General features: G+C 41.2%; 1 protein-coding gene across 1 annotated transcript; it reads left to right on the top strand.

Annotated features, from left to right (window-relative positions):
• Nucleotides 1-3,562: 3,562 nt before the first annotated feature.
• On the top strand, nt 3,563-32,302 carry TBX18 (T-box transcription factor 18). The gene is made up of 8 exons (XM_001503696.5): nt 3,563-4,301; nt 5,505-5,709; nt 7,863-7,964; nt 11,042-11,213; nt 18,397-18,564; nt 21,868-21,932; nt 27,637-27,731; nt 29,310-32,302. The coding sequence occupies exons 1-8, from the start codon at nt 4,013-4,015 to the stop codon at nt 30,032-30,034; spliced, it is 1,821 nt and encodes a 606-aa protein (XP_001503746.1). The 5' UTR covers nt 3,563-4,012; the 3' UTR covers nt 30,035-32,302.
• Nucleotides 32,303-51,488: the final 19,186 nt, after the last annotated feature.

The raw sequence follows: 51,488 nt of genomic DNA, 5'->3' as shown, positions 1-51,488 counted from the left end.
CGCCCCTACTCTTTCCTCTATTTCTGTATTTCTCCCCAGGTTAATCTTTCAGCTAATAAACATTTTCTTTTATGCGTGGGAAGGAAGTCAGGATCCTGCCTATTTGGAAATTCGGGGACCACCTGATGCGCCTCGAGTTCAACGGCCAAGAACAAACGCTCCTGTATGCCAGGGCTCACCTCCCCGAGTCAGGTCTTACGTCTGGGAAATCTAAACGTAAGGGTTAGAAATTATTATGGCAATTGATAAGCGTAAAAGAAAAACAGGAAAAAAAAGTCTATCTAGTGAATGAAATCCTGACGCTTAGGATTTTTACATTTAGAATTAAAAAATAAGCAATTGTTTATAATACAAGTAGCTTATGTCAGGTAAGATGAAATAGCAAGCTCTCTCTAAACATGTATATATGGTTTACAGTATAAATAGTGTAAACAGACTCTAGGCTGAGAAGGCACAGCAGGAGCCGACAGAGAAAATGCGCTTTTTTAAAAAAGAATCTTTTGGAACTGTCCAATTTTAAACTGCACCAAGAAAAATAAGAGGAACTGGATATGCTTTTTAAACGTCCGCCACCCCTCGTTAGTTTTGCTATCTGGCTTGACACAGATTCCACTGGGTACCGCTCTCCCAGACCTGGGGACTCAAGGCTCTTCTGTCTTCCTCCTCCCCTCAAGTCCCTGAGACAGACCCACTCTGAGAACGTTCTTCCCTGGGTGACTTTTATTTGAAATAGAGCTGGGCTAATCCTGCCAGAGGCCTGACAGTTTAATTCAGTTTTAATCGTTTCCTTAACGTAGCTCATACTGGGAAAAGACATTTTCTCTCTCCAAGTGACGAGAGGCAAACACTCCCGGTACATACGCCCCCACCCACGTGTACACGCGCGCAGGTGCACAGACGCGCACAGACACGTGTACACGCGCACAAGCACCGCGCCCCGCAGAGCTTTTCTCCCTCCAATTCGAACCCTGTCCCCCTTTCCTTTGCTCTCTTGACTATCAAAATGCAAGGCCCTGGCTCGACCCTGGCGCGCGCATGCCACGCTTTTAAGAAAACACCTTGTAAGGGTGATGGCTTCACCACCACTCCGCAGGCCGTGACTCCGCCTGCCTGCCCCTTTCCGCCTTCCTTTCCTCTCTCGCCCGGGAGAGGTTCGGCGCCTCCTCCCCCAGAGCGAAGGTCAGGGTGTGCTGGGGTCTTCGTCTCTCTGCTTCACGGGGTCCGGGGCAGCTGGTTCTGCCGGGACCCGGGGCCTGAGCCGGATCCCACGCGAGCCCAAGGCGGCGAGCCGCGATGGGGCTCTATCGCTGTGGTTCCCAAGCCCGGCCTGGACCTGGACTAAAGGGACCAGCGCCTTCGTCCCGCCCCCGGCGTCCAGCGCACATCTGGATTATTTCTAAGGGCCACGTTCCATCTGACATTGTGGGTGTCTGTGAGGCCTGGCTTTCCAGCTAGTCGTCCACGTGAACACAAGTCCCCGGGTGTCCGCTCGTTGCCAGGTCTGCGCCGCTCGCTGCCCCGGGTAAAGGCGGAAGAAGGGGCAGAGGGATGCAGGAGGCCCTGGGCTGTGCAATCCTGAGAGCGCCCTGCAGGCCCGTGTACTCGCTTCTAACTCAGTTTGAGCTGCGAGGCATAGAAATGGACAAGAACGCGTCCACAAAGCCGGCTTCGCGACTGGAAAGCCGCCTTCTTCCTTGGCGGCCTCGGGTTTCTCCGGACGAGCAGCTCCTCCTTCCCCTGACGCGGGACCCGAGCTGGCCTGAGGGCCCGGGCGACTCCCCCCGCCCCCAACCTCAGCGCCTCCAAGTCTCCAAAGCCGCCAGGGCTCCTCGCGGGAGCCCTGGGGCACTCCTCCTTAGGGTCCCCGAGCGCTGGGCCTGGAGCTGGGCGCTCCGTCCTCGCAGGCTGCTCAGGCTACCTTCAGACGCCCTCGCTGCGCGGAGCTCCGGGCTCGGCCTCCTGCCACGTCTGCACTCCCCCCATCCCAGTCCCATTCCTGGCCCAAACCCTCCAGGCGGCTCTTTGCTCTCCCAGGCCCGCGCGGCCCGCGGCTAGGCTTCAGAAACCGGGTTTGCGCTTACTTTGTAGGCTATGCTACCCGCCCAGGGCGCCTGCGGAGCTTGGAGGCCCTCCGGGGTCCGGACAGCTCCGGACCCTTAGCTAAGCCTCCTTTTACAAGTGCAAAACAGCTCCTCCCTGTTGAATCGGCTTCTCAAACGTTTAAAAGCGGCCTCCTCCGCAAGGGTGTTACCCAGTCTTTTTTGACCCTGAGGCTGCGGGGCCCGCCCGGCGGCGAGTACGTGGATGCCTCCGGGCACCGCCCGCTCAGGTTCCCGCTTTTCTGGTCGCCTCCGGGGCACTGCGCGTTCCCCGAGCTACAGTAAAAAGATCGCAGTGGCAAAGCTACTCTCTGAATCACTCTACCGAAAGCTTCGAGAGAAGTCAGAGGTACTAGGGCACCCAACAGTCGTGGAGGTTGAAATGAGCGAGGGACAGAAGAAAACAATCCCTTGTCGTGTGTTTTATATTAAAGATTTAAGAGTAATATGCATCATGAATTTTATTCTACAAGATTTGCTCTATTTAGAGATTTGCTTCAAAACCATCTTTTTAAAAATCCTGACAAAAAGTCGAATTGAAACTGTAAAACAAACTGTACGATTACATGGTTAGTGTTATTCAATCAAAAAGCGTTGTTCTTTTTAAATTAGTTTTAAGCAAACATGTCTCTTGAAAAGCCTGAGAAAAGAAATGGCAAATTGTCAAAAGCAGGGTAAATATGAAGTATGTCAAATCACAGATACATTTTTAAAAACTGCAATGGAAATTTTATTGCATCTTAAAACATTTCACTTTGCGAAATTTTTAGGGGTTTAAAAGCTAGTCCGTATTATTAAAGACAAACAGAATTAAAAATCCCACGATCTATGTTTTAAATTAAGTATCATGCTTTGAAAGAAAAGGGAGGCATCGGAAAGGACGTGCTTTGTCTGACTGGTTCACATGAAGAACTGAGCGATAATGTAAAATTTTGCTCTCCTAAATTTAAAGGATTTAAATGCATCTTGAATTCCTTCTCCCTCCCCAAGAAAAATCCATGGAGTGAAACAAACAAATAAATAAACAAATAAGTCTAATGCCATGCCAGGCGCAGGAATGTTTAAATGAGAAAAGACCGGCCTGGTGGCTGTGAATGGTCTCTCCACTTCTCAAAATGTTCTGAGTTGTAGCAGTATTAAGTGACAAAAGGGTAGGACGGTAATTTAAGGTTTCTTGAAAGATTCTTGATATTCTAACTTGATGATCATCTCGGTTTAAAGCCAGGAGCCTCAGCCTTTCCAGGTCCTGGACTGGAGCTGGACTGGGCTGTGGGAGGCAGGGAGACTGACCAGGTTCAGCGCCGGGGGCTGGCACTTCCAAGCCAGATGGCGGCGCTTTTCACTCTTGGTTTTTTGCAACCTTGTAAGGAAGTGGGCGCGGGCTGCGCGGTGTCAGCGCCTCCTAATTGGCCGGCCGTCTCGGTGATTGACAGGGCCCCGGTCTCCGCCCCCGCCGCTTTATTGACACTAATGAGCAAGTTCTTCCCACCGCTCTCCTGCCTGGAAGTGCTGACAGATCAAGGCAACAAATTTCAATTACAATCCCTAATTTGTGTCCGCAGAGTGTTTTTTACCCATGTTAGTCCTCTCTGGCGCATCAGTCGAGGCAGATCTTGGAGCAGCAGGAGGAGGTGGAGGGGGTGGGAGCGAAGGAGTGCATCAGTGAGAGAGCGCGCGCGAGAGACCGAGGAAAGGAAACTTGGCGGGCGCGTCGCTGGTTCCTCGGATCCCAACCCAAGCGAGAAAGAGGAAACGCCAAATTTGTGTTTGCCCGCGGAGGGAAAGGGGTCAGATCTCGGCCTGCGGGAGGCCCCTAGAGTCGTTCACATTTTGGTGGGGGCAGGAAAGCGAGTGTGTGCGTGTGCCCGCGTGAGTGTATATGAGTGAGGGGCGGGCGGGCGCCGGCGGCGGGGATGGCCGAGAAGCGGAGAGGCTCGCCGTGCAGCATGCTAAGCCTTAAGGCGCACGCCTTCTCCGTGGAGGCGCTGATCGGCGCCGAGAAGCAGCAACAGCTTCAGAAGAAGCGGCGAAAGCTGGGCACGGAGGAGGCGGCCGAAGCCATAGATGATGGAGGCAGCAGCCGCGGCGGCGGCGCGGGCGAGAAGGGCTCCTCTGAGGGAGACGAAGGCGCTGGGGCGGCGTCCGGGCCCCCCCGGAGCTGCGCAGACCTGGAGCGGAGCTGCGGCTCCCGCGGAGCCGCGGGTGAGTCGGCCCCTTCCTGCCTAACTTCTTCCCGGCGTGTCCTCTCCCGGGTCGCGCCAGCCCGCACGGCCCCGAGAACCTGAACTTCTGCGAGTTGTGGGCGTGCGCGCGCGCGATGTCCCTAAGTGCCGGAGGCAACTCGCCGCACTCTCACTGGCCATGGGTGTCAAGGCACAAAGCTCGCCACCGCCCTGGCCGCTCTCGCTGTGCAACTCGGGTCACCCTGCCGTGGTTAAAATGCCGCTTCCAGCCTCGCTTCTGGGGCTGCCGCCGCCTACTCGGCGACCCGCCCGCTCAGCCGCTGCTGTTTGCGGCTCTCGGCGGTGCCGATCTGTGCTTTCCGTATCTGCCTCCCTTGGGGTTCCAGCCAATGGGTGCTCTTTTTTCTTTCCTAACTTTTAAAAGCATGGGGGTGGGGGGAACGACGGCATAACCCCCCCCGAAACCGGAACGAATGTCCTAAACCGTTAGGGCAAACCAGGAAGAGGGCGGCGTATCTGCAAACGTGGTTTCCCGAGGGGTAGCTGAGCGGTTCCCTTCCCTTCCCCTCCCGGTTCCCCCTGCCAAGGCCGACGGCGACCGCGGGCTTGCTTTCTGCGCTCCTCTGGCCCCTTTGCTGCTTGGCTGAGAAACACAGGGAGGCCGGGCCGGGGAGGTCGGCAGGAGAGAAGTCTGAAGAACTTTCTAGGGGATGCCTCCGGCCGGGCCCAAAGCGAGGCGCCTCGGACGCCTATCGCGAAGGGAGGCCCAGGCGCTTCGTGCCGGGCGCGGGGTCGCCAGGCGCTTTCGCTGCGTGCGCTCCGGGCCGCCGCGGGTGTCGGGCTCTGCACTGGGGATCTGGATTCAGGAACCCATTTCAGGCTCCGTAGGGCACGCAGCCCAGACCCCAGCGGCAGCCCGAAACTTATTTTGGGGCCTTGACAGGGCGGACGCGGGGAGGGTGGAGTGGACGCGGCCCGTAGGCCTCTTTAGGACTCCGGACTTGGAGGCCAAAGGGGACCCACTTGAGCATCGAGTGTACCTTTGGCTGGCAGAGCGGGTGTTTACCCCTGAGCCTGTTTGATAGAAGGACCCGATGGCAGGAAAGCTGCCCGTTTGCTCCTGGTCCTTTTCTTCTCCCAGCCGCCCTCGGGGATCTGTCTCCCGTCAGGCTTCCCCTCTGGAGTCCTCACCGGGTACCCCTCTCTGCCCTTTGCTGCCCAGGCGGCTGTGAGGACGGCTTCCTGCAGGGCGCTGCTCCCCTGGCGTCCCCGGGAGGCTCCCCGAAGGGGTCCCCGGCGCCCACCCTGGCCCGGCCCGGGACCCCGCTGCCCTCGCCGCAGGCCCCGCGGGTGGATCTGCAGGGAGCTGAGCTCTGGAAGCGCTTTCACGAGATCGGCACGGAGATGATCATCACCAAGGCGGGCAGGTAAAGGGCGAGCTGGCGCAAACGGCCCGGCCCTGGGTTAGGAAGAAGGGCCTGCAGCACGGTGGGGGCTCTGGGTAGCATTTTCGTACAAACAGGACAAGGCCCCAGGTAGTGGTTCACTTTTGAGACTAGCTTTGCCTCCCTACCCCAGAGTCCAGGCGGTGAGGGGCTCTGCCCCGCCGCCCTCCTGCTGGATGCTGGGGAGAAAGAAATCACCGTCGTTGCCGCAGCTGTACCGTTTCGGTTGATATTCCGCGTGCAGGGTAGCTACGGATTGGTGGTCATATTTATGTCTGTCCAGGGGTTTATTTGGGTTCTAGTTAGCGTTTCTGAAACTATGGGAGAGATCATTCCACAGTTCTTAAAAAAAAGCAGTTTACTCTTTAGCAAACTATGATTTACTTTTTCAGATTCAGAACTTCCAGGTTGATTCTTTATCGAAATATTTCCTGGCAAAGTGAGAACGTACTGTGTTGTGCTATTTTGATGTTAGACTAGGATAAAAAGTTACTGGAATCATCAGTAATACATGCTTAATCCCTGCAGAAATAATTACCCTGATTTTTACAAACCATTTTTGTAGATCCACAGTTATACATTTTTTTTCCTAAAGAACATCCAACACATTAGCCTAAATTTGCTGAAGAATACAAAAAAAATTTGTAAGAAGTTATATCAGTTTTTTGCAAGTGTGAAATTTGCACATCCATTAGGTAATAAAATAAATGGATTTGTTTACCAAATCATATTAATTTGAGGAAGGTACAGGAATATTTGCATTTTAAAGTTTTCAATTTATTTAGTGCAGTGAAATTATGAATAACATCTTCCTTAAAAGGAAGTTAAAAAAGCACACACCACTCTTTCATGGAGTGTACATGGCAGAAACCTGGATAGCATAAAAGTATCCAAACTTATTAGAAATTACAAAAACATATTTTATTGAATCCATATGCTACCTTCTACATTTTCACAGAGCTTTTATTAATGATCCAAATTCAGTCTTCAACAACACAAAGCAACAGTTGTCTTATAAAGGATGTAGTTAAAGGCCTCTACTCTTTATCTTACAGGTGCACTGAAATAACACTAAAACAGCCATCGTATTAAACTGTTCTCATGCCTAGTTAGGAATAATGGACTTTCTTTTCTCTGGAAGTGGTCTTTAACAGCATTATTGTTATAGAAAAAAATTGGTAAATAACAGTGCTAAAATTTGTGTTATAAGGTTAAATTAGCAAAAATTAGATTAACTGGAAGGGTCCTAGACATAAATCATTAGATGAAAGTTAAAAAAAAGAAAAAAAAAAAAGAAAGAAAGAACTGCTCTATTTGTTTTTCCTATACAATAATTTGCAGTTATATTCCTTACTACTCTGCTCTTTTAAAAAGTTAGGTGCATTTACTTTAGCATCTCCTTTGATATGCATCTCTGGAAAGCCAAGAGAAATGTGGATTTTCATTTGTTTTAATTAGCGAAGTTTTGAGGAAATGTGGTTAAATAAGAAAGTATTTTCAGGGTTTGGTGGGGAAAGGAATGATTTGGTAAATATACATTGTGTTTAGTTTCTGCTTTCAATAAAGAAGTTTTACTATACCTTTCAAATTTAGAGCAACTTTTACACTTCACCTTTACCACACTGCAGACAGGAAGTCCTGTCTCAATAAAGAACATATTGTTTGGTTACAGCATGGCACATTGGCTCCTTGTGGTTTTTTATAACCCTTTTAAAATTTCACGTTATAATATATTTTATCACTTTTAGAAATTCAAATTTTCTATTCCTCCCATTTGGAACATTTTATTATCTGTGTTTTTAAAGCAAATATGCTTACTGATTTTTATTTAAAAAATAAAATACTTTCTTTAAGTGCTATTGTTCCTTCAGTGTACAATTCTTTTGCTTTTAGCTATGCTGACATTTAGGTAAACATGGAACACACGTACAGGGTACAAGAAATTACTTTAAAAGCCTTAGTTTTGATATGTCCTGTGTTCTGAGTCTTTGAATTATATTACCAAAGTGAATACTATAAATTCATACACATGAAAAATAGAGATTTGAGAGGTTTCTTTGCGTTTTCATTCTCCATGTGTAATCGCAAGCAAAAACAAAACCCAAACCGTCTTTCCTCCCTTCCCTTGTACATAGGCGCATGTTTCCAGCAATGAGAGTGAAGATCTCAGGATTAGATCCTCACCAGCAATATTACATTGCCATGGATATTGTGCCAGTGGACAACAAAAGATACAGGTACAGCCATCAGATGGATACAGGAGGATAAGGAAACGCTAGGATTTTACAGGCTGTGCCTGTTTGATCTGCTACGACTGTGATGTTTATTTCCAGAAGCCTGCAGAATTCCCAGATCCACACTCCAACCCCTGTCAGTTCCAGTAGCCCAGATGATGCCTTCTCTCGCAGGAAATGTGAAAACTTAATTTTTGTTTTGCTTTTAATAGATACAGAAATGTCTTTAAGTATTGAAAACTTTTAATAGGGGCCAGTTTAGTGTTGCTAAACTAAATGTATCCTTTATATTTATTCATATTTTGATTAGAATTGAGAGGAAATACTAAGTTTGCAGATATACATAATACAAAATGAAATGTTTCATTTTCTTCATGATTTTTTGATCTTTAAATAAATTCTCTTTAACTTGTTACATTCAAAATCTTAACTGCAGGCTTTTTTCCTTTAATTTGAGAAAATTATTTATATTTTTTACAATTAACAAAAATAAAGTACCATATTCATTACAATATTAAGGCATCCGTAAACTAGCAATGAGTTTGGCACCTTACCATTGTTTTTTGGTTGTTAGTTACAGTAACTTTTTTTAAAAAACCTTCTGTAATATTTGGAGTTTGAAAGAGAATATATTTATCTAGTTAGGATAAAGTTGGAGAAGTTATACATTCTTCAGTTTCAAACCTACTTCTGCTCTATTTCTTCTGTAAGTAAGCAAATAAGCTATTTTCAATGACAATGCTTTTTACTTTCCTAAAGAGTTAAAAATGCTAACGTTTAAAAAAGGAAATTTTGAGTGGAAGATCAGAAGAAGCTGCTTTAAATTTTGGTCCTCTTTGTTTCTATTTTTTAAAAAACAGCTAGAGCATTTAGTAAGTTTTCAAATGGAATCAGATTTGGTTTTTCCCACTTTTTAACACTTAGGGAGTTGCTCTTTTGAGATGGGTTTATGGTGTCAAAAGTATACAGATTTAATTAGTACAGGCATATATGGAATACTAAAAAAAAGTGGGTCATAAAAAGGACAGTTTTATTTGTGTTTTGTGTATAAGTTGTATTACTTATTTTAACTAAATAACTCATTAGGGAGTTTTCTAAAATTATCTACTGTGTGACAGAAACTAGAAGGCATTGAAGTTTATTCTTTAAATAGACTTGGCTTAAAATCCGTATTCTAATTTGGGTTTGATGCTAAGGAAAATAATGTAATTCTTAATGAGCTTAGAAGTTATTCCTTTGTCTTCGAAGTTTGTCTCCTATTTCTTTCTCAAAATTTCCTCCATGTATTTTGGGTGGTTTATTTTACTTAACTGATTCCTATTGTTCTCACATAAAGCAAGAAGAATTTCAAGTGTTAGTGTTAAAATGCCAGATTTTAAAAGATCAAATTGTAATTGTAAAACATAAATTTGCTTTCACTTACCTTACTTTTGAAGAAGAAATTTGTTTTTTGCATTTGTATTTAGGATGTTTCACACAGAATATATAACACGTAGCATTTATTCTCTTGGTGGATGTGGATGTTTGAGCTATTCAATATGCATACCTTTTGAAGATTTTAATGGGGCATATTACTCTATTTTGGTAATATCTATATCCATAGTGCCATTTTGTTCTTGCTTTTCTAAGATTTGCATTTTATTTTCCAATTTTTTTCAGCAATAGTAGAAAACTTTTTTTGGTTCATTCTTTGCTGTCAAAGAGTGGCATTTGGTCAAGTTAAAAATGAGCGTGATTTATTAGAATATCAAATTAATATTCACAAAAGCACATGCACTTAGGAACTTGCTTATTGAAATTACATTATATCAATTAAGTTGTTAAAATTAGTCTTAATTTTGTGATTATGTATTTTTTCCTAAGAAAAGAAATTAAACAAGACGTACAGAGCTCAAAAGAGAATGAAATACGTGCCTGTAGTTGAAACAAAGGGCTTCACCAGAGATGTTATGAAAATATTTGTTGCTATTTTAAAAAGCAATTTTCATACTCTACAGGTAGAATTTTCTAAGACTGTTTACAACTTGTTGCTTTAAATTGTATGCCGTATTTTAAAACACAATGGAAGAAAAATGCCTAAGTATAAAATTTCATTTTATACTCTTTTCTAAGTGATTCATCGATATACTAGTTTCTAGTTTTTGAATTAGTGTATTTTAAATTAACATTAATAAATGATAATTTGAATATAGGATTAAATATTATGATATTTTTTACTTGAAATATTGTTATTTAAATATATTACTCTTATTGAGTCAATACTTTTGACATATATAAACAAACAGAATGGGATGTTTTGTCTCTTAATTAGGGAAGTAGTACTAATTAGATATGCCATCATTTTCAAAGTTTGATTTGTATTTTAACTAGTGCTATGTGAAAACTAAAGAATTTTATTACAAAGGTCAAGAAAGAGAAATACAAGAGATAAAGACCTGCATTTTATGATTATACAGAATTTAAAAATTGAACTGAATACTTTATCCTTAATTTATAGTGTAATAGAATTAGAAAAAAGTTATAAATTATATTGGATAAAACTTTTTTCCTATGAAAATGAGAGTTATTGGAGCTTCTGACAATTTCCCCTTGCCTTTCTACCATCTATCCCATCAGCCTGTATGTAAGCCTAAAATGGGAAGTGATCCTAAAGGAAATGGGACACTTTAAGATAAAATTCTCAAGTATTTTTGAGATTTACTTAAAGGTGAGCTTGACAACTTAATAGTTCCTTTATGTCAACTGACTATCCAGCTGAAAACAAAATATCTTAATACAGACAGAATGTCTAATGTGAATAAGTGTAATTCATAAGAACTAAAATACTTACATTTATGGTGGTGATAGCGTGTATATCTCACTAATCCTTAACATACACTTACTCCGAGTGGTCAGTAGGCCACTGCTGCCTTACAGAGTTTATGAAAAGTGCTTGAAATCTTATTTTATATGAATTGGATATAAAGAGCAAATCATTGTATTTTAGACTTTGAAAAGGATGGTGCACATTTTGTCTGATTCTACTGAGTTACAAATTCCAAGAAAGCAATAGTCCACATACTGGTGTCACTGCCTTCTAGGTATGTTTACCACAGCTCTAAGTGGATGGTGGCAGGGAACGCTGACTCCCCGGTGCCACCTCGGGTGTACATTCATCCAGATTCGCCTGCCTCCGGGGAGACTTGGATGAGACAAGTGATCAGCTTCGACAAGCTGAAGCTCACCAACAATGAACTGGATGACCAGGGCCACGTGAGTAGATTGCCTCCCTAACACGCCACCGTTGGAGGGTGCAGCCCTATCTACACTGTGCCCAACTGAAGGAAATGAACTTTTTAAAGATTATGATATTCCTCTCCTGGTAAATCAGCATGTGCATAATCTGTGCAAAATCAAGGTTATATTTGCATCAGAGACTATGCCCGGGGCCCAAGTATTCTGTGAAGCATTTAATAGGTTAAAACTAGATACAGCATTTGTACCGGAATGAAAGAACCCCTGGCAGACGTTTTTAGCCAACATTTGTTTGAAATCCTGTGAAGTAAGTGCTAATTATTATACTCTGAATATGAATACTTGGGAATTGGGTTAACAGGGATAATGATTTATTGTGTACTGCAGATCCAGCTCTTTTCCCAGCTGAAGCTCATTGCCTCTCAGTAATGGTCCAGGCTTATGCTGTTTGTGCGTTCCATCTGCAAGCTCCCAGTTGTTTCATAATGACATCTAATGTGTCAAAATATGCTACAATAATAATTCTTTTTAGTCCTAAAACTGCTAAATCATGATACGTAAGTCAAAGTCAGCCATTCCAATAATAACGTCATTTTTAACACTTTATTAATTTTTATGCAGTATTGCTCCTAAGCAAAATTTTAATAAATAAATGACTCTGGATACATGATGATTTCCATTCAAAGCTAGCATTTCTGTTAGCTATTTCTATTACTCGACAGGGTTTTGGTTGAGGCAGGATTGAAATGCCTTTTGAAGAGTACATCTTATGTGAAATGAATATCAACTAGTTCATTTCTCAAAGGGGTGACAGTAAGATAGCATATTTATGAGCATATCTTTTAAAATGAAAATGTTAACTGTCACAAGTTAGTAAGACAGTGATGACAGGATATTATTTGCAAATTGCTAGACAATATCTTACTCAATTGACCTTAATGAAAACATTTCCGTACGAATTTCATTGTGGTACAAATGCAGAATGTAGATTTTTAAAATGTATCTCTCTCACATTGCCAGTGCTTTCGTCTTTTTGTTGCCTTTTATGATTTAAACAGAATCAGAAAAGTAACATAGTAGATTTCATTTCTGAATCCAACTTCGTGCCCTATATTTTAGTGCAAGACTTCGTTTCCTTTCTTTTTATTCTGTATTTATACAGTCAAGTTGTAACAATTATTTTTTATTTGACTTCGGTGAAAGAGCAGTAGTTTCTGTCTCACTGAAGGAGCTGACTGTGAAATGTTGCCAGCATGTCCTTTGAGAGGTTCTTTATTTTCTTGGAGTAGAAAATTTAAAAATAAATGTCAAAAGCTTAAATATACTATACTTTTCTGAGTTCTACAGTTTGTGAATATATTTTTTAAAGAGATAATTGAGTCTAAAGACTCTACACTGTCATATATAAAGTAAAACTTCTTTTAATAATTTAAATCAATATAGTCATTTTATAATTCTAATTCTTTCAGAACAAATTTCTGGCTTTATATCTAACATATCTTTAATATTAGATATAGATCTAGCAATTTATCTATTTGATGTTAACTTTGTAATTTTGCTAGACTTTATTTAAAACTGTATTCTCCAGAGAAACAGAACCAATAGGTTATGTATAAATATATATAGAGAGAGATTTATTTTAAAGAAATGGCTCTCATAAGTATGAGGCCTGGTAGGTTTGAAATCTGCAGGGCATGTTAGGAGAGTGACAACCCAGGGAAGGTGTGACGTGCGCTGACTCTGAAGGCAGTCTGGAGGCAGAATTCCCTCTTCCTCAGGGACCTCAGTCTTTTTTCTTAAGGCCTTCAACTGATTGGACAAAGCCCACCCATTATAGAGGAGGATAATCTGCTTTACTCAAAGTCTACTAATTTAAATGTTAATCTCATAAAAAAAAAATACCTTCACAGCAACATCCAGCCTGGTGTTTGACCAAATATCTAGGTACCATGGCCTAGCCAAGTTGACATATGCACTTAATTATCATGCAGCATTGTTTAAAACACAAAAGAATAGATTCAAATTGAAACTCAATTGTTTATGCCTAAATAATTATAATATTTCACTATTAAGAAAAAAAAATAGCAGAAAACAGGCAAAATCTAGAGAAGTGTGTCATCTACCAGTGAAATTCTTCTTTTAAGGTTGTGGCAGGATATAATATTTTAATGTTGTTGTTAGTACTGTTGAGTCGATTTCAACTCCTAGCACCCCTGTGGACAGCAGGGTAGAACCCTGCCCGGTCTTTTTGCACCATCCTCTCCCCTTCCGGCGCTCTATCAGACGATGCTCCACTGGTGTTCATAGGGTTTTCATGGCCAATTTTCTTCAGAAGTGGGTGGCCAGGCCCTTCTTCCTAGTCTATGTTAGTCTAGAAGCTCTGCTGAAACCTGTCCACCATGGGTGACCCTGCTGGTATTTGAAATACTGATGTCATAGCTTTCAGCATCCTAGCAACATGGAGCTGCCACAGTGTGACAACCAACAGACAGACGAGTGATGTGGTTCCCTGACTGGGAAATGAACTCAGGCTGTGGTGGTGAGAACGCTGAATCTTAACCACTAGACCACCAGGGCTGGCTAATACTTTCATAGGGGGAGGTAGTAATGTGTGTGGGGAACAGGAAGAGAAAGATATGTACCTGTGCATTTTAGAAGCAAGGAAATTGCCTTTGCAAGTGGGAAAAATGTACGTATCAGATACTAGAGGGGAATGTAGGATGGAAAATGCTCTTTTCTGTTATTTATTTTAAAAACTTACTTTCGAAGACTTTGTGAAATGTAGTAAAAGATAAGAAGCTAGTCTCTGCCTTCAGGAACCTTCCAGCCTAGATGGGGAGAGAAGACATGCACACGGATAACTATGCTGTCAGCTCAGAGAAGGACAGACACCATAATCCTCCAGCCAGGAGAGACTGGCAAGGCTTTGTGCAGAAGGTGTCTGTGGTGTTTGTTTACTCAGTTTGATGAACCCAAATAAGGCTAGTGATTAGGCATTTGTTTCTTATTCTATTATTGATGTGACTCGGGGTCTAAGAAGACAGTAGGACCACTGGATGGGAGTTTCTAATTCTTTCCTGATGCAGAGATCTCGCAGGGACTCACCCCTCTGTACTTATATGGTTGACGCCACTCCCTCCCAACCCAGTTCTAAAAGCAGTGGCGCTAATCCCTAACTAATCAAGCTCTAGACTCAAACGAAATGAGAGGTGATTTGCTAACTTGCTTTCTAAATTGTTTTCTTACTTTTTTTGGTCCTCTCAGTTCCCGGTTTTACTTTCCTAAAGATGCATAAACGTTCAACATAGTGACTTGAGATCTCCATGTAGACCTGGGACTTTTATTAAACACAGAGTGATTGCATGACTCAAATCCTCACAGGCTGTGACAGGGCCCTGGAGGGCATGAGACATGAGATCATGTGCCATTGAAGTTTTCTCCAAAGTGACTTTTCATCTTCTCAAAGACCAGGGATTGTTTAGAGAGGAACATTGGTGAGAATCTAGAGTGGAAATGTCCCACTGCTCTGCAGCTAAACTTTGAATATTGTGAAAACTTTATAATCCTCACTTGCTTCTTAGGGAATCTGTAGCCAGATTTATGTTGGATTGTACACAAACCAAGACTGGTCCTTGGGCTGCCCATGAGCAGATGCTTAGCATGTGTGGGTAGGGTATTTCCTCCTCATCATGTGCGTAATTCCCTATTCATCTGGAATTTTCCATCTGGAGGGAAATATTTACATGAGTATTTTTCCAAAGAATTAGAAGACATTTAACAGGTAACAGTGCACCTTAAGCCTAGGCAGGACTTGTACCCACAGTGCTGTGGTGCTTTGGAAGGAAGCACGGCCAGGTGGCCACAGCCAGGGGACCTGTGGGACGGCCTGTACTCCCAGGGACTGCTGAGGAGTCAATAACATAGAGTCACTCTAGCTCTGGTTTGTCCTCACCCTCTTCTCACTTATGCTCGAGAGTCAGGGAGGGAGAAAAGATATTACACAGGAGATTGCTCAGATCTCCCTGCTGGAAGGAACTTGCAACAGCTTAGCGGGCCAACACATTCGTGTTGGAGGGCAAGTCAGTTCCACTCTCTGAGGCTTGGCTTTCTCATGAGTGATATTGGAACCAGAGGATTTTGAGTGAGTCAAATGAGCTGAGGAACTTGAAAGTACACATTTGAAAGGAGGGCTTTATATATAGCATCACGTCTGAAACAAAAACAAGGTCACCTTGCTGTGGAGCTTGCAACCAGGTGTTACTGCCTTGACCTCTGCCGTTTAAAGTGAGTCAGGATCTGGTATCACCAAAGTGCAGGGAGCCAGGTTTTTGTTATTTGCTCCTCCTTGATCCTTTGCTTGACTTGTTCCAATGCTGGCATTTAGGTCATCTAGAAAATTTCCAGAGTCAGCAGGTAGTGTTTCCCTATTGAGCTGTTTTGTAAGACTGGACGCAGCTGGCGTGTCTGTCAAACCGCAGACACTTTAGCCCCGTCAGATCAGAAATAAGTAATATCCTGCTTCTTTCAACACAAACCTAGGTCTTTAAAGCAGAAAAAACACGTGTTAACCTTCACATGGGAAAGCACCCGGTGTTTATGGACATAGATCCATGTGACTATTTGTGCCAATAGGTAATGCCAAAAAGAAAAAAATACCCTCCATCTAAACAGAACAGAGAACATGGAGCATGCAGATCAGATATAATGATCTGAGTTTGGGTAATGGGCATTATTATTGTGGTTTCCTTGTTTATAAGGCCAGTGGCTCTCCTGGTTCTACTCGTTGAATTAAATAAGCAAAATTTTATCGACCACTGGTCATTGTACGTTTGATAGTTCATTAAAAAGCAAATAATGCTATTTTATAAAGAACTGAGGCTTGTTTAGCATTCCCTAAAAACGGGGATGTACTAAATTCTTATACATAATATTGAAAGTATATTATTTTGCTTGAATCATCTTCAGGTTTCTATGGGCAGTTGCCCTTTAATGTGGAAACATAGGCATACATTGGCTATTTCTGTACCCTGCCCCAATATAATCTACTTTAAGTCATTTAAAAAACCCAGAAGGATATAAACAAGCAAATACAATTAAAATTTGTGTAGCTATGGAGAAATCTGCTTGACGCAACAAAGACTTCATAAAACAAGAACCTACTTTTCATTGACTAGTAAATAGAAACTCAAATCACATTTTGTTTCCTTCATTCCAAGTCAGTTCATTCTCATCTTCTGAAATTGGCTATGAACTCATTTTTATTTGTTTAATGTAAAGTAGCTTTCTCCAATTTTTCTTCTGCTCTGGGATTTGCTGATCATTAGGGTTATTAGAATTAAATTTTCCTTCTGTGTTTTTAAACTTTTTATCTGACTCACAGCAATATATACGTTTTATGTCATGACCTCGTGCACACACACATATACACGCAAAAGTAACAAGGTTTTGGCAATACAGTACTTATCCTTACTATAAGCAGCACACTCTATTTTTCTACTTTATTTTATAACTTTATTTCTTTAAAAAAATGCCTGGTGGCAACCCTTCAAGTTGATTTCATGAGCCACTAATGGCTTACTGGAGTTCTGTCCTTTTTTAGACATGGAAAGAAGCTTTTCCAGAGTTGCAGATTTGTGTGTGTCCGCAGGTGGGGATGAGAGCTATCATCCCCACTCACTTTTTCTTCATACTCAAGCTGCATCCCCATCAAGCAAGTCTGGTGGGCACGAATGTTAGATCTGCTGTCCAGGCATTTCTGCCACTGATAGAAAGAAAACGTTAGGGTAGCAAAAGAAAAAAGAAAAAAGAACCCTGACCACAGCACTGGTTACTACCAGAGGGTAAAGACATCCTCTTCTGGCAGCAAACATACTCTCCAGGTAGCAGGCTGTTTGTGTTTCGGCTGATTAAATGTTCTGAATTTGGCTTATTAAACTGCCTGCATTCTGAAAAACTTGAGGTGGGTCAAACAGTGTGTTTTTCCAAGACTTTTAAAAGTACTTCTCCTCCAAACTCCTAATACCCCAAAACCTGAATTCAAATCTAATAGCTCAGGAAAGACATAGGTTTGCTAACTAAATTCGTTACTGAATACCTGAATATGGAAGACCAGAGCAAATAGAAAATCCCACTGGATGAGGCTATTTCTTGACCCCACTGCCTCCGCCTCAAAAGGAAAGAACACATAAAGAAAAAATTCACCCACAACCCCATCTTCTAGAAACGATCACTGTTAATATCTTTGTATGGGTCCTTTTTACTATCTATTTTTATGTCATTGTGACAGTTTGGATCCTTTTTTACCATTTAAGATTTAAAAAGTTGCATTTCATTATGTGGTTAAAAATGTCATGAACAGCATTAGTAATGGCTGAATAATACCGTATCCCACTGTGTGAACTTTCATTTACCTAACCAGCCTACTCAAGTAAGTAGTTTATAGTTTTTCCACTGTTATAAAGGGTGTGATGCAAATCTTTGTTCACGAAATGCTTTTCTGGATTTGGAATATTTCCTTAAGAGAAATTCTCAGAAGTGGAATCATCGGGTAGAAGATGGTTGAACCGTATTACCAGATTCCCTTAGCAGAGTCTGAGGGAGCCAGCTTTTCTATCCCCGGGCATCTGGGTTTTGGAGGCCTTGTTGTGACGGAGGCACGGACACTGGGCTCTCCAGGCAAAGCAGAGACTTTGTGAGCTGCACGCAAGGCAGACCCAGAAGTATCCTTAAAATCCCGTTTGTCCTTGAATAGACATACTGTGTCACTAATAGAGGAAAAATGTTCTCTAGAAAACCTTGGTGTGCAAATACTTATTTTTAGGGGATGGGTGTGGTGGAATTTAAATAATCATTTCAATCACATTTTTAGTTTTATTGGTTTGGACTCTAAGTTCCATTCGGCTCATTACAAATAAAACGCTTATGAATTTATCCTCGTATTTTCAGCAATAGACAATTTGATGTTAAGTTCACGTGGTTGTAAACAGGGTTCCACCAAAATAATGATTTTCTTTTGTATTTTTATGCACAACTTCCCAGCCCTCCCTTTCCCAAAATAATAGACTTTATTAAATTGACACTTCTGCATCCTTGGAAATTTTCACTTCCAACTGGGATTTATTTGGCACGTTAAATATTTAGTCGTGGTGTTGAGATTGGGCAGAAGTTCCTGATAAATTTGGCTTTTCTTTCCTTGACATAGATTATTCTTCATTCTATGCACAAATACCAACCTCGAGTCCACGTCATCCGTAAAGACTGTGGAGATGATCTTTCTCCCATCAAGCCTGTTCCATCTGGGGAGGGAGTGAAGGCATTCTCCTTCCCAGAAACTGTCTTCACGACCGTCACCGCTTATCAGAATCAGCAGGTATTGTTCTCAGAATTGGTATCTTTCTAGACTTTTCATTTCAGGTGTAAATAGAAAGCTTTTCTATTATATATATATAATCCTTTATATATACAATATCTAAGCTTTTCTATTGTATATATTATATATATATATAATCCTTTCACTGTATCCAAATGTTATGAATTGTCACAAAGCAGTTGCCCTATATGACGTCCAGAGTATACAGATTCTAATAACAATTCTTTATCCATAACTCCTCAAGTAGTCTACTCCAGTGAGGATTTCTTTAGACAAGAATGTGTCTCATGACTGATGGTGTAAGTTTACTTTCCATTTTGAGATGTTGTGTCATGATGCCGTAATTAACATTGGAAAAGCTGAGCATTGCCTAGGAAATAGACATGTAAAATACGAAACGTGATTTGTAAAGCAGAGCGTGGGATTCGGTAGCTCAGTTTATTTTAAAACTACAGTTCATGTATTATGAAAAATATTTCAGAAGCATTTATATATATAGTCATTTTGGTATAGTTACAAAAAGGGCGATTTCTTTCAAGATATGCTTTCGTTGTGCTAGAGGGTGCTGGGCAAGCTTATAGTCTGAGAGATCAGCGATGGTGGAGTAGTCCTTTCAGAAAATTATAAATAATTTGAGAAGTGACATATGTCTTTTTATATGTGTAAGCATGAACATTTCTTTGAGGCTGTGTCAAGTAGGTAGAGAATTGAATGGAGGCAATTATCTAATCCATGCAATTCTGGCCAGTTTTCATAAGGAACAGCAATGTAGTTGACACTGATGTGGTCGGTGGTAGATTTTCTTTCTTAATTTCAGTGGTCAGCAGAATCATGTTAGGTCCCCACTTCTCCTCACATTTACATTCATCGCAGTTAAAATTTTAAGGCTTTATAATCCCTCTGTTGTGGTTTCTGTTGTTTTGAAGCTTCGAAGAAGATTCTGACCCCATCCTGCGTGTCCTCCTTCAGGGCTGAGTGGCTTGAGGCTCTCGCCCCCACGGAGACACCAGCCCCACAGCCGAAGCTGTCTGTCCTCACGTTCACATTGCCATGCATCTATAGAGGCTGTTAGGAAGAGACATGAAGTCTACCTTTAGGAGGGCTGGAGATAAGGAGGAAGATATTCTTAAAATGTGTTAGGTGCAGAAAATGATTTCTTTTTAAGGAAAAAGTAATGCGTGAGGAGTAAAGAAGAGAAGCATTTAGTACCTTTTTAACAACCCCAGTGCATCTTCTTTTGCTGTCTCTGTCTCTCTCACATATACACATATAAACAGTGTTATATGTGTGTTTTCTCCCATCTTCTGTGATACAGTAAACAGAGGCAGTGGGCTGTTGGTACGTGCTGGTGACTAACACCGATTAGCAAATGTTGATAAATCAATTAGGAGGGTGGAAAAATCAGAAGGTGGCAAATTGATAATGATAAAATGCAATCATGTTCATTTTTTAACTTCCCACTACTCTTTTGAAGAACTTAAGGAAAATTGGTAAGCCTGGTGGTTAACAGCATGGGCTCTCAAGCCTGGGGTCCCAGCCTAGTCCTACTGCCTAGTAACTTATGATTGTAAGAAACTTAAACCTCAGTTTAAAAGAAAACATAAAGTTGGGATAATAGCTACACGTAAGTTGTCATGAAAATTGAATGAAATAATATGCGTAAAACTCCTAGTATAGCATACATGGTATGCACTCAATAGATGTTATGTTAATAATAAAAATAATGATAATTGTGATATATCTCTATTTAGACAAGTCACCATTATATAAATCTGTACTCTTTAAAAATACTATTTTAAGTAAACATTTAAATTATTTAATGTTACTGAACATTTAAATGAACAGAGAATCGCGCTATAATGATTCATAATGAATTCCTTCAATGACATTGTCAGACATGGTGGATTAATTAGCAAACCCTTACATTATATCATTTATAATGTAGTTTTATCCACATGTGAAGACAATACCACATGGAGCACATGTATCTTAGGTGTTGCACAGATGAATGGAGGATGGCTGAGCACACACAGGACCATATGGGGGATTGCAGATGACTTTCCAAAGATGCCTTTCTTGCCTTAGTGTTACCCAACAATGTTCATCCTTAGCCAAGTGGTGCAATCAGAAGTATGTTCATTAACTTTGTGCATTCCACTGAACCAAGGAACGTAGAAACAAAACATGATGTGCCTCTTAGAAAATGGGCTGTCAGTCCCTTTGGGCAAAGTGACGGTCTGGTAAGAAATGGATGGGATGTTATTTATTAGTGTCAATTTTAAGATGGTGTAGCTGAAAACAAGTCGCTTTTAATGAAAACACTTAGACCACTTGTAAAAGTTTCCCCCCAAATCTTGAGGTCTTAGTGTGCAAAAAGCTGGTCAATAAATTAGAACTGTAGCTAAAGTTATCTTTTGGAGCTGGCCCCATGGTGTAGTGGTTAAGTTCAGCACACTATGTTGGCAGCCTGGGTTTGCAGGTTCAGATCTTTGGTGCAGACCTACAGCACTTGTTAGCCATGTTGTGGTGGCAACCTACATACAAAATAGAGGAAGATTGGCACACATGTTAGCTCAGGGCGAATCTTCCTCAGCAAGAACAAAATAATCTTTTATTTCTACTACAGGTATAAGATTTACCCACCAGAACCTTCACATAGTGGTTACCTCTGGTTAGACATTCACTGTAATGTGCTGACTAGGTCAGGACTCCACAGATAAAAGAAGAGAGAGTAAAACTTTCAGATGAGAGCCACAAAGACGATTCAAGGAGAGACAAAGAAAAATACGGAGGCAGGAAATTTAAAGGAGTTATTTAATTCTGAAGAAGACAAGGCTTCGTAGGAGCCTGACAACATTCAAGTGTATAAATGGCTGTTAAATAGTGGTTGGAGATTAGCTGTTCCCTGTCACCACTGTTGCAAGAGAAACAGGATTAAATCATATCACAGAATTAAAGGGAAGAACTCTAGTTCAGAGGGATTGTCGCACAGGGCAAAGTGTCCACAGATGATTCAGAATCTCCTTCTCTAATGATGTGAAAAGCAAAACAAACTTTTTTCTATTTGGAGCTTGAATAGAGGTGGGAGTGTGTCTTTTTCATAGATGTTCTAGGTGATTTCTGAAATTTTCTTCTAGCTTTGTTGCTAAGATGATAAAATACCTGGGAAATAGGGGAGAGAAACACAATAGAATCCTCTGACAGTTAGTTTTGGAATTACTTGTAGCTCTTCCATCATTTCCATTTATAATCACCTTGGCATTTGTAATAAGATTTGATGTGATCTTTTTTTCTACTCTGCAGATCACTCGCCTGAAGATAGATAGGAATCCATTTGCCAAAGGCTTTCGGGACTCTGGACGGAACAGGTAGCATTCTGGTGGTGATAAATATATCTGATTTTTTAATTGTGAATTTTCCATTACAAAGCAACCAGTTTAATTTACTGACATGGTTTTGCAATCATTTCTGATGAGGTTAAATTCGTTAACACTATCGGATGTTGGATGTAACTTATTTAGGGTGTAGAGTTGTGACCCGCATGTTCCTAATGGGAACTTTGATGTGCAATGCTGGGGTGAAAATGGAAGCTCTTGGGGTACAGAGTGTGAGCTGCCTCTGAAGGGTCCATGGGGAGCCTGCCTTACGGGCCAGGGGCTTCAGTATCCCGTCAATATCTTCTCTGCATCTGCTCTGGGTTTAGAATTAGCGATGTTACAACCATCTCTTGATTCTGCCTTCAGAGTATGATGAAGTCTCTTGTTCCCTCAGACTTCTAACTAGAATATGAAACCGCTCCCCATTGCCAAGAGAGCTGATGTTCTTTAGTTTCCAAATTTGTCTTGGCTCGGCTGACAGCCACACACTTGTTTATTTTTTCTGTGTCGTGTTTTATGGTGTTTGTACTAAGTGGGAGAGCTACAACAATGAATTCCACTCTATTAATTTTATCAAAAAGCAGATCACCCTAGTCTGTGTGCCAAGAGTTTTTTTGAATTTATTGATATGCTTCTCTTCCAATATAGTTTGGTGCAACATTTTCTAAAATAACTGTTGATTGTAATAGACAATAATAGACAAACGTTCTCCAAATGCCTTTTCAGGGTAAGGCTTTGACGTAAATGTTTTTAAGAGCATTTTGTTTTTAAAAAGACCTGTGTGTGTGATTTTTATTACTTTATTCCAGAAATTATTCTAATACTCCATGAAAACTTGATATTGATAAGCTGTGTCTACATGAAGTCAAATCCCCTATTATCTTATTTTAGGGACAACTTCATTTAAAGTTTTAGAGAGAAAGCAAGCTGGTGGTAGTCCAGATTTTTAGTTCTTTCAGCTGATTAATTGGAGTAGGTAGGTATAGACACAGACTGTTTCTCAGAATACATTCAAGTGCTTGCAGAATCCCGATTTCATCTTCATATAGGCATTGTTTAAACACCGTGCAATGTCAGGACTAACATGCGACTAAAATGCATCGACAGCAGAGCAGCCTTTAGCTCAGTGCAGATAGATCGACAAGACTCACTACTCACAGGGCTTACCTCTGAAGTTCCCCGCTCTGAAGGGAGAGTGGCAGGTAGCCCTGAAACGCGGTGTCTGCTGTATGCAAAGTATTCTGTCTTTTTACATGTCTGTTTCAAGGAGGAGAAGAACTTTGCTTGGCTTTTGTTATCTTACATTAGCTCCTGGTTGACTTTGCTTTTCAGAGGAGTTTTTGAAAATCGAACAATTTAGTAACTGAGATGGTCACTGGTGAGGTGACTGAAGGGAGCTTTGGGATGACTCCTTTTCCACTGTGACAAATACTTTGATGGAATCTTCTTGTGGTTTTGGTTATAGAAGAATAGTATTTATTGCTTGCAGTTCATTTTTCTTAAGCAGAAAATAAAATATATTAAAACTCGCTGAAAGTCCAGGAGGGCGGCACTGCAGCTTGGAGAGACAGCCGGGAGCTCTGTCCGAGACCTCCTGGAGGGCAGCTCTGGCAGAGGCCCCACTGCTGTTCACACTGCTTGTACCCTATTTGCTCATTTTGAAGCAACAAATTAAAACGTATTTTTAAAGGTATATTTTTGGTAGGTAATAATAATGAATAAACCTTCTACAAGGAGAAGCGTGATGATAAGATGCATATGACAAGTTTTCGGGAAGAATCCTAGATTTGTCAGCATAATGAAAAGATATTTGGTTTTCAAAATTTGGTCAGTGAAAAACATGACTGGCATTGGTGAAAATGAATTCAGTCCCTTGTTTGGTATGGTAAGGTCAAAATGCTAAGTTTGATATGAATTTTTCCTTCCTTTTGGCTGTTTCAGGAGTATATTAGCGTGGAATCATGGTGCTTGCTACTATTTCTTTCCTGACTCTAAAACTTTTAAAGTTTTTTAATGGACATACAGAAAACAATGAATTATATATTAACACTTTTAAAATTTTGTTAAAATTTAAGATTTTTATTTTGCTCCAGATGTTTAAACAATATCTCAGTACAGGGAAAACATGTTGAGTCTATTCTTAGCTTTCTTGTTAGTGAAATGAGTAGTTTTACCTTTTTTCTCATTAAAATTACTTGTCCTGCTTATCACAGATAAGCTCATCAGCGCTCACTTTGGAATGCTAAATATCTATAAATCAAGATTGCCCATGTAAAAAAATCTGATTTTAACACTTTCCATTGATAAATGCAAAAGACACTTACATGGAGAAGAGAGAATTTGGTCAGCTTTAAATATTTCTAACTTATGTATTATTTTCCTTAAGATAAAACAGAGTCTGAATTAGATGTAAGCCTTGGAAGGTGCTTGGTGTTGAGGGCTTGGGGAGAGGGCGTGTTTTTTCCTGTATTAATAGAGAAGAAAACCCCTGAGAAGAAATTCAATACATTTCTTAATGATTCCTGGTTCTGTTGTGTTGTTGTTATTGCTTTTTAAAATAGATTCTATTTAAATTTTTCCCCATACATGAAATAAACAAATTGAGCAGGACCAGAAATAAACATGGTCTTGTGACTTTTTTAAACTTTATAAAACAATTGCTTTAATTAAAAATTATCCCTTCCTGGCTGTTTATGGTTCTACAGCCTATTTTATAGGAATCAGTAGCTTCAGCCCTTAAAAGCTCTCCTGCAAGACATTCGCTACGTGAAAGAGAATTTATGTGCTGAGAATAGCTTCATTCTTCAGTTAGGCCTTAGGTTTGACCCTATAAAATTTTTTACTCAGGAAGGTACAAAAATTTCTTCTCTTTAAATACGTCAGGAAAAACAACCATTTTACTAAATAAACTTGGCCATTTGATAGCATAAATTAGGGTGGTGATAAAAAGTGGAAATTGTTCAAAGGCATCTTGTATAAATTATCGCCTTCGCTACACTCCTGCAGGAGGTGCCTTTTATCTTTTCTTTAACTGGCCAGGAAAAGTCTCCATTACTGGAGAAAATGAAGGCTTTTTAAAAAAAAAGTCCAGATTCAGCTAATAAATATTTTATAACTATTTCCTGCAAAATAGCCTGAAATCCTTTCTGGAACTTGCAGTGTGAAATAGCAGCCTCAAGAAAAACATGAATAACTTCAAATCAAAGCATTTGTAGATATGTCACCTAAGAGCATCTCTTTAAAGCTTAGGGTTCTATGCTTGTGATGATCAATAACTTCTCCCTAAGAATTTGGTCCACAGATTTGTATTTGAAGCATAACGAAGTTTGCGCTGCTAAAGCAAATAATGCAGTAATGCTCATCTCTATAGTTAGTAAATTTCTAAGTCCAGTGGATACTCATTACTTACCTCTTAGTCAACTCCCCTTGAAACCACTCCATGACCACTTTGGTATCCTTAATATTTAAAACTGTGATTACTAAAACTCATCTATGTGATAATTAAAAAGCAGTTTTATATAAAACTGTGTTCTAACATTCTTTTGCATTTAAAGAAGGTTGTTTCTGGAAAGTCATAAAAATTTAGTATTAGCACAAGATAAATATAATCAGCTAAACAGCACCCAGCATTCATTAGTCAAGTATTACATGCAACCTTCAGGCTGCATGGGGTTTGGGGACTGACCAGGCTGCCAAACTGCCCTCAAATCAATACTTGAATATCTATGAAATAGTACTGAGTGGCGTGATCTTGGATTTGGCTGGAAGTCACCTACAGAAATGATGTCTGGTTTGGGAAAAGTCACTTTGTAGCAAAGAACGTTAGAGCTAGGAGAGGATGCAGAGTTTCTGTATTCTGATCCTCACTTCCTGTGAAACTGAAGTCCAAGGAGGTTAAAACATTTGCTCAAGGTCACACAGTGGGTTTTAATGAGTTGCAGTCACGGCCCAGTTCTCCGGAACCCCAATCCAGTGTCCTTTCCACTAAATAGTCCTGTGGCTGTGGCACACTGATTACATGCACAGCCAGACTCTGCCCCTCCCTCTCAGAGCAGCCCACGTGGGGCACGTGCAGGTCCACTCTGTGCCCTGCTCTCCCCTTGGCAGCCCAGCACGAACACCTGTGTGGGGATGCTGACGGCTCTTTGAAGCACTCCCAGCACAGCACCCCCCTGAACCTGTGACTTCAGAGATGACTCAGCCCCATGGGTGGACTCACGTGAGGATGGTTCATGCACTCAAGCCTGTGCATGCACACACGCCACCCATCCACACACACAGCTGTCTCCTTCCATCACTAAGATGGGATAGTCATGCACCTCATGCAGTCATGACAGAAATCAACAAATTAATGGAGACTATACTCCAAACATTCTAAGGAAGCAAATTTCATGTGTAAAACCTTGGAACAGAAGGGCAGATGACATGGTTTAATCTGCACAGTCACTTGCCATGGGTGTTTAGAGAGCTTTCACCATGTTGTGTAGGTGGCACGACTCTGTGGGGCAGCTTCCTCTAGTCTTAGTTCATAGTCATGACTTGGGGATGCAGGAAATCCAGAGGAGGGAACATGTTGAGTCTAGGCTATTAAAGATAGGTTCTCTCTTTAATATCTGCATTAAATACAGATTGTCTGTATTAAATAAAACTGTATCTAACAAGCACAAGAGATGTCTGAGTATTGTTTGACACTCAGGAAGCAGACATTCCCCACAATGGAGCTGTTTCTTGAAAAGCACAATGTTATCTAGATTAACAAATTGCTTAGGACCAAGGTGGTCAAGGGAAATGTAGTGAGGTCTGGAGAATGGGTTATGGAGTGAAGGGCCTCATTTCCAGAACCCAGAGAACTCAGTTATCTGATATAAAGAGGGGAAGACTCTGAATCACGCATGGTAGGAGACTTATGTATCTAGTTAGTGTAGTTGTCCTTGTTTTAAAATATGCATATATCATGTAAGTAGTCCGTGACCCACTTATCCTGTCTCTTTACGTATCCATTCATGAAGTGTATGTAGGGGCCTTAACATCATGTCTGATACTGATCCTAGCTGCATATCCCAGATTGCCCTGTGAGATCTCCTTTCTGCCATCCTCCCACACACGGGACTGCGAGGCCAGTCCTGCTCACCCTGGACCTCCTGTTGCTGGAGGGAGAGCCCACCCTCACTGCCCTGGGTGTGGAAGAGATCGTGCCCTGAGAGAGAAGTCTGTTTCCTTTGGATGAGTGCTCTTTTAAGCTGGCTGCCAAGGCACCGAAAGATGGCATAAGTGCCTCTCAGACAAGAGGTGGCTTTCCAGGGACATGCTTTTGTGGTAGAGCTTTCCTCATCAGATGGAGAAGTAATGTAAGTTCCAGAGCACAGCAGAGCCTTGGACTCATCAGCTAGGATGGAAGCTCTTCACCTCAGCTCCTTAGCCCAAGGAGACAGCTTTTTAACCCCCGAGGCTGGCTTAGTTTTCTGAGAACAGTAGCAGGACATCTTGTTGGCTTCCATTCTCTAGTGCTCCTGGTGGCAGAATAGTAGCCCATCTCTGAAGCGTTTCTTTCTGCTTGTGCCCAGCTCCTAACCTGCCAATGTGGGGGCCTTGTCAACACCAGTGGTGTGTTCTGAGCTACTTATTACTGGTGAAAGCTCCAACTGCTCCTAACTAGGCTTCTTTTGTCCATCCCCATCCTGACTCTTCCATTTAGAATGGGTTTGGAAGCCCTTGTGGAGTCCTATGCATTCTGGAGACCTTCATTGCGGACTCTCACCTTTGAAGATATCCCTGGAATTCCCAAGCAAGGTAAATCACAACGTCTCCTGGGTCACATACACAGCCAGTTCCTGCCAAGAAGCTCAGGCACTGAAAAACGCACAAGTCACTATTTACATGTACAATGGCGACCCCGGCACTAACATTGTCGTGTTACAGGTTCCATCTCTCTTCTGTGTGGTATGGAGATGAACCACGAGAAACGGCTGTTGTGGTTGTAGGTTAAGTCTCGGATGTTTTAGGCTATCTATATATTTCATGACCTTTACCTCACGCTTAAATCTCCTATTAAAATTACAAGTGGACTAGTGGGCTCTGGTGCCAGGTGCACCTCATGCGAAATCGCCAATGCCCGTCCCAGTTCACCCTGTCTTGCCAGCTTCTTTCTTCTCTTCCTTCAGCAGAATCCCCTCTAGGCAGGGTTATTTTGTTGGGTTTATGATGAGAAGTTCAGGCCCACTCAGGCAGACTTCCTTGGGCTCACCTCTGAGTATTTCCCACAAGTCAGGGCTGGTGTTTCCTCAGAGGGAGCTGCCTGCAAAGGGATGACACTTCCTTCTCTGCTCAGTACGTAGGACTCTGGCCCACCCCTGCCCTCATGCTCTTTACAAGGATCCTGCCCAGCACCCCGGTGAGAATTTCACATGCTGGGTTTTAGGTAATTATCATTGGTTGAATTGGGCTTTTAGATTATTTTCAGAAGCTATATAAAACACTGTCACTAGAGCAATGAAGGTTTTACAACCTGTCCAGCCCCTTGGAATTCTCCTCCCTGCCTAAGTTCTGTCAGGTTTGCAAACATCAATCTGCCAGCAGATCCAGAGACAGGGAGCCAGCCCCACCACCATTATTGATTGGAGGAAGGTTAACCACCCTCTGTAAGTTTCACAGGGCTGTTTCTTTGCTGAACTTCTGCTCTTGTGTTAACATGTGATTCACCAACCTGTTTTCTGGTTGGAAATGAAATTTTTCAAGTTCTAGACTATTGCCTATTGCAATAGCCAAGCACTGCATGCTATAGTCACTGACCACTGACATGCACAAGCTTGCAGTGGGCAGCTGCAGAGATGTTTGAGGCTGGATGTGCCTTTGACCAGTTTTGGCTCTTTCCTTTGAGTTCCTTCTTTTTTCTTGCAAGAAAATATATTGATCCAGAGCAAGCTCTGCTAAAAGAAAGGGTAAAAGGTGGTTAGAAGAGAGGCAATGGATACACTTTTGGAACAAGATGCAGAATAAGATGAAATTTTTTTTCTGTAAAGTTGCTTGGAAAGTCAGTATTTGTAATATTTATTAAAGTAAATGAGCTAATTGAAAAAGCTAATTGAGGGAGAAAATTCTATGTAGTAGTGTCCTAACACTTCTGCAATAATAATATAAAAAACCCATCAGTCCCTGGGGAGATAATTTGCCTTGAAAATATTGAGAGGATCTGTGTTTAAAATATTTCAGTCTGAATTCACTTCAATAATTCCTTGAGAGCCGAGACTATCTCCATTTCATCTTTATAGCTTCCCTTGTCACCAGCCGTGCCTAGCTCGTGTTTACAAAATTGAAAGCAAAAGACTGCTGTGGAGTCAGTGCTCTTTACGTGTCACCTTGTTTTTGCAGGAAACACAAGTTCCTCCACGTTACTCCAAGGTTCCGGGAATGGCGTTCCGGCCACTCACCCTCATCTTTTGTCCGGCTCCCCTTGCTCCTCGCCTGCCTTCCATCTGGGGCCCAACACCAGCCAGCTGTGTAGTCTGGCCCCGGCTGACTACTCCGCCTGTGCCCGCTCGGGGCTCGCCCTCAACCGATACAGCACATCCTTGGCCGAGACCTACAACAGGCTCACCAACCAGACCAGCGAGACCTTCGCCCCGCCCAGGACTCCTTCCTACGTGGGCGTGAGCAGCGGCGCCTCGGTGAACATGTCCATGGGCGGCGCTGACGGGGACACCTTCAGCTGCCCACAGACCAGCTTGTCCATGCAGATTTCGGGGATGTCCCCTCAGCTCCAGTACATCATGCCTTCACCCTCCAGCAACGCCTTTGCTACTAACCAGACCCATCAGGGTTCCTATAACACTTTCAGGTTACACAGTCCCTGTGCCTTGTATGGATATAACTTCTCTACATCCCCCAAACTGGCTGCCAGTCCTGAGAAAATTGTTTCTTCCCAAGGAAGTTTCTTGGGGTCCTCACCAAGTGGGACCATGACCGATCGGCAGATGTTGCCCCCTGTGGAAGGAGTACACCTGCTTAGCAGTGGGGGTCAGCAGAGTTTCTTTGACTCTAGGACTCTAGGAAGCTTAACTCTGTCATCGTCTCAAGTGTCTGCACATATGGTCTGATGAAGCCATTAAGTTAAACTACATTCGAATCTAATGTATTTTCTTTCTTCCTTTCCTTTTTATTTTTTTTTGGAAAGCAATAGGATAAGAAACTATCAGTAGCTTGTAAAATGTACATATAATAGAAAATGAAGGCTCACTGACTTGTTTGACTTTCTCATGGTGAGACTGTAATTATCTATGGTATAGATGTATACTGTATATAGCATGTGGAGTTTTGTGGCCGGCAAAACCACATCCTCCCTCTATTTTTTCTCCTCGTTCATCCAGTTGCATAGAGTATTGGCATAAATATGGTATTTTTAACCAGAGTTCTCAGATTCTTTCAAAAACCAAATGGCAAACGTAAAACTTGGCATTGATACCAACCATACTAAGACTTACAACTTAATTTATCAGAAGGATGCTCTACACAGTTTCATACTTGAGCGTTGATAACCAGCAATAACCAGCACACAGAGACTAGTGATTTCTGCTTTTCTTGGGCACATGTGGGAACCTACTGCAAAAGCCAGTTGAAGTCTTAGTATTGGTTCTGAGGTCTTTGTGATTATGAAGGATTAACTTTTGTCTTCCTGCTTGTTCTTATTTATCACAGATATTAGGTGACCTTGGGTCTATAAGAATCCATAACCCGTAGTAATTGTTTTCTTAAGGAAGATGGAGAAGAGGCTTGTGTTTTTTTTTCACTTTTCATTGGGCCTATAGAGGTATTTCTTCATCTGCGAAGAATAAATTTCCAGTATTTTGGATTTTTTGCTTATTTTATTAGTTTAAGTAGACAATTAAAGAATGTTCTATACACATTTTTAATTTCAAATTTTCACCAGGGAAGGAATATGTGGTATCAGTGGAATGGCAAAAAGAAAATAGATCCACCTCAAATTCTTGGATGCCAGTGAGAAATGTCTGTCTTTTTAAATCAAGAGGAATAATATCATCAGGTAGTCTTTGGACTTTGTAGTGCGTATTCCCATTCAGGATGTTTTTCCATCTTGCTTTGAGATTCCTGACCCATGGTCTATCAGTAAGGAAAAAGACATTTCTGCTACTTATGTCTCGAAACTCCTACAAATTCAGACCTCACCCTTCCTTAACCTTGTCCCTCTGTCTGAGTCTTTCCCAAAACAGATCGATTCTGGGCCTTTACGGTGTTAAATAACGCTGTAAGGAATTTCAGGGGGTTATCTCCAGCAATCTGTCTTTTGGGGGTTGTAGTGCAAAGGCCGAGGCCCATTCCTATAAAAGCCTCTTGGAGGACTGGGGAGGAAGATACTAATTATGATAAAGGAGCTATAAAACTTTTAACCTCAACAGCATTTTTAACCTTGAAACTGGAGCAATGAAAACACCATTATTTTTTTTTAAATCACTAAAATAGTGTGTACGTGGTTTAAGTTTTCAAAACAAGTAACTTTGATAGCACATTGTGAAATGAATAGGAAAGGCTAAGAATGCATAATGAGGAGGTTACCTATGTCTGTTGAGAAACTGATACAATGTGTCTGTCCGTTGACTCATTGCATTTCACATATTTGCCAAGCTAAAACTGTGATTTCCTTTTGGTGCTAAACAGAATTGCTTTAACTCATCCTAGTTTAGATGGGGAAAGTGTATGGCTCCTGGTTTGCCTCTTTACTTTAAAACAGCACTGCTGTTAGGTATTTAGGGGGATTACTCTTTGAACAGTATTTGCACAGGAAATGATCTGTTTATAGGTAATGACAAATTTCCTCACAGATCCTGTAACAATTCATCAAATTAGGATTAATTTTTAGATTTAAGGTTAGCATGAAGGGACATGAAATATTTCCAAAGGCAGGTCTGTAGAAGATTTTGTGTATGGCATGAATACCTTGACCAAGATTTGGGAAAAGTCCTCATGAGAACATCCCAGCCTCAGTGCTTGGTATAATTCAAGGAGAACAAGAAAGTTTTCCATCTTGAGAAAACACAGAAAGTAATGATCTATACCCATATGTATTAATAAGGAGAGCATTTTCCTTTTTGCGGTTGGTGATTTAAGTTGACACCATAATATGAGTAGAATTTTTTATTAATCTTTTTTTTTTGTAAAATTTAGCAATATTGTACAAATGCTATTTCCTTTAGGTTTTACTGTAAATATTAATCACCATGTCACTTCAAAGACTAGTCTTTTATCCTTATATTAAATGCCATACATGCATTGATAATTATAATTATATATCTGTATTTTATTAAAAAAGTGCCTAAGAAATTATATATTAAAGTGTGTTACTAAACCCTTTTATGACTTTGGACGGTAATCATTTAAAATGTCTGTAAGTGTTGTTCCAAGAATAAGCACACACCCCAAACACAAACTCTGTAGCTTTCAATTACAGGGCATGGAGAAATGGGCCTGGTGTTCATTTCTCACGTGTTAAATATAATTTCTTACCCTGACCATGTCATTGAAGGTGAAGCCCTGACAAATGTTGAACACATGAAAATTCAAATGTGAGAAGAGGAGGGCAGAGTGGGATGTTTTGTTTCGGGTCCAGGGGAGAAGGGCAAGGATACAAGAATGAGCTGCTTGTACCACTGACCAGTGATGACAGATCACTTCTAAGCCCCTTGACTGGAAAACATTCCAAGGGACATTGTGATGAGGTGAGGTTGCGGCTATCACAACCAGTCACATTTTGAAAATTAACACTTGCTTCCATACAAGCTCCCTCCCAGGGGTCAACATCTTTTCACGAGCGGGGCACCCAGTTGCTGACCCCAGATTTCTGGAATGTAGGGGGTCAGGAGACTTTGGAGGCCCCCAGAGGAGGTTGGGGCACAGTGTTGCTGATATAGCAAAGGATCATACTCACTCTTTACATTCATTAGTGAAATTTTGAGCAAAAGGAATCTCACTTTTAAAATGTGAATACCTTAGTCATCGTCCACCATACTTAAACCTATCAGCAGCTTACACCATAGTGTGAATTTGATAAGCAGAAGCTTTGGAGATAGCTGGAGATTTTATTAGGTGAGAAAAGTAATTTTTGGAATAAGGCAATTCTGGGAAGATTTCAATAGGGAGGAGAAGGTGCAAGAAGAGGCATCTCAAACCAAAGCTGTCATGGAACCATTAAAAATACTCATTTCATGAGCTTCTTTCAGGAGTCATGACAGAGTTCATGGATGCTACACCAATGCTCTCTCTGATTAGACATGTTTGTGAAGAAAATTTTATCTCAAAGTGTAACAAGTGCTGGGTTTCCTCATGAAGAATGCATTGACTCATCTACATAAAGCTTTTCCTAAGCCTTCCATTGGAAATGAAATAATCTTATTAAGTTATTACCATGCTGTGTTTTACTTTCATTGATCACATTCTTAAAAATAGCTGCTCAGATAAGTTGACAGTGAAGTTGAATATGTGGACAGTTAAGCAGACATACAAGATTGCAGCCTTCCAGGAGGTCAAAGCTTAGAAACATTATCAGTGATGGAAGTGAACCAAAAATACATATTCAAGTAGAGAAAGATCCAACAGATATAATAACTTGGTATCCCTCTACATGCCGATAGATTTTCAAATAATGTTTGCTTTCTTTAAGTTTTGGTGTGATGAGAACATCATTTCCTTGAGCTTTAGGGAACTTGGTTTCAAACTATGGGTTCCCAATTATGATTTTGAGCAAAAACTTAACCACTTTAGGTCTCAGTTTTCTTATGTGTGAAAGGAGCAGCTGGGATGAGAATTTTTAATGTTCCTTCCAGTTTCAAATTCATATGATCGGGGCCGGCCCAGTCGCGAAGCAAAGTTCCGCACGTTCGGATCCCGGGTGCGGACATGGCACCGCTCGGCAAGCCATGCTGTGGCAGGTGTCCCACGTATAAAGTAGAGGAAGATGGGCACAGATGTTAGCTCAGGGCCAGTCTTCCTTAGCAAAAAGAGGAGGATTGACAGCCGATGTTAGCTCAGGGCTAATCTTCCTAAAAAAAAAAAAATTCATATGATCCTAGTGTATAAATAATATTCAGTTTAATATTAGGAAAATATTTTTATAAAACTATTATATCTTTTGGAATATATATTTATATTTTTGGACACATATCTATATCTCTACAAAGAACATAATACCACCAGGATTATTTAAAATTTATTGTCTTATTTAGAACTTACTGTTTAAATGGAATTGTGCATTATTTAGTTATAATATGTAGGACATATTTTAGTATTTTAATATTTGAAGGAAACTGTACTTAATGTATTTGCTACTTTATAGTGAACAGAAAAAGATATTAATAAAATTTCCTTTTCATGATGCTTTAATTGCATGGCATAAAATTAACTCACTTTGGAATAAGTATGGCATCTAGTAAAATATCTAGACATCATTCCAAGTCCATTTAAAATACATTTCAATCCTCATGGAGAAAACACTTGAACTTGTCTTTTTGAAGAGTTTTATTCATGCTGAGACTCAGACACAATAATATGAAACAGTTGATTGCTCTGCAATTCGTTGACTTTATACAAGGCTGGATCAACATACACATCCTATGTCCATGTTTTAAATTATATTAATTAGGTCACTAGAATAACTTAATTATAAGCCCAAGACAATTTTTCTAAATAACAGCCTTATTGAGATGTAATTCATAAACCATACAATTCACCTACTGAGAGTGAAAAATTCAATGGTTTTTAGTATATTCAGAGTTGTGCAACCATCACCACAATCAATTTTAGAACATTTTCATCATCCTGCAAAAAACTTCATGCCCATTAACTGTTGCCTCCATTTTCTCCCACCCCTTCATAACCCCAAAGTCTTAGGCAACCACTAATCTACATTCTGCCCATAGATTCGCCTATTCTGACATCTCATATAATGGAATCGTACAATATGTGGTTCTTTGTGACTGGCTCCTTTCACTTAGCATAATGTTTTCAAGGTTCGTTCATGTTGTAGCATGTATCAGCATTTCATTTCTTTTTATTGCTGAATAATATTCCATCGTAGGTATATACCACATTTCTGTTATCCATTCATCAGTTGATGGACATTTGAGTTGTTTCCATTTTTTAGCTGTTATGAATAATACTGCTAAGAACATTGGTGTACAAGTTTTTGTGTGGACATATATTTTCATTTCTCTTGGGTATATGCCTAGAAATGGAATTGCTACGTCCTGCTGTAATGTTTTGAGGAACTTTCAGACTGTTTTCCAAAGTGGTTGCTCTATTCTGTGTCCTTACGAGCAATGTGTAAGGATTCTGACTTCTTTATATCCTTACTAATAGTTGTTATTATCAACCTTTTTTTTTTTTCTTTGATGAGGAAGATTCACTCTGAGCTAACATCTGTTGCCTATCTTTCTCTTTTCTTGCTTGAGGAAGATTAGCCCTGAGCTAACATCTGTGCCAGTCTTCCTCTATTTTGTATGTGGGTCACCACCACAGCATGGCTTGATGAGGGGTGTAGGTCCATGCCTGGGATCTGAACCCATGAACTAGGGCTGCTGAAGAGGAGTGCACTGGACTTAACCACTATGCCATGGGGCCAGCCTCCTCAACCTTTTTTCTTGGTGAGGAAGATAGTCCCTGAGCTAACACCTGTTACCAATCTTCCTCTTTTTGCTGAGGAAGATTGTCCCTGAGCTAACATCTGTGCCAATATTCGTCTATTTTGTATGTGGGATGCAGCCACAGCATGGCTTGATGAGTGATGTGTAGGTCTGCACCCAGGATCCAAACCCATGAACCCCAGGCTACCAAAGCGGATCACGAGAACTTAACAATTATGCCACCGGGCTGACCCCCCCCCCCCCCCAACCACAACCTTTTTGATTATTGCCATCCTGGTGGGTGTGAAGTGGTATCTCATCATGGTTTTCATTTGCATTTGCCTGATTGCTGATGATGTTGAGAATCTTTTCATGTGCTTTATTGACCATTGTGTATCTTCTTTAGGGAAATGTTTACTCAGATCCTTTGCCCATTTTTAATTGTGTTCTCTTTTAATTATTGAGGTTTAAGAGTTCTTTATATATTCTAGTTACAAGTCTCATCAGCTTTATGATTTGGAAATATTTTCTCCCATTCTGTGGGCTGCCTTTTACCTTTACTGGTGATGTCCTTTGCATCACAAACATCATTAATTTTGAAAAGATCTAATGTAGATATCTCTTTCTTTTGTTGCTTGTGCTTTTGGTGTGAGAGCCAAGATACTGTGATGAACTCTTTTTTTTTTTTTTTGAGGAAGTTTAGCCCTGAGCTAACTGCTGCCAATCCTCCTCTTTTGGCTGAAGAAGGCTGGTCCTGAGCTAACATCTGTGCCCATCTTCCTCTACTTTATATGTGGGATGCCTGCCACAGCATGGCTTGCCAAGCGGCACCATGTCGGCACCATGTCCGTACCCAGGATCCAAACCGGTGGACCCTGGGCCACCAAAGCGGAACGTGCGCACTTAACCGCTGCGCCACCAGGCTGGCCCCTGATGAACTCTTTTAATCTGCCTTTTCACTTTCTTAGCAGTGGTAGTGGTAACAGAAGAGCATTTTTAAAGTGATTTGGGATGCATAAATTTAATAGTACTTGATAAATTACCCCTTATCCCAACATACCTGAAATGTTGTTTTGGGGGAATAGTTATACATCCTTCATTATCTTAAAGAGAAGGTAAACGGGATCCCAAAGCATCATGAAATTCTTACTACCATAGGTAAAGTTTGGCCCTTTCAATATTTATTCAATTATTAAATATTTATTGAGTATCTATGTTTACTTGGCATTGTTTAGACATTTGGGGTAAGAAAACTGAAAAAAAAACTTTTAGTGTCTTTAAATGCATTGTAAAAGTTGAAATGCTGTTTCCTGGAAAGACTCTTCATACTGCAGTATATCACAGTTGGCAGGAAAAAAAGTGTTGCTTCGTGGCTTCTCTGGGAGTTGGTGCCCTCACACTTATTGCAATGTTCCTATCACAGATGGTCACTGCAAAATACTTGCTCATGCGCCAAGGTACAACAGGGTTGCATTATCGCCTTCGCTCTGAGTTTGTTTTGTGGTTTTCTTTGGAAACCCTAACATCATTTAAATGTAATTTTTTCAATTTAGCCCTGTTTACAGAACTGTAATAAGATATTTCTCTATTAATAGCAGGAAGGGAAGACCTTGCTTGTTTAGGGTTTTGAAAAACTCCTGCACTTTTTTCTTAAAGGTATTTAGTGAAATGGATTGCAGAGATTTGCAGATTCCTTTTTCTTAATTTGCCCAAATGATTTTCAAGGGAAAATTAGTTGAACCGTATGTTTTTCAAACAAAATAGAAGCTCTCACTCAGCAATAATAAAGAAACTCCTAAAAGGCACTTCTATCAAGGAATGTTAACAAAGTTCCAGCAGTTCCTTGCCTTGGGGAAGGTTGGCTCAGAATAGTGAACATCATGGCGGCTCCCTTGTAGCGTCTGCTGTTTTGTTTTTTCTGAGTACGATGACCCCCGTGTGCAGGGAAGAGAGGAACTAGAAATTGCATGTGTTTCAATGTCTGCTGTGTACTGTTTTACCTTGAGCATACTGAGAGGGTGGGGAGACAAATATAAAAATTTAGAGATGGTCCTCAGAGATCAAGTAGGAGAGTGGTGTACGGAGAAGCAAGTGACCTTCAGAGGTAACAATTTTGACCCATCTACAAGCTTCAGACAAGATTTTCAGCAAATTGAGTGATAGTCTCCACTAATGACATCAAGCATTTTCAAGCTTTCCGGTCTTTCCTCATGTTTTTCCCTCAGTCTTGAGTGTCTTTTTTTTTGTTTTGTTTTGTTTTTTGTTTTTTTTTTAAGATTTTATTTTTTTTTTTCCTTTTTCTCCCCAAAGCCCCCCAGTACATAGTTGTACATTCTTCGTTGCGGGTCCTTCTAGTTGTGGCATGTGGGACGCTGCCTCAGCGTGGTCTGATGAGCAGTGCCGTGTCCACGCCCAGGATTCGAACCAACGAAACACTGGGCCGCCTGCAGCGGAGCGCGCGAACTTAACCACTCGGCCACGGGGCCAGCCGCCTCAGTCTTGAGTGTCTTTTGCACTAACATTCTCATTTTTTAAGGACTTACTCAAATCTTTCCTCAGTGAAGCTTTCCCTTTTCCATCCTTCAATCTTCCTTTCCCCAGGAGAATTACACTTTCTCTCTAAAATGTTGTCACAGCACTCTGTGTGTATACTTCGCTTAAAAGAATATACGCCATTATATGCTTTTCATGTAGGCCAACCAGCCCAACTATAAAGGGAGAGCCACAAGCAAGGGAGCTGTTTCTTGTTTATTTTTTGCCACAGCATCTGGTAAAGATCAAAAGTGATTAATGAAGGGGTGGATACATGAATCAATGTGAGAATAAATGAACTGAAAAATGAATGAATTTTGTAGAGCTGGAATGGATTCTCAAATTTGGTAGTCTGGAGATTTTGATTGCTGAGCTGCCAGTTTGCCCTTCTCAGTAGAGACACAGAGGGCTGCAGCTTCCTCACACGGAGACAGGAAAGGAAGGGCTTCTTTCTTTCTTTCCTTTTTTTTGTTTCAGTCTGCTTGAGCTGAATCTCTTGAATAGAGAATTGCGACTGACAACTAAATAGATGTTCCTCTCAAAACTGTAGGCAGTTTATCATCAATATCTTCCACAGCTATTAGGACATTATGTAAATTCTAAGGGGAAATACCCCTAAGGCAGGAAAGTGTTACATGCACTGGGAGATGGTTCACTCCAGGCGGCCTCAGCGGGCTCAGCTGGAGCTTCAGGCAGTGACTGTTGCAGTCCCTAGAGTCTAGTCTAGGGACGACAGAGGAAAGTGAGGTTTCCCACATCCTAGGACGTGCAGCTAGCCACAGATGTCTTGTTGATTGCAGTGCAAGACATCAGTGGGGTGCTGGGAAGCCCAGGCTTCTCAAGACAGGGCCATACTGTATCCTGGTACTTATGGGCCCATGGCTCTAAAGGGAATGCTGTGTTAGGTTAGGAAGATGGTTACTTCTAGGTTATAGTTGCACATCCCTGCAAGTGAGTTGATAGTGCAATAATTATCATTTCATCTGGAAAAAATGCTTGTTTTTTAACAGAAAAAATAAAATTACACAAGAGTACCTACAGATCTCTCCTATTCCCATAGACTAGAGGTGCTCTGTCAAGAAAAAAATGTGTCCTTTCTTGGTGGAGACTCAAGACACTTTGGAGAAACCCCTCTTTCCTATGAGAAAAACCATAGCGATGGCTGCTGACCCAGCAGCTGGTGCCGTCTTAGGGATGGGCGGCTTCCACAAGCGAGGCACTGCGTTTGGGGGCTCACATGCTCCTTCTTGCTATCTGTCCATTCCTTTCTCTATGGACTACAGGAGAGCACTTTGTCTCGGTTTTCCCTCAAATCTAGTGGTAAGATCCACCTGAGAGGTTGGGGGTGAAATAGGTAGAGGCCGGGGGAAGGGCACATACAGAAAGCAGGAGGCCACAGAGACTTCACAGAATATCTTGCCGTAGCTCTGCTTTGGTGGTACGAGGTGTCTGCCCAGCTTCACAAAACTATATTTTGCTTCTGTTTTTTCTATTTTCCACATGTGTGTGATGAATCTGTCAGAATCCCTGGGAAGGGTATGATGACACCCCGAGGAACTAAGGCAGGCGTTGGCTTATGTACACGAAGCTCAGTCATTCACTCATCCTTGCATTTAGCATTTGTTGAGCTCTCGCCAAATGCAGTCCTGACATAATGGAGTAAATGTTAAAACAGAGGTAGTACCAGGAGCTGTGGGGACATTGGAGGATGTGACTGCGGTTATATGAGGGAGAGGAAAGGGATCAAGGAAGCTGTAAAGATGAGAGGCTGTTTGCTAACAGCCAGGGAGAGGTGGTGGGAGTAGGAGATGAGTATTCTAGAACAGAATAGTCCAATGATCCAATAGAATTTCCCGTAACAATGTAAACATTCTCTATCTGCGCTGTCCAATACAGTAGCCACGTGTGGCTATTGAGCACTTCAAATGAGGCTAGTTTGATTGAGGGACTGAATTTTTAATTTTATTTAATATTAATTCTTTCAAGTTTAAATTTAAATAGCCACATGTGGCTAGTGGCTACCAAGTTGGACAGTGAAGCTCTGGAAAATTCTGCAGAGCAGAAAGTAATATGTGTCCTGAGAGAATTATAGATAATGGGTAATGGGGAGAAGAGCTTCCTCAATACCCAGTTCACTCACTGTGTGGATGATGCTTCTGGAGGGTTATTACCAGCAGGCGGTGACTCTATAGTCACTGAAAACTGACTGATGCTGTGTGACTCTGCCAGGCAACTCATTTATGACATATAAGGTTATGTGCAGCTACACACTTCTCCTTCTGTCCTCCCCACAGGAGGACACACAGTTGGTCTTGTCACACAATCATCCCGCGATGACCCAGGCCTTATGTAATTTCCCTTCTATCAGGCAAAGGCCAAAAGATGACTTTTGGGGAGTTTGCACATTATAATTCCCTTTGACAATGTTTGTTTGGGGAGGAGTAGTTATTAACTCTGAAACAGGGATGATGTTTATGGTATCAGTGGCTACCTTCCTGGCTGAGGAGATGCTGATGCCCTGGCCCCTTTCTCCTTGCCCGACTCCTCACTCTTTCCCTGAAGTACCTGCTGTTGAACCCCTGGACGAAAGGCTGTCTGGTGCCGCCTCATTCTCTTCCCAGGTCAAACCAGACTAATGCCCAGATAATTCCTGGTGAATGTGATTCTTCCTTTTATCTTATCCCCATTAAATGAATTCAGAAGACAATTCCTCCCAGGGAGAGATGGGGGGAAATTAAGGCAAAATTTTCCTCATATGAAGTATAAAAAAGCAGCTAGAGTTTGTGCAGCACTTGATAGTACACACTGCACATTCATATACATTATTTTATTTAGTCTTTACAACGATCCTGATGCTCGCAGAAGTTAAAGAACTGCCCACCATCACCCAGCCATCAAGTGACAAGCTGGGGCTCAGCCTAAGGCTTCTGAAGCCTAAAAGGTGTCCGACAGCATGGAAGGAAGGGGACTGGGGCAATAATAGAATGATTGGGGAAAAAGTCCTGACTAGGAGGTGAGGGAGAGGGAAGAGAAGGGAAGGGAAGAGAAAGGGGAAAGAAGGTTCTTCTTGCTGGTTTTGTGGAACTAAAACACGAAGCTCCTAGCAGGGAAAGCAATTGGTTGGGAGGAAAAATCGCCAAAACATAGCTTTCAGCACAACTTCTCTTCCTGTTGCCACCTGCTTCCCGTGAAGAGCGCCTACCATGAGGAATTCACAGTGGGGCGAAGCCAGTGGGAAAGCCTTGGTTATAGTAAGAGTTCACCGTTAGGGACTGGAAAGACCAGAAATGAGCCTGTCAGCTTTCCCTCTTACGATCTCCCTGGAGATATGTGTACAAAACTTCAAAGTGCTGGGGGAAATTATTTCTGGTAGTGATGTCTTCGTTTGAGAAAATTATGTTTTCCACATCTCTTAAAAAAGAGAACGAATACGTTGAGGTAGTGAAAATCAAGAGAGGAAGAATGATGTCATCTTGTTTCTTGAAGGAAAAGTTTACCTTATGTCAAAGTTCACTAATCTTGTAGCTGTATTGGCTCAAGGAAAATCCCCCTAGCTTGAAATTTAAATCTTACAATTGTTGTTGTCATTGCCTAATATTCTTTTAACATAAGTTGTAATCCCAAATCTCCTTCACAGTTTTTTTTTAAGGTATGCTTTTTGGTGAGGAAGATTGGCCCTGAGCTAACATCTATTGCCAATCTTCCTTTTTTTATTTCCTCTCCATAGCCCCAGTACATAGTCGTATATCCTAGTTGTAAGTCATTCTAGCTCTTCTATGTGGGACGCCATCACAGCATGTCTTGATGAGCAGTGGTAGGTCTGTGCCCAGGATCCTAACCGGTGAGCCCTGGGCCACTGAAGCAGAGCACGCAAACTTAACCACTCGGCCATGGGGCCAGCCCCCTCCTTTACATGTTTTAATTACCAAAATCTAAACAAGGGAAGTATTATTTAGTACAATTTTATAAATAAGCAAACTGAAGCAAAACAAGGGACTAACCTACCCAGAGCTACCCAACTGGAATGGAGCAAAATCAGAATTTTAACTCAATTCATCTAATCCCAGAATTATTTTCATATAGTCATTGTGTTACAAAACATAATGTTAGGCAATAAGAGAAAAAAAAGTAGATAAATTGGTCTTCATCAAAACTAAAAACTTTTGTGCATCAAAGAACACTATCAACAGAGTGGAAAGGCAACCCTCGGAATGGGAGAAAATATTTGCAAAGCACATATCTGATAAGGGATTAACACCCAGAATATATAAATAACTCCCACAACTCAACAACAACAACAAAAACTAATTAAAAAATGGACAAAGGGCTTGAATAAACATTTCTCCAAAGAAGATATACAGATGGTTAATAAGCACATGAAAAAATGCTCAACATCACTAATCATTAGGGAAATGCAAATCAAAATCACAATGAGATACCACTTCACACCCATTAGGGTGGATGTCATTAAAAAAACAGAAAATACCAACTGTTGGTGAAGATGTGGAGACATTGGAACCCTCGTGCACTGTTGGTGGGAATGTAATGTGATGCAGCCACTGTGGAAAATGGTGTGGCAGTTCCTTAAAAAATTAAAAATAGAATTATCATATGATCCAGCAATTCCATTTCTGAATATAAACACAAAAGAATTTAAAGGAGGGACTTGAACAGATATTTGTACACCCATGTTCACAGCAGCATTGAATACAATAGCCAAAATGTGGAATCAAGTCCAGTCTTCATTAACAAATGAGCAGATGAACAAAATGTCATATATACAACAGAATATTATTCAACTTTAGGAAGGAATGAAATTCTGATACATGCTACAAAATGGATGAACCTTGAAAATATTATGCTAAGTGAAGTAAGTCAGACACGAAAGGACAAGTTTTGTATGATTCCACTTATGTGAGGTACTTAGAGTAGTCAAATTCAACAAGACAGAAAGTAGAGGGGTGGTTGCCCGGGGCTGGGGGCAGGGAAGGAGGAGTAGGTGTTTAATGGCTACACAGTTTCAGTTTGGAAAGATAAAATATTTCTGGAGATGGATAGTTGTGCTGGTTGCACGGCAATGTGAATATATTTAATCCTATAGAACCGTACTCTTTAAAATGGTTAAATGGAAAATTTTATGTTATGTCTATTTTAGCAAAAGAAAAAACGTTTTAAAAAGCATACTGCTAAGACATTCATAGCACTGTACTAATTCTAGTACAAAAAAACTAAAAATAATCCTCATAGCTTTCAGCAGATCAATTGCACAATTTGTCCACTCATTCTTTCAGTATTTGACAAATATTTACTGAACATAAATTATGAATCAGCCATCATTCTAGACATTGAGAATACGGTGGTGAGTAAGACACGGAACTGCCTTGCAAACATACAGTGTATGATCTGGCAGAGGAAACAGAAATGAGTCAAGTAATATCTCAAAAATATAAAATTGCTACGGTGTAACTGTTCTCCATGAAATGGGCATCGAGGGTGCTATGAGAGCATGTACTAGGTGAATGTAATTGAAGGAAGGAACACTTTTGGTCTTGATTTTCAAAAGAAAATTTAACCACGGACACTTGGGTCCTGGACACACTCCACTGCTGCCCCTCACATAACATGAGTTGCACAGGTTTCCAGTCTCTCATTTCTGCAAGCCAAATATATTCGTGACAATTGCTTTACTAAGAAAGGATGGGGAATGTTTCTTGTGTGGCTGCCAGAGTATGGCATTGAAAACATAAGCCCGATACACAAATGCAACTGCTGTGTGTTTCATTCCCACCCCTCATTTCCTGGCAATCAAAACAGTCTATCAACATTATTTAGTAAATCTCTAAGGTCGTTTCGATTAGACGCTAAGTAAGAAGAAGGGAAGATAATTTTATTTCATTTACAGGCAAGAGGACACAGGGAAATTTTATCATTTCTGTAATAGAATGTTGCTCATCTGTAAAAGACCAAGTGATTCGTATTTTAAAACAATCGTTTTAAAAAGTAAATAAGGAGATACATCAATTTTATCCAAGCATACCAATGTTAGAAGGGAGAACATGGGACAACTTATTCTTTACCAAAAACAAAGAAGTCCCTTAGGAGTGTATCACTGGGGCCCGAAGTAAACTGAGGGCACAAGCTCTTTAATACTCTATGTTTCTTTGTTTCTTTATTTATTTATTGCCAATTTTTTTGGAATCTAAGATATGTTGTCATTTTTTGAACCACTAAGAAAGAAAACATGAAACTAATTAAACTTGATACAAGGCCTTATCCATAGTCCTGTGCAACACATGACTTGTCACACCAGTCCCTCATTGCTTTGCCGTTTCTTCTGCCTTCCATTGCATTGTTTGGCATGCAAGAGGCATGGGGCTATCTTTTTTTGCATGTGTCTCCAACATACCATAAGGTGGCTTTTTCATCTCGTTTGGTCCCATAAAGCACTTTGTACGAAAAGGTGGAATTGACATTAATCCTCCAATGATGACTTCACTCACGTCAAATTTTTGCTCCATCTTTCTTTCTCGATGCCTTTTTATGTGCACATAGCCTTTTGTTTCAACGGTGTATCCTTATGTAATCTTCTTGAAGACATTTTATTTTGCAGTTAAACTCAAACATTGTTGAACCAATAGTGCAAAGAACTCAAAGAAAGTGATCGAAAGAGGACCAGCATGACTGAAGGTCCTGCACACAGCCTGCAGGCAGCAACAACCTCATCATAGCTGCTGTCTGGCCCACAGCGACTATAAGATGCCATCAACTCTAAGAAGCACTTCTGTTTGGAAGATGTTAAAAATGTAACCAGAAAGTTACATATCCTCAGATCTTTGAAGTATAGCCCATTATAAATTACTTAAAATATTTTATGGCATCTGTATGGAAAGTCTTATATTTGATTGAAAGTTCATTGGAAACAAAATTAAACATGATACCTGATCTCAGTTGACTTGGCCTCCCCTCACTCTCCACCTCCACTTTGCCTCAATCACTCCAAGACTTTTCTCGCAAAGAAAGCAGAGGCTTTGCAGATACCTTTGAGGTGTTGTCATGCACTTAAACTGTTGCCCAGATTTTTGACTAAGCAGAGTGAGAGAGGCACCTCCAGTAAGCGATGAACAGCTTTTCTTCCTGCTCTGTGGACACTTGGCAGAAGCGTTGATGACAGTTGCAAGAACGTGATGCACAGCAGTATTCTTTACAGCAGTTTAATCTGTGTCATCAAATCCCCAGAAACCGTGATTAATAGCAGCACTTGAGTTTGTTCTCAAGTTGTATATTTGGCAGTGGTGAACTTTGATCTACAGTTTCACTTTAAGGAATCATTATGACACAAACTTTTCCTATAATCCTTCCATCTAATTAAGCTCCACACAGATACCGTGTAGGGAAACATTTAATGCTGTGGCTGTGAGCTGTGTGTTTATTGCACCATTTTAAGCACTTTGATAAGAGGATGGGGCGTGTCATGTGCAGGCGTGGAGAAGTCAGCATCACACAGAGCAGTCTCATGACCCAGAAGTGGCCAGGGCAGGGGTTGATTAGGAATACGGAATGGAAAATTCACCCTACAGGGAATTGTGAGCTATGAGCTGGTCTCAGATAAAATTATTTTCTTTCACATAGTTAGATGGGCTAAAGTAGTATTTTTACGTTTTCCCCCCTCGGTCCTTCTCCCCCTCCATTTCGATGCAGAAACTATTCTTTCTATTCTCTTTATAATTCTTTCCTAGAATTCTTTATAATTCTTTTCTGGAACATTGCTGCCCAATAGAAATATAAAATGAGTCACATATATAATTTTAGTTTTCTAGTGTCCACATTAAAAAAAGAAACAAGTGAAATTAATTTTAGTAAAATATTCTGTTTAACCCAATATTTCATAAACGTTATCATTTAAACATGTAATTAATATAAAAATTATTAATGGGAGATTTTACATTTTTTTGTACTAAGTCTGAACTCCAGTGTCTATTTTACAGTAACAGTGCGTCTCAAATTGGATTCAAAATTTTCAGGGTAGCCATTGTTTCCAGAACAATAAAGTTGTGTTTAATGGAAATATTTTACATTGCTTCTGTTTTTATTCTTTTAAACGTTTTTAAAGATTGGCACCCGAACTAACAACTGTTGCCAATCTTCTTTTTTTTTCTTTTTCAGTAGAAAGGATGAAACCTGGTCTATTTATTCTTACAGGTGGCTAGTGGTTGTGATTCAGGAGGGGTTCTCATAAAGACAACCATCGGATGATTGTTGTAGAAAAGAGGGATTTCTTTCAGACCGCATGAAAATGATTACTGGTTTATGATAAGCATTAGGTATACCTGGTGTGCTAGAGTTATACATATTTTGGAAAGAAGACATAGTTGAGATTGAGTTTGGGATTTATTTGACACTATAATAGAAGCAGAGGAGGTCAGGGTGGGGCAAGTGGTGTGGAAGCAAATGAAATTGCTCACGAAAGTGTGGAAACCTGTGTGCTGGCCGGTGGAGGAGTTCTGAGTGTGGCTGGTCCCCTGGTGCTTGGATAACAGAGCTTTGTTCCCAGCCTGAGTCTTCTCAGGATGTCCTGTCTTTGGCTTCTCTCTCTGCCACATGGTTTTAGATACAATCCAGGCTTTCTGAGAGGATACCCTTGCCAAGGTTTCTAGGCTGGAGGACAAGATAGCAACTTTTGATGGAAATGTGCCTGGCCTGTGTGATGCAGCTAGTTAATTAATGATGTTCAAAGTACTGAACTACCATCAGCTGTTAACATTTATAGGCACTGAGTTTCCACAAAGAACTTTGAGGTAATGGAAATCCAGTAAAGTTGAGTTGGCATTAGATAAGGGGAAAACAAGAGCTGTCAAAGAGGAAGCTGGACTTCTTGTCTGTTTAGCTGACCCACCATAAACTTCAAGAAAATCTGCTGAGCCTTGATGCCATCTTTCTTCCTGAAGTGCAAATACGTTGGACAGGAGGATTACCACTGTGGATTCTAGAGACTATGATCTCTTTCTGCTGTTACTGAAGTTCTAAGAAGAAAAGAAAAAATGTGCTGTTCCCAAAGTGACTCATTTATGGGCTCCTGCATTGGGATGATTCTGTAAGTTCTTGAAGCACGTGAACCCGAACTGTTCTAGAGGATGAGCGTCACTTCTAGAGACTGGAACAAATGTAATAGCTCATGAAGATTATGATCCTATTAAAGTTATTCTTTAATTCTTCCTGCTCCGTTGGCATATTTGGCTTGTTTTTTTTTTTTTTTTCAGGAACAAAGAACTATGGTCATTTTGGAAAACAATACTTGTTTTCTAATTTCTTTGAAGTTTGGTCTTCATGCTGGTTCTGTTAGAGGTAAGTCTCTGTTTTCCTGGGTAAGCAGCCTGGGGTTTCTCTTTAGCCTACCTCTTTTCTATCAAGCAATGAGGAGTAGGCGTTGGCAGGCACTGTTGAACGCTTGTGGCGTGACATGAAGAAAGGCAGAGAGCAGGGGGCTGTCCCTTTCTCTTTCTTCTTCCTGGCGCAGGCCATTTCTTTCCCCATACTCCTCCCTCATGCTGATCTGAGGTTGTGAGTGAAATAGACTAAGGGCTCTCACATGTGTGCCGCTGTGGCCTTGGGGGAGTATTGGAGAGAGAGCACTGGGGTGGTGGTGCCATTTGGAAGCAGGGCAGCCAATGGTAATAATCCCAGCTTCTCTTTGTTGTGTACTTACTATGTTCCAGATGCTCTATTAACCCCTTTACCTACTTTACGTCATAGGATCCAAGCAACTGTGCTAGGATGGAGGTCACATTATTATCCCCCTTTTACAGATGGGGAAACTAAGACTCAGAGAGATTAAATACTTTACCAAAGTCACACAGCTCGTGAATACTCCAGCCTGGACTCATACCCAGTGTGATTCATTCCAAAGCCCGCCTTATCAAGGATTCTGAAATGTTAGTAGGCATTAATAAGGGAGAGTCTTAAACTCCAGGTTCCTCAGCCCAGCCCCTTCCTCTGCCTGGTGGCTCTTGGCTCCTGTGCTCCTCTTTCCCTTTTCTAACTTACATGGACATCCTGCCCTTTGGATTCTGCTCCTGCTTGTGTTTTGAGAGTGGAAAGCTTCCACATACCTTTCTTTTGTGTGTGTGTAGGGGGTGTGCGTGTGTGCATGCACATGACATACAATGCTTTCTATGTGCCAAGTAAAATTCTGAATGCATCATATGTATTAGCACATTTGCCCCTAACAACAAACATCTGTAATAGGATGTATTACTACTGTTATTATCACCTCTGTGTTATGGATGTGGACACTGAGTATCAAAGAGGGAGTAAATAATGTGCCCATGGTCACACAACATATAAGTGGCAAAGTCAGGATTTGTACCCAAGCGTTCTGGCTCCAGAAACCATGCTCTTCCTCACCCTGCCGCTGTGCCCCCCACGCCGGGTGAGAGAACTTCAGGATTTCCAAAGCTCCTTAGAGATGCTTTCCACAGCATCTCAGCAGCAGGTGAGGCTCATGGGACAGGGGGCTGCAAGGCTGGGAGTCAATCTCAGGTCTTCTCTCTGGCCAGGACTCTTTCTACTATATGTCACACACACAGAAAGTTTCACAAAAATATTTGTTGAAGAAATGAATATCTAGAAAGGGGACAGGGAAAATGGTTTTTGCACATTGTGATACTGGAAATAGGTACTGGGATATTGTGATACTGGGGATGCATATTCTTAATTCTCAGTTATAAGACGCAATCTCTTCACTCCCTCACCACACACAAACATGCACATACACAATACATTATTTCGTTTCCAACTGGCATGCTACCCAAAACCAACTGATAGGTGTCAAGTTCTTCCACAAAAGCACCCCTTGAGAGTTTCTTGCTGAGAAAGAATAAGTGTAATTAGTGAGAGGTATTATTATTTTTTTATACCCTTTTCAGGGACCACCTGCCCAGACTCCAGCACAAACCCACAGAGCTAGCAGAGTGGATAGAGAATAACTGTCCAAGAGTGTCCCTCAGCTTCCCTGGCTAAGTGGGGTCCCCCAGAGTGACCGAGGACAAAACGTGGGAGCAAAAACACACGAGCTCTCGCATGCAGCCTGTCTCTTTCCCCACAGCTCTGTAAAATCAAAGTTTGAGGCACCGCAGGAGCTCTCTTAAAATGTCCTGACCGGCTTGCTGCAGCCCAGATGTTGTTCTAGTCCCTGCGCTGCAAGCTCCAGTAATCACATGACTTGTGCCGCTCGGCTGCAGAGCCGCTGGCCTCCGTTGGCACTGCTCCGTAGATGTTACAGATGCCACAACTCATTTCTTTGAAGTCAGTGTGTTTTTTGAAAAAACACCCCACTCGACAGATTTGGCCCAACTTCTCATTATATAAGCTGATCTGTTAGAACATCTGTCACTGTGGCGGCTTCGGCCCCCCTCCTCCACTGAAGTATAATAACTTGACATTAATAAATAATGAGGCAGTGGTGAGTTTAACACACATATTATGAGGCATTGAGGCTAAAATGGTAGGCTTTCATCTTTCAGGAAGACCGAAAGCCTAGATTAAGCAAACAAGGGAAGTGCAGCTAGGGCCCAGATGAACACTTCCCACAATTGCTTGCTTTAAAAATATTATAATGTATCTCATAGAATTGACTGTCTCTTAACAGTATAGATTGACACAAAGTTATTGGGAGGGGCTGGAGCTTCGTAGCTGGGGACATTTTAACACAGTATGATTTCCATTCTACAACCCCTGGGTCACCACTTCTCTAAATGCCCGTTACTGCCCAGAAAAAGTATTTTCTTAGCACAAATAACCATTATCATTCAGTCTCATGTTGACTTCTCCCATGAAGAATAATGCCCTATGGCATTCCGCACTAGGTGACACCAATACGTGACAATCTCATTGATGCTGTGAATGTTTGGTTGCTGCTAATTCTTCTGTGGGGTCATCTTGTACACCTGCTATGTGAGTGCCTTCTGGGCATAGGCTAGTGAATGCTCTTTGTGCTAATAGAAGAGGAGGCAGAATCTGGTTATGCTCCAGTGTGAAATCCAGTGTTTCTGAAATTCATATGTATTTCCATTTATTAATGGCTGAAGATAACCTAAAGTCAAGGCAAACACACGTAGTCAGAAAGATAGAAAATGAAATGTGGTTCCAGGTTTGGTTCTTCAGCACACACACACACGCAAACACACACACAAAGCTGCACACTCTTGCCCTGTACTTATGTGCCCAGATTCCATGGGTCTTTTGCATCATGAAAGTTCTCTAAAGCCAGGCACAGCATCTGCCTGTTCAGCCTATACAGCTCCAACTTTGTGTCACGCATGTGGATGCTTAATCAACATTTAATGACAAAGGAAACAATGTCATAAGTAAGGATAGTTGCTGTTATTCCCAGTTGAGAGATGAAGGAATAGAAGGAGAGAGATGAATTGCCTGAAGCCCACAGGGCGAATCAGTTGCAAAGTGCAGCTTGGAAGGCTGAGTTTCTAGACCATGCCTGGGTTTCTTCTGATCTGGGCATGGAACACTTCTCTGGAAGCTTACATATTAAAGAGAAGATAGTGCAGAAGCCAAATTAAGAGTACCAAAAAGTGAGACCAGCCCAAATCAGTGTCTACTGGTGACAAAGTGAAAGAAGGACTGGAGGTTTCTCTGCTGGTGTCAAGCCCAGGAGAGACTTCTCCTTAGTCTCTTTAAGGAATGCTTCCACACAGTTCAATGTGCTTATGAAAAACTCCGTTTCTTCCTCTCAGCAAGAGTTCAGCATTATCCACCTAAGTTCTGAGAGAATGTGACTGACTGCAGGTCGCAGGCTGGGTCACAAAGACAATTGCTGCTGTCCATCCCCACCCCTAGAGTTGAGCTATCTGAAAGCGATTGAGGATATTTAAGAAAAATATATCATACTTGCATTTATTTTTCATTTTAATGCAAATTCTCATGTAGAAAGTGATTTATTTTAGTCCTGATTCTTACCCTTCAGACTGATGCTGTGTAAATATTTATGTAATTTTTTGCTTGACAACACAAAAATATCAGTCACTTTAATGTGCCTGGGCTCAAGCTGTGTGCCAAAATGCTGGATAATTTTGATATTCATTTTTACCCTTGGACTAAGCTTCTTTTAATTATAAAGAATAATTGAGTAGTCAATGTTATGGCAACTTAACTCATTTGGTATATCACTTTCTGCTTCCTAGCAAGTCATGATTTCAGAGCTCAGAAGAGAGAACAAAAAGATTATAAAAAATATTTATATCTGGATGTAATAATTTGTATATTTTATCTCCCATCTGTCTGGGGTTGACTTGTTATAACAAAATCCTATATAATTTCAAAGGCTGCCATGCAGAGGTTAGCTTTGCACCGTTGATGAATTTGTCTAATTTCTTTTACT

The sequence above is a fragment of the Equus caballus genome, chromosome 10 (assembly GCF_041296265.1).
Source record: "Equus caballus isolate H_3958 breed thoroughbred chromosome 10, TB-T2T, whole genome shotgun sequence".
NCBI classification, from domain to species: domain Eukaryota; kingdom Metazoa; phylum Chordata; class Mammalia; order Perissodactyla; family Equidae; genus Equus; species Equus caballus.
The sequence above is the reverse complement of the archived record's forward strand: the minus strand, read 5'-3'. Positions and strand labels throughout refer to the sequence as shown.

Coding starts and splice junctions, on each gene's coding strand:
- TBX18 (XM_001503696.5), top strand. CDS start 4,013: ATGGCCGAGAAGCGGAGAGGCTCGCCGTGCAGCATGCTAAGCCTTAAG. Junction 11,214..18,396: donor AACTGGATGACCAGGGCCAC/GTGAGTAGATTG, acceptor TCCTTGACATAG/ATTATTCTTCATTCTATGCA. Junction 27,732..29,309: donor CCCTGGAATTCCCAAGCAAG/GTAAATCACAAC, acceptor TTGTTTTTGCAG/GAAACACAAGTTCCTCCACG.